Source organism: Lycium barbarum, chromosome 3 (genome assembly GCF_019175385.1).
Source record: "Lycium barbarum isolate Lr01 chromosome 3, ASM1917538v2, whole genome shotgun sequence".
In the NCBI taxonomy this organism is placed as follows: Eukaryota; Viridiplantae; Streptophyta; class Magnoliopsida; order Solanales; family Solanaceae; genus Lycium; species Lycium barbarum.
In genome coordinates, this window is record NC_083339.1 from 70132753 (window position 1) to 70204841 (window position 72089).

Below are 72089 nucleotides of genomic sequence, written 5' to 3' on the forward strand. Positions count from 1 at the left end.
ACTCTAGGGACCCGCGACGCCCATGCACTATAATCGAATCCGGGATAACATCGAAATCAGCCATGCACAACGATGCCCGAATATAACCATCAGACATCGGCCTCTTCACAATCACTGAAAAGAGTTATCAAATATCAGTTTCATAAATCAACGATTCCGGAATTGAACTTTGGATATCGGCCTCCTCACAATCACTCAAGTAAAAGAGTTTAGCAAGTATCAGTTTGATATAAACAACGATTCCGGAATGGATCTTCGCACATCGGCCTTTTTCACAATCACTCAAGTAAAAGAGTTTATCAAATATCAGTTTCGCTCAATCAACGATACCGGATCATTACCGGATACCGGCCATGCATGATAATATGAGAGAATGTGTGAAATGCATATGTCAATCATCAACAAGCAAGCTTAATACCACATGTACCTCAACGGGGTACGCCAACAATGTATAACATCACAATACCAACAGTGGGTATGCCAACATATATCAATAACTCAGTACCAACAACGGGTACGCCAATAATGTATCATAGTACAAATACCAACAACGGGTATGTCAATCCTATCCAAATCAGTACAACAAGTGACATTCACTATCTACTAACTACACATGGCATCAATCCAACACAATTAAACAGCTGAACGCATATAACGTGGTGGCTAGTCCCAACACATATGAAGACCCAACCTAAGGCAATATCCATCCCAACTTCACACCCGAAGGTTCACATGCTGTCTCCGACAACATAATCTAAATATCTGATTCACTATACTAAGTCTCACCAAAGGTAAACCATAACCTACCTGGACTGCCGAACTGTAACACCAACAAGTCACTCTATCGCCTTGCCCTTCCTCTGAAGCTCATAACCAAAGTAGTCTTAGCATAATCGAATTCTAAATAACAAATCATGAATAATGATACTAATATTTCTATGATATCAATTAGGTCCATTTTAACCCTAGAAATTGGGGAAACGGGCCCACAAGGGCAAAATGGGAAATTCACGGGTAAAATACCAAATTGAATCCTAGGTAAACATAACCCCATCATTAATTGTTGATTTAGCTAAAGAATTATCCCCTAATCTGATTTCTAGTAAAAGTCCCCAAATTGGGTATGAACCCTAATTCTCCAAATCCGAAATTGAAAGTTAAAAGTGAAAGATATGTGATTGCTAAGCTTAGGTTCATCAAGTTTTATCATCAACATCATCAATTTATCATATAGGACCCTAAGGGAAAATCTCCCAAAACCCTTCTTCAAATTCCAACTCTAAGGGATTGTAAAAGGGAAGGGGGAATTCTAAGATGATCGTGATTATGGAAGAGTAAATGATTAGGCAAAGTTTACCTCCAAGAGTTTCTTCAAATTAATTTTCTCCAAGAACAGTTTCTCTAGGCCCCAATATCGAGATATGAAATCATGAGGGTCTAAGTCTTATTTAAGACACATTAAATGAAATAACACTGCCCGTGACCGCCACGACGGAAGGAGAGCCGCTACGGCGGCTAGGCTACCGCCGCAGCGGTATGGTCTATATTGCCCATCACCGCCCCAACGGTCATCACACCGTCACAACGGTGCTGCTAGGGCGGAATAGCGACACCAGACACCAGATTTCTCAAATTTCTCTAAGTCTTCAATCTGATTTTCGGGTTATTCCCGAGGCCACGTGCTCAGAATCCGACCACCTAAACCCATACAAAAATACGCTACGAACGCACTCGTGGTCTCAAAATTTCCAACGGAGTTCTCGTTGACTGAGTCAACCACCGGTGCCTACTTCCCATTTCCCATCCAAAGTCTTGAAATGCACCAAAATGCATTGGGAACCGAACCAATCATAAATACAAGTTCGAAAAAATCATCCGGAACTCTCGGAGTTGACGAAACTCCGAAAAAGGTCCTTTTGTCTAAAAGTCAATCTCGGGTCAAAAGTAAGTCAATCAATGCTCGGAAGTGGCGAAAGTGCCAAAAGGTCCATGACGACCAAATGGGTCGTTACATAAAAAAAACAATTAAACCGTTGTTCGTCCTCGAGCAAGTAAAGCAGGAAAGTGGGGAAATACCTGAATCAGTGAACAACTGGGGATATCAGCTACGCATATCAGACTCAGTCTCCCAAGTAGCCTCGTCCACAGGACGGTGCTTCCATTGCACTTTCATAGAAGCAATCTCCTTGGATCTCAACTTTCGAACCTGCCTATCCAAGATCGCGATAGGCTCCTCTTTATAAGTTAAATTATCATCAAGCAATATTGAATCCCAACGGATAATGTATGTACTATCAGCATGGTATCTCTTTAGGGTCGAAACATGGAAAATCGAGTGAACTCCCGCCAAACCTGGTGGCAATGCTAACTTATAAGCTATATCGCCTATACAATCCACGATCTCAAACGGGCCATTGTATCTAGGGCTTAACTTTCCCATCTTACAAAACATCATAACACCCTTCATAAAGGAAACCTTCAACAGAACCGGATCACCAATAGAAAACTTCAAATCCCGAACCTTCCGGTCCGCATACATGATCTGTCAGCTCTGAGCTGCCATGAGTCTTGCCTGAATGACTCTCACCCTATCAAGGGACTCTCTCAATAGATCCATGCTCCCAGGTCGAACCTTAAACCCATTGAACCAACCAATCGGAGATCTACACCTCCTACCATATAAAGGCTCAAAAGGCGCCATACCAATACTTGAATCATAACTGTTGTTGTACGCAAACTCCACCAAGGGAAAGTGTTGATCCCATTGACCACCAAAATCAATAACACATGCTCTCAACATGTCCTCAAGCACCTGAATGGTCCATTCGGACTGGCCATAGGTCTGGGGATGGAAAGTTGTACTAAAGTCCAATCGGGTACCCTACTCATCATGGAACGCTCTCCAGAATCGAGAAGTGAAGATAGTACCCCAATCAGATACAACAAAAATAGGGATCCCATTTAATCTCACAATATCCCGAATATACATCTTGCCTAACTTCTCCACTGTATAAGAAACCTGAACCGGAACAAAGTGAGAGGACTTAGTCAATCGATCTACTATCACCCAAATAGAATCAAACTTGCCAAGGGTCTTCGGAAGACGCGTGACAGAATCTATGGTAATCCTCTCCCATTTCCACTCGGGAATGGGCATCCTCTGAAACACCCCAATGGGTCGCTGGCGCTCATACTTTACCTGTTGACAATTTCCAGACTTAGCCACAAAATCAACTATATCCCTCTTCATACGACACCACCAATAGGGCTATCTCAAGTCACGGTACATCTTAGTCACTCCCGGATGAATGGAATAGCGAGAGCTGTGGGCCTCAGATAAGATCAACTGAATCAGGTCACCAACACGAGAACGCATACGCGTCCTCTAATCCTCAGAATGCCCTCAGAATCAAGCACGGCCTCCTTGGCCTCACCTCTTGACACCTTATCTTGGATCTTGCTCAACTGAGAATCCTCAAATTGATGAGCCTTGATCCAATCCAATAATGATGATCTCGCCTTTATACAAGCCAAAATCTTGCCCGGGGTCGAGATGTCGAGACCGATGAAACTTTTGGCGAAAGTCTGAACCTCCATGGCCAACGGAGGCTCAAAAGCAACCAATCAAGCTAAACTGCGCATACTCACTGCCTTGCCACTCAAGGCATCAGCCACCACATTGGCTTTTCCAAGGTGATACAGAATAGAGATGTCATAATCCTTCAAGGGCTCCATCTATCGACGCTGCCTGGAATTAAGATCCCTCTGAGTAAACACATGTTGAAGGCTATGGTGATCGGTGAAAACCTCACAATGGACACCGTACAAGTAATGCCTCCAAAGCTTCAAAGCGAAGACTACGGCCAACAACTCCAAATCATGGGTAAGGTAATTCTTCTCATGAACTTTCAATTGATGGGAAGTATAAGCTATCACTCTACCCTCCATCAACACTCTACCCAAACCCATACGGGAAGCATCACAATAGACCGCAAAGTCCTTGCCTTCCACAGGTAAGGCTAGGATCGGGGCTGTGGTCAAAAGAAGCTTGAGCTTTTGAAAACTCTCCTCATAATCATCCGTCCACTGGAAGGTAACATCCTTTTAAGTCAATCTGGTCAAGGACGAAGCAATGGCAGCAAAACCCTTCACAAAACGACAGTAATAACTGGCAAAAGCTACAAAACTACTAATCTCGATAACAGTAGTGGGCCTCGCCCAACCCCTCACAGCATCAATCTTCTGTGGATCAACCATAATCCCCTCCTTGGACACTACATGACCTAAGAATGCTACAGACTCTAACTATAACTCACACTTAGAAAATTTAGCAAACAAACTATATTTCTTGAACAACCCAAGGACGGTACGAAGATGGCTCTCATGCTCTACTCTACTCTTGGAATACACTAAGATGTCATTAATAAACACAATCACAAAAGAATTAAGGAACGGCCTGAAGATGCCATTAATCAAAGTCATAAATGCAGCTAGGGCATTGCTAAGCCCGAAAGACATCACTAGAAACTCATAGTAGCCACATCTCGTCTGAAATGCTGTCTTCAGAATATCATCCTCCCTAATCTTCAACTGATGATAGCCGGAACACAAATAAATCTTAGAAAACACCAAAGCACCTTGAAGCTGGTCAAATATATCATCAATATGAGGCATAGGGAAATTGTTCCGGATAGTGACCTTATTCAACTGGCGGTAATCAATGCACATCTCATGGTCCCATATTTCTTCTTCACAAATAACACTGGAGCACCCTAAGAGGAGACGCTCGATCTAATGAACCCCTTGCTCAATAAATCCTTCAATTATTCCTTACGTTCTCTCAACTCGGCTGGTGTCATCCGATATTGTGGGATGGAAATAGGATGATTACCTGAGTCCACGTCGATACAGAAATTAATGTCACGATCGGGTGGCATACCTGGCAAATCTGACGAAAATAGCTTCGCGAACTCGCTCACAATAGGAATAGACTCAAGGGGTGGAGATGTAACAGTCGTATCACGAATATGCACCAAATACGCTAAACACCCCTTACTTACTAGTTTTTTTGCCCGAAAGAAGGATCTAATCTTTTTCAGAGCGGGACTAGGAGTACCTCTCCACTCAAGCCTAGGGATGCCTGGCATGGCTAAAGTGACTATCTTGGCATGACAGTCCAAGATCGCAGGATAAGGAGAAAGCCAGGTCATACCTAATATAATATCAAAGTCCACTATATCCGGAATCATCAAATCTACGTAGGTGTCATAACCCATAAATGTAACTAAACAAGACTGGTAAACTCGATCAACAACTACAGAATCTCCGACTGGAGTAGACACATAAACAGGCATATCTGTGCTATCACAGGGTAAATCCCAACCAACGGCATGAAATGCAGATACATACGAATAAGTGGATCCAGGATGCAATAACACAGATGCTGCTCTATGACGGACAGAAATAGTACCTGAGATCACAGGAGCTCTCTGTCTAGGTGGCTCACTAGAGGAAGCCGGTAATGTTGAATGCACGGGATGACTTGCAACATATAAATCATTTCACGCACAAGTCATCTTATCCGAAATAGCCTATAATTATCCCATAATTCCTTCCCAACAAAATCCGTAACTATGCCGTCTTAGCTTTCATACTCATATTCGGGTTTCTACTAATTTTTTACCCTTTAGTGATCTACTTTGAAGACATCGCAACATTAGGAACAACTTACTTGCGTCCTTAACTGTGATTTCCATTTATAACCGCCTCTACAAATACTTAAAATGGTCAACACTAGAATAATATCTCATTTATTTCCATGTTTTACTCCATCTTCTTTTACTTAAATAACACAATTCGCAGAAAGATAACTTTAGGCACAACCATGAATACCTTAAACTTTCCTTTGGCAACAACTTGTTTTAAAACTCAGGGTTTGGTCATTTTGCAATTTCCCTCAATCAACTCGTAATACTGTAGATGTATACTTCTCTGCTATTCCGGTGTACCATTGATGTGGCGAAGTGTGGTCCTTTTAGGGATCTCTTAGAAGTCCGGCGGAATCGTCGGAGGAACTTAGAATAGGTTTAGAGTTGTCCTTTACTGATATATGGAGAATTGAGGTACTCAATAATTTTATCATCTCGTGTCTCGATTGAAATGATCACTTATCACATATCATTGCACTTCCTTCAAAATCTCAATCGTCTTAAAGTACCCACTAGAATTCATACTTAACACCGAAGTACTTAAAAATTTCAATCGTCTTAAAGTACCCACTAAAATTCTTACTTAACACCGAAGTACTCATAAGGGGTGCATTTCCTTCATACTCTACTTATCGAAGTCGTCATAACGGGTAGATGTTTTGTATTCACCTTTTTCTTCAAATCTCTTTTCTTCTGTTCATAACATGTTTCCTTTCTTTTTGTTACATACATTTCGTATATTCGGTACCCGCTTTTCGTTATCCCTTTTACCTTGTTGTTTCTTCTTATCTTTCTTCTAACTATCATATTATTATGTCTCTTTCTTTCCTTACTTATCCTTCCTTTCGTATCGATAGTAATGACCCCTTGTCATGTAACCATCCTTAATAAATTCTAAATTCCATGATATGTGAGACTGATGGTGAGGAGGATAAGGAGATGGGCAGAAGGAGGCCATGTGCAGATTGGTCAATTCCTCAGGGAAGGCAGTGCACTGGCAGATTATTTAGCTAACATGGTTTTTGATTTTGCAGGTACAATTCAGATAAACAACTATCAAGAACTACCAATTCAGGCAAGGAGGATACTTAATAGTGATAAAAGCAACATGCCACAATTCAGATACTCACCATGTTGACCTAGAGAACCATACTGAACATAAGGTGACCTCGGACACACAAAAGTCACACAACAACAATGGTGTGATGCCAATACTGATATACAGGATGTGTAATTCAGAAATGCTTACTGTAAGTTCTACTACAGCTGTCCTGAGAAGGAAAGTTATAGAATATACACACAGAGGCTTTACATGATCTGCACACAAGGAAAACAAGGCTACATGGTTAATAATAATAGAAGTTACAAAGAATTGCTGAAGCTGCAGTTTGGATGAATGCAACTTGTTTCTGCTTGATTTATCAACTGGTTTTGATGTCATAGCACCTGCTGAGAGCTTGAGGTGTCTGATTATGACAACAAACCAAAGCAGTAGAAGTTCCAGCATTTAGTTCTAGCCTAGCACTCTTTAATTTTGTAACAATACTTATAGTAGACTAGCTTAGGTTTCTGCTTACTTTTCCTTTTTTTCTTCTCTTTCACTTTATTTGTGTAAATACTTTGATTTTGCAATAAAACTACATAGGTCAGATGGCTTATGCTTTGATAAAAAAAAAGTCTATTGCCCTGTGGCGTTGCTAAGGGTCCGTAGGGCTGGTCTGTACAAACAGATATTCTTTTACCCATAATCATGGGCCAAGCTCCGACTTTCCAACCTATGCCCGTACTATATATATATATATATATATATATATCAATGTATCGAGTTCGTCTAATATCTCAGTCTTACAAAAGTACATAAGGATCAGTCAACTTCTTCTTAGTGTATAAACTTCCTTCGGAGCGACTTGTCTCTTTGACTTCCTTATTATATAAGCATTCACCTCTTTCTCTGCTTTCTGGTTAGAAGAAACATATTACTTCCTCTTTGCACCCTTATATCCTATTCTCCTTGTCACGACCCAACTAGAGGGCCATGACGGGTACCCGGAGCTGGCTACCGAGCACCACTCTTCATGCTAGCTATCCTATCCAACCTGAATGAATATAGTTTCTCAAAGTGTTGCTTACTATGAAATGATCACTACATATCTCCCAAAAGCATGCATTTATATACATAGGCCCATAAGGCTAAAAAAATGAGGTACAAATAGGCACTGAAGAGATCACATCACATCTACTACCCACACATAAGTATCTAGAAGCCTCTAACTAGAATACTTAAATTATAAGGACGGGACAGGACCCTGCCATGCTCCAATATGTACGCAAAAGAATATACTAAGAAGTGGCAACTCCGGGGCAGTGGAGTGCTCCTGTACATCTGCTGATAAAGTCTTATGAATCCAGACCGTCTCTCTTCCTACCTGTGGGCATGAACACAGCGTCCATAAAAGAGAAGGACGTCAGTACGAACTATGTACTAAGTATGTAAGGCATGTATATCAAACATAATAAAGAAATGAGAGAACATAAAGTAAAGGGATAACCTGTAACTGATTGCCTCTTAAGGCGGAATCATGCATGCTAGCTTTTATATTAAATAACATCATATCATATATACATATATATAAGCTGCCCGACCATATAGGTATGGTGTGATCATCATTAGCACACGTCCGGGCCTCTCGTGTCTGGGGTAAACATCTCATGCCGCCCACTAGTGGTGTCTGCTCGGCCAACTAGGCATGGTGTAATTATCATTATAGCCGCCCACTTACGCCCAACGCCGTGGTGTCTGCTCGGCCAACTAGGCACAGTTTAAAGTCAGATATACATAACATAAAGCATGCATGAGAGCTCAAGTAAAAGCTATAACTCTATCAGAGTGGCGTAACGTCGGTAACTTCCAATTACATTATGGAATAATCATCATCGCTATGTCTCATCTTGAAGGAACTAATATCATGAGGTGAGGAAACAACATGAAATAACATCAATGAAATCATAAAGATAAGACTATTAAGCTCATAATATCATCGTCTCATAGGCTTTGGAATCTCTAAAATAGCATCATTGTCATCATCATTATCATGGAACATATCTCATTTCTATCTCATGAGAAGCTCTTAAGAATCATCAACTCTCAACTTTTGGGATGTAAGATGATCATGGAATATATGGAAGGTAGTAATATAAGAGTCATGCCTTAACGAAAGAAAAAGACTAGCCTTACATACCTTTACATCTCCTTAACGACTAAGCCTTCTCCTTCCAAGCTCACAACTCTACATTCAAGAGAATTCGTATTACATTAGGTCATTAAAAAACATGCTTAAGGCTAAGCTAAGGCGACTAAGAGCTAACGAAAATTAGGCAGTATTTCCTTTGTTTCAACAACTTCCTCCATATAATAAACAACATCCAAACGTCAATAGCAACACCCATAACATCATAATCAATAAACTTCTTCAAGTTAAACAGTATTCAATCCCACAATTCCCTTTCAAAATCATCCACAACCATAGCTACAACACAACACCGTATCCATTCTCATATAATACTTCCTCAACATTAGTAGTATCATTCACAACGAGATTATACTCGCCTCATACTAAGAATCGTGACTCAAATTAACTTACTACACAAAATACCATTATTTCCATATTTGAGCTCGTATTCTAGTTTCTTCTCTAATCCAAGTCATTCAACAACTCAAATACTAATAATAACATGGAATGGATGTGTAGGAATGAAATTTGGATGAGTATGCTTCACTTGAGAAAAAAACCCCAACTTCAATACCAAAGAAATTCTTGACTTGTACAAACCCTACTGAACCTCCTTGCACTTGATTCTCTTGATTCTTGGTAATTATTCTTTGATTTCCCTTGGATTAGTGTTACTAAGGTGTATAGAATATTCTAGAGCTCTCAAGAAGTGTGGAGAAGTTGGGAAATAAGAAATGAGCACTTGGGTCATCTTTTTATAAAAAAAAAAAAAAAAAACAAAGCTGCCCGATAGGATTTATACGGACATTTATACGGTCCGTATAAGTGACCGTATAATACTTCCAGTGATGATCCTTCACTGTGACTGTTATACGGACCGTATAAATTTATACGGACCACATCAGTGGTCGAATAACTCCATTTTCCCGAGATTGATTTCATCAATTCGTTTGATCTCAAATCCTTATGGAACCTTCTTAACACTTGTTTAACACTTCATTAACCATCTAAGGAGCCCTATAACTCCTTACTAAGACATTACTAAATAATCGCTAACTCGATACTTGCAAAACCCTCTCCAAACACAACTATACTTTACTTCCTTCGACGAACTTGGTTTCACCGATACATATCTTTTAAACTCTTGTCGTATACACTTTAAATATACCAAATACCTTTCTTAAGGTTTTACGAACTTCATGTTCACCTTAGGCTTGCATTAGTCTATTCGCAGCACAACAACTCGAAATGTCCGAGGTGTAACATTCTCCCCCCTTCAGAACATTCGTCCTCGAATGTTAAGTTAGCTGGGATTTTACAAAATTTTGCCAGAGTTTCCTTTGTAACATGGCGCTACGATCCTATCACAGCAACCCAAAATAATATCGCCTCATAGGGCCACAATACAACAGCAAGAAACATGGCCACACACGACCCAAAAGAATTAAAAGAAAGCATTACATACCTGGGGACAATGGCATCTCGTCTTGGACCTCCTTTGGGGAAGGAAATAAATGTGGATATCTAGGCTTCATATCTTCTTCCGCTTCCCAAGTCATTTCTTTTTCTATTGTTATTTCTCCACAAGACCTTAACTGATGCTACGTCTTTAGTTCTGAGCTTTCGCACTTGCCTATCTAATATGGCAATGGGTACTTCTTCATAAGCCAATTTCTCAGTAATTTGAACATCATCTACAGGAATGATTCTGGAAGGATCTCCAACACACTTACTGTTACACCTCGGAAAATTTCCCGTTGGTACGCAAGTAAATGAACTAATGATATGTGCGAGGAGTGCGAGTGTATAATGTTTCATGGGAAATGTATGTAAAGGGGTGTGGATGATTAGAATGAAAAGTCGAGAAATGAGAAAAAAATTTGAAAGTTGGCAAAACTGCCCAGTGGTCGTATATTGCAAAATACGGACCGCAAAGTGCAATACGGTCCGTAAACTGGCAGACGTAAACTGCCATGCAAAGGCTTCAGCTGTCTGCCAGTGGTCGTAAAGTGCAAATACGGACCGTAAACTGGTATACGGTCCGTAAACTGCCAGGTCGTAAACTGGCATGCCAAACTTCAACTTTCTGCCAACTGAGGAAAAGGTATAAAATGACCTGGTGGACGGACCGTAAAGTGATTTACGGCCCGTAAACCATGGTCGTAAATCTCATGCATGCAGGCCAAAGTCTCTGGTCCTGCTTAAGCTTAAAGATGACCACGAAGGACGGTACGTAAAGTGGAATACGGACCGTAAACCTCCATGGACGACCACTGTTCACCCAACACAGATTTTCCAATTCATTAAATATGAGGATCAAGACTTATTTTATTTCATTACAACATTACACCACTTCTCTCTAAAACTTCTCTCTACATTTATTGTATGAGTTTTCAAGGATTATAAGCCATCAATAACATTAAGACAAGTGAATCAAGGATAAGGGAATCATCAAGGATCATCCAAGTCAAGAAATCCAAATGGAGAAAAACTAGGGTTTTGCTCAAAGAAGAGTATTATCAACTAAAGCTTGTTCCTACAACTTCTAAGGTAAGATTCATTATTTTTACAAGATGTTTAAGGTATTGGAGAATTAAAATACATGGATTGTAGAAAATGTGGTCAACTAGGTCATGAATGATGAATAGTGACATTTTGAGAAATAGTTTGAATTGAGTTATGAATGTTGTTGTGTTGTGATATGAATGTGTTATAAATGGCATTAAGATCATGAACTAAACACTTTATACGAATGGACGAAGATGGGTGTTATAATCATGAATGTGGGTGAATTAGAGGCAAATTGAGGAATCTAGATAATGTGGATAATGTGAATGACTAATGGCCATTATTATGATATTAATGAAGGTATAAACGCTAGCATTGGAAGGGAACGTGCAAGTGTAGAATAGTTCGACGGAAAGGTATGTAAGGCTAACCCTTCTTTCATAAGGCATGGTTCTTGGCCAAATTCCTAAATTCCTCTATATGAGTATGTTGTCTTCACATGGTTGACATTCCGAGCTCATAAGCTCACGACCCTTGATATGTACTATGATTATACTACGTTCCTCGTATGGCGATTAAGTCTATACTGTAAATGTAACGATAATGATGAGGATAGTAATGATGATGAGAGTAAAATGAGACTAGAGATGCTTACGAGCTATGATATATGTATATGTGTGCCTATGAAGGGCTATGATAAGACCCCGAGCTTATGATGTCGGGTAAGACTATATGTATATAACTATGTATAAAGTATGTATATGATTACGTAACGCGCGCGCACTTCTGCAGAAGGTACGGATAACCCTGATGCCTTGGTAGGGCCAGGTATGTATGATCTTGAGCCTTGGTTGGCTAAGTATGTATGAAACACCGATCCTATGAGGTCGGGTATGCTATGTAAATGCTATGTATGTATATAAGTGTATGGCTATGTATATAATATGAATATGAATGTGATAAGACTATGTATAAGAATACGAATAAGGACATGTATACGAATATGAGCACAAGTATGGTACGAGTATTATTATGGGATACGAACGACGATGTATGCAAGTAAGCGACATGATGATGATGATATTACTGTCTCCCCTCCTATGCTATCTCCATATGATATCTATTATGCTTCTATATTGATGTTGATCATACTTTACATACTTAGTACATTCTTCGTACTGACGTCCTTTTGTTTGTGGACGCTGCGTCCTGCCCGCAGGTGCACAGGGAGACAGATTTGATCCTTAGCTGCCTATTCAGAGATTACATAGACAGCTCTATTTCCTTCGGAGCCATATCTTTTGGGTACTCATTCTTTTGTGTATATAATTATGGGTATAGCGGGGTCCTGTCCCGCTAATGTGATATGTTATACTCTTAGAGGCTCGTAGACATGTGTGTGTGTGGGTAGATGTGTTTGGCCTTGTCGGCCTATGTTTTGTATATCATTTTGTCGGCCACGTTGACCCATGTATATTGATGTGGCATAAATGCCTATGATGATATAAATGTGCGGTTGTCCATATGGGACTAGTTGACGAATGAATGTAAATGCATGTATAATTATGTGGATCACCTAGATGTAAGTATAAAAGTAAGCTAAGAGGGTGCTCGGGTGGGTTAGCACCGGGTGCTCGTCGCAGGCCCGAGTCGGGTCATGACAAAAGGTGGTATCAGAGCAGTTCAGTCGTAGGATGTGTCTACGAGCCGTGTCTAGTAGATTCTTGGTTATGGGTGTGTTGCGTGCCACACTTATAAAGGAGAAGCTGCAGACATTTTAGGAATATATGACCTTCTTTCTTCATAAGAATCGTGCGATAGAGCTATGACGTAAGAAATTCTTGTTCCTAAATCGTGTGTTGTGTATTTCAGAGATGCCTAAAACGAAAAAGGCTACAGCAGCCCAAAAGGGCAAGACGGTGGCAGAAAAGCGGGCTGAAAGAGCACCACCACCGGTAATAGAGGAAGATGAGTTCTAGAGTGCGGCTCAATCTCAGTCCTCCCAGACAGTGCCTATTACTGAGGAGCACGTGGGAGCCTCAGCCCCAGCTGCAGCTCCTCCACCGAATGCTTCGGGCCAAGACGTGAGAGAGGCCATTAATTTGTTGACTCAGTTGGTTGCGGCCCAGACTCAGAGGCCAAGCACAGGGCAAGGTGACAGAGCTGTTAGTGCAAGGGCCCGTGACTTCATTGCTTTGAAACCCCCGGAATTCATTGGGTCGAAATCGGAGGAGGATCCCTAGGACTTTATTGATGGTATGCTAAGGACGCTCCCGTTGATACATGTTTCAGACACTGAGTCGGTAGAGCTAGCGTCCTATAGATTGAGAGATATCTCGATCCAGTGGTATATAGTATGGATGGCTTCGCGGGGAGCCAATGCACCTCCGCCGGTATGGCAAGAGTTTGTCGATGCTTTTCTCCTTCACTACATGCCTCCAGAAGTTCGGTGAGCTAGGGCCGATAAATTCTTGAATCTGAGGTAAGGTAGCATGAGTGCTACAGAGTATAGTCTCCGCTTCAATTCCTTGGCTAGGTATGCTTCGGCCATGGTAGCGGATATGGGCGATCGGGTGCATCGGTTTATGAAAGGCCTAGGGCCCCACATGATGGATAAATTCTTGACTGCGTCCCTTCAGGATGGCATGGATATTGCACGCATTCAGGCACATGCTCAGGAATTAGAGGAACACCTACAGCAGCGGAGAAATGAACGTGAGCAGGATAGGGGCCATAACAAGAGGGCCAGACCTTCGTGTTCGAGGAGCGAGTCCTGGGGCGGACATAGACAAAAGTTTCCCAGCCATTCTGGCTATTCTATGGCCAGTACACCTCCACAGTTCACGGGGCAGAGGTTTGACAGATCTACTCGTTCCGAGCCGAGTCAGGGTTATTCGGGGTCTTAGTTTAGAGGTGATTCAGGCCAGTCAAGGTCACCCGTACCACGATGTTCTCAGTGTGGAAAGTTGCATTGGGGTCAGTGCCGATCAGGTTCAGACGCTTGTTATTCATGTGGTCGGCCAGGCTATATTATGCGTGGTTGCCCCTCAGTACATGGTAGAGGTAGGACCCAGCCATCAGGGTCGGTAGTCGGATCTTCGGCATCTGTACGCCCTATGGGGCCAGGTTCACATGCGCCAGCTGGCCATGGTAGAGGTAGAGGCAGAGCTCCCAGTACTAGCGGTCCTCAGCACCGTATTTATGCTTTGGTTGGACGCCAAGATCTTGAGTCTTCTCCTGATGTGGTCACATGTATATTATCGGTATTCTCTCATGATGTATATGCTTTGATTGATCCGGGCTCCACATTATCATATGTTACTCCATATATTGCGGGTCGATTTATAATTGAGCCGGAGTCTATCAAACCTTTTGAGGTGTCTACACCCGTGGGTGAATCGGTAATAGCTAGCCGAGTATATAGGAATTGTGTGATTGTGATTTGTGATCGTCGTACCATGATTGATTTGCATAAGCTAGAAATGGTAGATTTTGACGTTATTATGGGCATGGATTGGTTGGCTTCTTGTTATGCCAATGTTGATTTCCGAATGAAGATGGTTCATTTTCAGTTTCCGGGAGAACCAGTCTTAGAATGGAAAGGGAATGCGGCATCACCAAAAGGTAGGTTTATTTCCTATCTAAAGGCAAGGAAAATGATCACGAAAGGGTGCATTTATCACCTAGTATGAGTTAAAGATGTAGAAGATGAGTCGCCGACTCTTCAGTCAGTTCCGGTAGTGAACGAATTTCCGGATGTGTTCCCGGAAGAGCTTCTAGGCCTTCCTCCCGAGCGAGAGATCTATTTTGTGATTGATGTGCTGCCAGACACTAATCCCATATCTATTCCTCCCTATAGGATGGCACCCGCAGAGTTGAAAGAGTTGAAGGAGCAATTAAAAGACTTGCTTGAAAAAGGCTTCATTAGGCCTAGTTCATCCCCGTGGGGAGCACCCGTATTGTTCATCCGGAAGAATGATGGCTCTTTGAGAATGTGCATTGATTATCGACAACTGAATAAAGTGACAATTAAGAACAAGATCCCCTCCCGAGGATTGATGATTTATTTGATCAATTGCAAGGTGCCAAATGGTTTTCAAAGATTGATTTGAGGTCCGGGTATCACCAAGTAAGAGTTAGGGAGAAAGATATCCCTAAGGCAGCTTTCAGAACAAGATATGGCTATTTCGAGTTCCGAGTAATGTCTTTTGTGTTATATCCCGTATTTCGTACGTTCGGATATCCCAAAGTAGTCATGACGAAGTAAAGGGAATGACCATTTTCAAAAATTTATTATAATGTATAAGTTGTTGTGAATATTATTTACGAACATTGGTAGTATGGAAATAGTGAGGAAGACTAAGGGTAAAAAGGAAAATTCGCAAAAAGGGTTCATGGAAAATATTGCGAAGGACTAAGGGCAAAATGGGAATTTCACAAAAAAATATCAAGAATGTTCTTGAAGGGCCCTTGGCCGTGTGGCATGCCCCTATATGTCCACATTTTTATTAATTAATAAGGGATAATGGTAAAATATAACAACATAAGGGGCAAAGCTTGCCAAAGAAGACATTAGTCTTCTTTGTTAAAATTTCAAGAAAACTCTAGAAAAAAAAAAGATGACAAATAAGTCATCTTTGCCACCAAATTAAGAAGAATCTAGAGATGGATAGGTGGCCACATAAGATTGGAGGAGACTATATATATATATATATATATATATATAAAAGGAGAGGACTAATTCATCAATTTGGAGAGTTGAAGAAACAAAGAAAAAAGAAGACACTTTGGAAGAAAAACAAAGGGCCAATTTCGGCCAAGCTTGGAGGAAACAAGAACCTTGGAAAAATTTCTCAAAAATTACTCTCTACTAATTGGAAGGTCCCTAGCAAGGAGAAGAGGTCATTGGAACAAGTAGAACATTTATTGTTGCAAGATCAACATTCTAGCCAAGTGGGAAATTGAAGAAAAAGGGTAAGAATTTAATCTTCTTTTATATGTTATGTATGGTTGTGTATGTTGTGGTGTGTGGGAGTGAATGGAACTCATGAAGATTATGAAAATATGGATGTTGAATAGTTGTCCGTGTATATGTAGTTGTGGCCGTGTGGTCATAGTGTGATTCGGAAGAGAATGGATTAATTCTATGTAGTATGTTAGTTGTTGTTGCAATGTATGGAAAAGGATGGAAATTCATGAAAATAGGGGTGTAGTTGTTGTGGCCGAGAATGTTATTGTGTGGTAAGCTATGATGAATTGATTTCATGTAATATTCTAGTCGATGTCGTTGCGGATTCTATGATATTATATGAAGGTTTAAAGGGTTGGAACGAAATGGAAATTAGTTGTAGATTGGTGGAGAAGTTAATGTAATATTAGTATGCTTCTTTATGTTTGTATGAATATGATGTTAGCAATGCATGGTTTTAATGTGGGTTATGAATCTAGAATAAAAATGTGTGGTTACACTTTTGTTGAAGTTTTCGGGTAGCATTAAATCATTGTGAAGATTGTGAATGTTTTCGGACTATGTAGGAAGAGCGCTTAATGTTAGAATGTATTCTTGAATTGATTATTGACGTTATAGCTTGGTTGTTGGTTGGGTTGCTGTTGAATTGGGCCGAGCCATATTCTCGGGGGTGGCATATTTACAGGGGAAATGCTGCTGAAATTTCGGCAGACAAAGTGTTACTTTAAAGAATCAACTTCTAAAGGCTCTAATCAAGTTTTGGTAAACATGACCAATTTTTAGATTTTGGCGGATTTGGAACGCGAATTTGGAGTCGCATAAGAAGCAGAAAAGGTATGTAAGGCTTCACCCTTCTTTCTATGGCATGTCTTAGACGGAATATGTTGGATATGAGCCTCGGGAATAACTCTACCCTCCGGAATCCGCGCCTAAAGTTTTCTCTTTTTCAATCAGTAGAATTGAACTAAAAAGTGTGCAAAAAGTTGGAAGAATTTCCTAAACCTCTAGAACTCGCATAAATAGGACCCGACTACCCTAAAACCCTCACAAGTAACGCCATGACATGTAACTTACGTAAATTTGGTACGCCGCCTCATTTGACCCGAGGTGGGCCCATGGTCCCCGGATTTTCCTTATTGTTCCGTTTGATTTATTTTGAAGCAGAATCCAAAGAAACCCTTGATCCGTATTCCGTTCACCGAACGACAAGTACTATAACTATGCTAACGAAGATACTCCTCTGATGACAATGATAATGATGATGTTGAGAAAGAGAATATGTCTACGATAAGTACGACAAGAATGATTCCATGACTAAGAGTCTTGAGCTAAGAATCCTATGTGAATATGAAAGTGTTATACTAGTTCTTGAACCTCAATTCTATTCCTTAGCTATGACACTAGTTTCTAAAAGACTTCAAAGCATATTAGTTGGCGGTTATAATGCCCATGATTTTATTCTATGCTCTCTCTTAAGGCTATTTTCCGTTGGTGGTCTCACCTTAAAATACTCGTCCCTTCAAGGTGAGACAAAGTGACCATGATTATTCCATAATGTAATCGGAGGTCACCGACCTTATGCCACTCCGATGGACACATGACTTTCTTTGAGCTCTCATGCATGCCAATTGTATGACACGTGTATATGAATGTGAATTTGTATATGTATATGGGGAAAGGGGAAGGGCAACTGTTGTATCACCACCTGATTCAGCTGGATTTCATCCCGGACGCGGGATATGGGAGAGCCGGATACGGCGTCTGTATATGTGATATATATATATATATATAATATGTTGGGACACTGTTGGGGAGGGGGGTGGGAGAGCCGATGTACTCGACGTCTGTGAATGTAAATAAAGAACACCGTTTTCTGAAATGTTCTGTTTTCCGTATATATAAAGAAGAAGCACTGTTTTTCTGAATAAGAAACTAAGCATGCATGGCATCCGCAGAAGGGCATTCATATGAACAGGTTACATCTGTCCCAGGATAATCTCCATATGTCTATTACGTTATTATTCATACTGTATATTCCTTTATTATGTTACTATTCATGCCTTACATACTCAGTACATTACTCGTACTGACCCCTCTTCTTCGGCGGCTGCGTTCATGCCGCGCAGGTACACCAGATGAGCCACAGCTATCATAAAAGATGTTCCAGCGGAGTTGGCAGGCTCCACTTGTTCTGGAGTGCTGCCGAGTCAGAGTATCTGATCTATGATGTTTGTTTGATGTTAGAGACTTTGCAGACAGAGTCGTATGTATTGGGTTGTCAGTCTGTAAGCGGATCCAGCAGCCGATATATTATTATGTTCATGTCACGAGCCTTATATGATGTCAGATTTTACTTATGAAAAAAAAAACAAAAAAAAAATAATATGTGGGAGAGCTTACTATGTATTTCTTTCTTAATTGATTCAAGAGTTTCTATATGTACCAAGAGTCAGCGGGTTCGCTCGGCTCCAGATATGGGGTCGGGTGCCCATCACACCCTAGTAAAGTCGGGGTGTGACAAAGTGGTATCAGAGCAGGTCGGTCTAAAGGGCTGTCTGCAAAGTCGTGTCCGGTAGAGTCCTGTTTATGAGTGCGAAGCCGGCCACATTTATAAACAGGAGGCTGCGGGGCATCTAGGAAATATTGACCTTCTTTCTGTCTTAGATCGTGCGATAGAGCCAAGTCATAAGGAATAATATTTCCCTATATGAGCTATATGTATGACGAAAGATAACGAGCAAGGCTGCGGAAGCTTATAAAGGTAAGTCCCGACGTAATTGTTCTGTTACCTGAACTGGAAGTATTGGATGGCGGGGATGTGCCATATAGTCGTACGTTCTGTGAGACCTTGATAACATTGGCCGCATACAGGTTTTGAATAATAGGAACAGTAAAGAAGGTTCTGCCAGAACGGGTACGCCCTACAGGAAGAAGTATGGGAAAGCAATACTGTGAATGGGTAATAAGTGAAATGTGGTGGTTCAGAAGGGTTATGGATTTGGGTGTGACAACAAAGGTAAGGTCGCTACCATCGGGAATCTGGAAGCCCAAGACGGGAGGTAGTCATACACACAGGCGGAAGGTGAACATCGGGAACCAAAAGGGTAAAACGGTAATTACAGGAGAAGGGACGTGTTACGAAAATGTTTTGGGAACTGTAAGACTTTGACTTGCTCCAGAGCATGCAATTAAGGTCATGTGAGGAAGCTAACGCGAAAATATCGGCATTAAGGCACCGAATTTCAGTGAAGCTTTTGGGTTAAGCGTGCTCAGGTGGGAGCAATTCCATGATGGGTGACCCCCTGGGAAGTTTATAAGGAATTTTACATATTCTAACATAAAAGACAAATGGAAAACTAGAATATCCTAAGTGAAACTACGGTATATGAGCTGACGGGAGACCATAAGAAGACGCGTGAAACAAGGCAGACTAGCTCGGTAAAGAGACAGAAAATGCATCATGGCCCTGGAATTAGGATAGGCTTGAACAGCGCTTGGATGTATTTTGTGAACCAGTTGATAGTGAATATGTATGTATATACGAATGTGTAGGATATCCCGCATATGATTGTATCGGCGGCGTGCGAGCCCCAGCAACCGAAACTACGGGGAGAAAGGTATTGATCACGCAAAGGTGCCGAAGTACGAGTGACAACAAGAATAAATGGTACAAGTGCGGCGAGTGAACTGTTATTATTTTACTATAGGTTGAGGTCAGAAATTCCAGTATAACGATACTCGGAAAGGAAAGAGAGTGTGAGTAAATGGAAGATAGGAAGCTTAAATGTCGGAAAAGGGGAAAGTTAAGAGAACCTTAGTAAGTGAAATCCCCGCGAGAAATTAATGGTAAAAGTACGAGACCACTGGGATGAAAATTCAAGTAGGCATGTGAGACGAGATAGAGTGAGGTAAAAGGAAACAAGGAGAAATGTGGAGAGGTTGAGAGTTGATTTCAACAAGTAGGTCTAAGAGAATGGTGACCAGGGTAGAGGAATGTGAAGTAAGAGAAGGAATGCTCAGTATGGTGATGGTGTTCAGGTGAAAGATCTGTAAAAGTACAAGTATGTAGCTATAGTAATATGCTTAGAGGTTTAAGAAAGTAACGGGACGCTTAAGAAATACGGTCGCACAACTACAACACGAACACGTAGTTAAGAAAGAATTACGAGCAAGAGAGCTAAGCAAGTGAATGGACGAATAAAGGATAGAAAGGTATGGAAATGTGGACAAATGAAGACCTAGACAGGAAGTAAAAGAAAAGCTTAAGATAAGAAGTTTTCGATATGTTAGGCACAAAGCTGAAAAAGAAGGTGAGGGATAAAGGTAGAAGCGAAGACTTCATCAAGGACTATGAGCATATAAGGAACCCCTTAAAGGGGGGGGGGAGGCCATATTAGGCTTACAAGGAATGAGGATAAATGAAACGAGCACCAACACATGAAGTCAAAGACAAGTATACCTGTATTGAGAGATACAAAAAGAGACTAAAGAATAGTTGTAGTAAGAATCTGAAGGTGTGGCTTTTGTTAAGATATGGTCACGAAATAGTAACAGAAAAGAGATGATTTGAGAAAGACAAGGATAATACGTTGGCCCAACAAAGTAGAAAACCCACGACACGGGAAGAAGATTCATGTAAAAACCGAGAAGTTCGATTATAAAAGAAATGAGGTAAAGGATAAGGAGTGAGCATGAAGGAAAGGACGACTACAAAGGGATCCTCCCGAAATATTATGACACCCCATAAGACCAGTTGAACATTCGAGGACGAATGTTCTAAAGGGGGGGAGGATGTTATATCCCGTATTTCGTACGTTCGGATATCCCAAAGTAGTCGTGACGAAGTAAAGGGAATGACCATTTTCAAAAATTTATTATAATGTATAAGTTGTTGTGAATATTATTTACGAACATTGGTAGTATGGAAATAGTGAGAAGACTAAGGGTAAAAAGGAAAATTCACAAAAAGGGTTCATGGAAAATATTGCGAAGGACTAAGGGCAAAATGGGAATTTCACAAAAAAATATCCGTGTGGCATGCCCCTATATGTCCACATTTTTATTAATTAATAAGGGCTAATGGTAAATTATAACAACATAAGGGGCAAAGCTTGCCAAAGAAGACATTAGTCTTCTTTGTTAAAATTTCAAGAAAACTCTAGAAAAAAAAAAAGAGAAAAGAAAAAAAAAAGATGACAAATAAGTCATCTTTGCCACCAAATTAAGAAGAATCTAGAGATGGATAGGTGGCCACATAAGATTGGAGGAGACTATATATATATATATAAAAGGAGAGGACTAATTCATCAATTTGGAGAGTTGAAGAAATAAAGAAAAAAGAAGACACTTTGGAAGAAAAACAAAGGGCCAATTTCGGCCAAGCTTGGAGGAAACAAGAACCTTCGAATAATTTCTCAAAAATTACTCTCTACTAATTGGAAGGTCCCTAGCAAGGAGAAGAGGTCATTGGAACAAGTAGAACATTTATTGTTGCAAGATCAACATTCTAGCCAAGTGGGAAATTGAAGAAAAAGGGTAAGAACTTAATCTTCTTTTATATGTTATGTATGGTTGTGTATGTTGTGGTGTGTGGGAGTGAATGGAACTCATGAAGATTATGAAAATATGGATGTTGAATAGTTATCCGTGTATATGTAGTTGTGGCCGTGTGGTCATAGTGTGATTCGGAAGAGAATGGATTAATTCTATGTAGTATGTTAGTTGTTGTTGCAATGTATGGAAAAGGATGGAAATTCATGAAAATAGGGGTGTAGTTGTTGTGGCCGAGAATGTTATTGTGTGATAAGCTATGATGAATTGATTTCATGTAATATTCTAGTCGATGTCGTTGCGGATTCTATGATATTATATGAAGGTTTAAAGGGTTGGAACGAAGTGGAAATTGGTTGTAGATTGGTGGAGAAGTTAATGTAATATTAGTATGCTTCTTTATGTTTGTATGAATATGATGTTAGCAATGCATGGTTTTAATGTGGGTTATGAATCTAGAATAAAAATGTGTGGTTACACTTTTGTTGAAGTTTTCGGGTAGCATTAAATCATTGTGAAGATTGTGAATGTTGTCGGACTATGTAGGAAGAGCTTAATGTTAGAATGTATTCTTGAATTGATTATTGACGTTATAGCTTGGTTGTTGGTTGGGTTGCTGTTGAATTGGGCCGAGCCATATTCTCGGGGGTGGCATATTTACAGGGGAAATGCTGCTGAAATTTCGGCAGACAAAGTGTTACTTTAAAGAATCAACTTCTAAAGGCTCTAATCAAGTTTTGGTAAACATGACCAATTTGTAGATTTTGGCGGATTTGGAATGTGAATTTGGAGTCGCATAAGAAGCAGAAAAGGTATGTAAGGCTTCACCCTTCTTTCTATGGCATGTCTTAGACGAAATATGTTGGATATGAGCCTCGGGAATAACTCTACCCTCCGGAATCCGCGCCTAAAGTTTTCTCTTTTTCAATCAGTAGAATTGAACTAAAAAGTGTGCAAAATGTTGGAAGAATTTCCTCAACCTCTAGAACTCGCATAAATAGGACCCGACTACCCTAAAACCCTCACAAGTAACGCCATGACATGTAACATATGTAAATTTGGTACGCCGCCTCAGTTGAACCGAGGTGGGCCCATGGTCCCCGGATTTTCCTCATTGTTCCGTTTGATTTATTTTGAAGCAGAATCCAAAGAAACCCTTGATCCGTATTCCGTTCACCGAATGACAAGTACTGTAACTATGCTAACGAAGATACTCCTATGATGACAATGATAATGATGATGTTGAGAAAGAGAATATGCCTACGATAAGTACGACAAGAATGATTCCATGACTAAGAGTCTTGAGCTAAGAATCCTATGTGAATATGAAAGTGTTATACTAGTTCTTGAACCTCAATTCTATTCCTTAGCTATGACACTAGCTTCTAAAAGACTTCAAAGCATATTAGTTGGCGGTTATACTTCCCATGATTTCATTCTATGCTCTCTCTTAAGGCTATTTTCCGTTGGTGGTCTCACCTTAAAATACTCGTCCCTTCAAGGTGAGACAAAGTGACCATGATTATTCCATAATGTAATCGGAGGTCACCGACCTTATGTCACTCCGATGGACACATGACTTTCTTTGAGCTCTCATGCATGCCAATTGTATGACACGTGTATATGAATGTGAATTTGTATATGTATATGGGGAAAGGGGAAGGGCAACTGTTGTATCACCACCTGATTCAGCTGGATTTCATCCCGGACGCGGGATATGGGAGAGCCGGATACGGCGTCTGTATATGTGATATATATATTTATAATATGTTGGGACACTGTTGGGGAGGGGGGTGGGAGAGCCGATGTACTCGACGTCTGTGAATGTAAATAAAGAACACCGTTTTCTGAAATGTTCTGTTTTCCGTGTATACAAAGAAGAAGCACTGTTTTTCTGAATAAGAAACTAAGCATGCATGGCATCCGCAGAAGGGCATTCATATGAACAGGTTACATCTGTCCCAGGATAATCTCCATATGTCTATTACGTTATTATTCATACTGTATATTCCTTTATTATGTTACTATTCATGCCTTACATACTCAGTACATTACTCGTACTGACCCCTCTTCTGCGGGGGCTGCGTTCATGTCGCGCAGGTACACCAGATGAGCCACAGCTATCATAAAAGATGTTCCAGCGGAGTTGGCAGGCTCCACTTGTTCTGGAGTGCTGCCGAGTCAGAGTATCTGAGCGATGATGTTTGTTTGATATTAGAGACTTTGCAGACAGAGTCGTATGTATTGGGTTGTCAGTCTGTAAGCGGATCCAGCAGCCGATATGTTATTATGTTCATGTCACGAGTCTTATATAATGTCAGATTTTACTTATGAAAAAAAAACAAAAAAAAAATAATATGTGGGAGAGCTTACTATGTATTTCTTTCTTAATTGATTCAAGAGTTTCTATATGTAACAAGAGTCAGCGGGTTCGCTCGGCTCCAGATATGGGGTCGGGTGCCTATCACACCCTAGTAAAGTCGGGGTGTGACAGTTTGGGCTAACTAATGCACCGGCAGTGTTTATGGACTTAATGAACAATGTATTCAGGCCTTTTCTGGATCGATTCGTGATTGTATTCATCGATGATATCCTGGTGTATTCTAGATCAAAGGCAGAACATGTGGATCATTTGCGAATTGTCCTTGGAGTTCTTCGAGCTCGAGAGTTATTCGCGAAGTTTTCCAAATGCGAGTTTTGGTTGAACTCAGTGGCATTTCTGGGACACATTGTTGCAGCTGACGGTATTCGAGTGGATAGCCAAAAGATTGAGGCAGTGAAGACTTGGCCAAGACCCACGACCCCTACGGAGGTTCGTAGCTTTTTGGGCTTAGCCGGTTATTATAGAAGATTTGTTGAGGGTTTCTCTTCTATTTCTGCACCGCTCACCAAGTTGACTCAGAAGTCAGCTAAGTTACAATGGACAGATGCTTACGAGTGTAGTTTCCAAGAGTTGAAGAACCGACTGACTTCAGCCCCAGTCTTGACACTTCCAGAGGGATTGGAAGGATATGTTATTTATTGTGATGCTTCAGGCGTCGGGCTAGGCTGTGTATTGATGCAAAATGGTAAGGTGATAGCGTATGCTTCTAGACAATTACGGAAACATGAGCAGAATTATCCTACCCATGACTTAGAATTGGCCGCTGTGGTCCATGCTTTAAAGATATGGAGACATTACTTATATGGTGTCCACGTGGATAATTATACAGATCATAAGAGTCTCCAGTACATCTTCAAGCAGAAAGAGTTGAATTTGCGGCAACGACGATCGCTAGAGTTGCTAAAAGACTATGATGTGGAAATCCTGTACCACCCCGGAAAGGCAAATGTTGTGGCTGATGCTCTTAACCGTAGGTCGATGGGAATTCTAAGTGATGTACGACCAGGAAAGAAAGAGATGGCCCGTGATCTTCAGCATCTAGCTAGCCTAGGAGTCCGAGTGGTGGACTCAGGTAGCAGCGGAGCTACTATTCAGAATTCAGCAGTTTCATCGTTAGTAGAGGAAGTAGAAGAGCGACAATATGAGGATCCCATGCTAATGCAGTACAGAGATACACTCCCTCAGAAGGAGGGGTCATCATTTGACATTTCGGAAGACGGAGTTCTCCGATGTCGAGGCAGGTTATGTGTTCCCGATGTAGCAGGTCTACGCCATCAGATTTTGAGAGAAGCTCATTGTTCCCGTTACTCCGTTCACCCCGGAGCGACGAAAATGTATCATGATCTTAAGACTATATATTGGTGGAATGGGATGAAGAAATACGTAGCGGAATTCGTCGCTCAGTGTCCTTATTGCCAACAAGTGAAGATAGAACACCAAAAGTCGGGTGGCTTATTGCAAGCTATAGAAATCCCGACTTGGAAGTGGGAAGTGATTAATATGGATTTCATTACAGGGTTACCCCGTTCTCGACGTAAATATGATTCTATATGGGTGATCGTGGATAGACTCACAATGTCAGCGCATTTCTTACCGGTCAGAATGACCTATATGGCAGAAGATTATGCCAAGCTTTATCTTAAAGAGATAGTGAGACTCCATGGCGTTCCGGTATCTATTATCTCCGATAGAGGGACTCAGTTTACAGCCATGTTTTGGGGGTCTTTCCAAGAAGGTTTAGGGACCCAAGTGCGCCTAAGCACGGCGTTTCACCCACAGACCGATGGGCAAGCTGAACGTACTATTCAGACTCTTGAAGATATGTTACGGGCATGTATGATAGATTTTGGAGGAAATTGGAATGACCATTTGCCACTCATTGAGTTTGCTTACAATAACAGTTACCATTCTAGCATTCAAATGGCACTGTATGAAGCTCTATATGGGCGAAAGTGTAGATCCCCAATTGGGTGGTTTGAAACCGGAGAAGCTAAGTTGATAGTGCCAGACTTGGTCCCGCAAGCAATAGAGAAAGTTAAGCTCATACAAGATCGGTTGCTAGCGGCTCAAAGTCGTCAGAAGTCCTATGCGGATAATCGTCGACGAGACTTAGAGTTCGAAGTGAAAGATTGGGTATTCTTGAAAGTGTCGCCGATGAAGGGCGTGATGAGATTTGGCAAAAAGGGGAAGCTCAGTCCCCGGTATATTGGGCCATACGAAATTGTGCGCAAAATAGGCAAAGTGGCATATGAGCTAGATCTACCTCCAGATTTGGAGTCAGTCCATCCAGTATTTCATGTCTCGATGCTTCGGAAGTGTGTTGGAGATCCTACGAGGATCGTCCCAGTGAATGATATTTAAGTGACAACAAAGTTAACTTATGATGAAATACCCATTGCCATATTAGATAGGCAAGTACGGAGGCTTAGAAACAAAGAAGTGGCCTCAATTAAAGTTCTGTGGAGAAATAACAATCGAGAGGAAATGACATGGGAAGCAGAAGAGAATAGGCGATCCAAATACCCACATTTATTTCAGCCCTTGGAAGAAGTCCAAGATGAGACGTCAAAATTATAAGGTATGCATGTTTTCCTCTTATACATTCAGGTCGTGTGTGGCCAAATTGCTAGTGCTGTTGTATTATTGACCTTTGAGGCATTGTTATTGTGGGTTGTTGCGACAGGGTGGTAGTGTCACATTACAGAGGAAACTCTGGCGAAAGTTTTATAGAATTCCCCAAGCCTTTAACATTCGAGGACGAATGTTCCTAAGGGGGGTAGAATGTTACACCTCGGAAAATTTCCCGTTGGTACGTAAGTAAATGAACTAATGATGTGTGCGAGGAGTGCGAGTGTATAATGTTTCATGGGAAATGTATGTAAAGGGGTGTGGATGATTAGAATGAAAAGTCGAGAAATGAGAAAAAAAATTGAAAGTTGGCAAAACTGCCCAGTGGTCGTATATTGCAAAATACGGACCGTAAAGTGCTATACGGTCCGTAAACTGGCAGACGTAAACTGCCATGCAAAGGCTTCAGCTGTCTGCCAGTGGTCGTAAAGTGTAAATACGGACTGTAAACTGGTATACGGTCCATAAACTGCCAGGTCGTAAACTGGCATGCCAAACTTCAACTTTCTGCCAGCTGAGGAAAAGGTATAAAACGACCTGGTGGATGGACCTTAAAGTGATTTAGGACCCGTAAACCATGGTCGTAAATCTCATGCATGCAGGCCAAAGTCTCTGGTCCTGCTTAAGCTAAAAGACGACCACGAAGGACGGTACGTAAAGTGGAATACAGACCGTAAACCTCCATGGACGACCACTGTTCACCCAGCACAGATTTTCCAATTCATTAAATATGAGGATCAAGACTTATTTTATTTCATTACAACATTACACCACTTCTCTCTAAAACTTCTCTCTACATTTATTATATGAGTTTTCAAGTTTTATAAGCCATCAATAACATTAAGACAACTGAATCAACCATAAGGGAATCATCAAGGATCATCCAAGTCAAGAAATCCAAATAGAGAAAAACTAGGGTTTTGCAAAAAGAAGAGTATTATCAACCAAAGCTTGTTCCTGCAACTTCTAAGGTAAGATTCATGATTTTCACAAGATGTTTAAGGTATTGGAGAATTAAAATACATGGATTGTAGAAAATGTGATCAACTATGTCATGAATGATGAATAGTGACATTTTGAGAAATAGTTTGAATTGAGTTATGAATGTTATTGTGTTGTGATATGAATGTGTTATAAATGGTATTAAGATCATGAACTAAACACTTTAGATGAATGGACGAAGATGGGTGTTATAATCATGAATGTGGGTGAATTAGAGGCAAATTGAGGAATCTAGATAATGTGGATAATGTGAATGACTAATGGCCATTATTATGATATTAATGAAGGTATAAACGCTAGCATTGGAAGGGAACGTGCAAGTGTAGAATAGTTCGATGGAAAGGTATGTAAGGCTAACCCTTATTTCATAAGGCATGGTTCTTGGCCAAATTCCTAAATTCCTCTATATGAGTATGTTGTCTTCACATGGTTGACATTCCGAGCTCATAAGCTCACGACCCTTGATATGTACTATGATTATACTACGTTCCTCGTATGACGAGTAAGTCTATAAAGTAAATGTAACGATAATGATGAGGATATTAATGATGATGAGAGTAAAATGAGACTAGAGATGCTTACGAGCTATGATATATGTATATGTGTGCCTATGAAGGGCTATGATAAGACCCCGAGCTTATGATGTCGGGTAAGACTATATGTATATAACTATGTATAAAGTATGTATATGATTACGTAACGCGCGCGCACTTCTGCAGAAGGTACGGATAACCCTGATGCCTTGGTAGGGCCAGGTATGTATGATCTTGAGCCTTGGTTGGATAAGTATGTATGAAACACCGATCCTATGAGGTCGGGTATGCTATGTAAATGCTATGTATGTATATAAGTGTATGGATATGTATATAATATGAATATGAATGTGATAAGACTATGTATAAGAATACGAATAAGGACATGTATACGAATATGAGCACAAGTATGGTACGAGTATTATTATGGGATACGAACGACGATGTATGCAAGTAAGCGACATGATGATGATGATATTACTGTCTCCCCTCCTATGCTATCTCCATATGATATCTATTATGCTTCTATATTGATGTTGATCATGCTTTACATACTCAGTACATTCTTCGTACTGACGTCCTTTTGTTTGTGGACGCTGCGTCATGCCCGCAGGTGCACAGGGAGACAGATTTGATCCTTAGCTGCCTATTCGGAGATTACATAGAGAGATCCATTTCCTTCGGAGCCATATCTTTTGGGTACTCATTCTTTTGTGTATATAATTATGGGTATAGCGGGGTCCTGTCCCGCTAATGTGATATGTTATACTCTTAGAGGCTCGTAGACATGTGTATGTGTGGGTAGATGTGTTTGGCCTTGTCGACCTATGTTTTGTATATCATTTTGTCGGCCACGTTGGCCCATGTATATTGATGTGGCATAAATGCCTATGATGATATAAATGTGCGGTTGTCCATATGGGACTAGTTGACGAATGAATGGAAATGCATGTATAATTATGTGGATCACCTAGATGTAAATATAAGAGTAAGCTAAGAGGGTGCTCGGGTGGGTTAGCACCGGGTGCTCGTCGCGGGCCCGAGTCGGGTCGTGACAAAAAGTGGTATCAGAGCAGTTCAGTCCTAGGATGTGTCTACTAGCCGTGTCTAGTAGATTCTTGGTTATGGGTGTGTTGCGTGCCACACTTATAAATGATAAGCTGCAGACATTTTAGGAATATATGACCTTCTTTCTTCATAAGAATCGTGCGATAGAGCTATGACGTAAGAAATTCTTGTTCCTAAATCGTGTGTTGTGTATTTCAGAGATGCCTAAAAAGAAAAAGGCTACAGTAGCCCAAAAGGGCAAGACGGTGGCAGAAAAGTGGGCTGAAAAAGCACCGCCACCGGTAATAGAGGAAGATGAGTCCCAGAGTGCGTCTCAATCTCAGTCCTCCCAGACAGTGTCTATTACTGAGGAGCACGTGGGAGCCTCATCCCCAGCTCCAGCTCCTCCACCGAATGCTTCGGGCCAAGACGTGTGAGAGGCCATTAATTTGTTGACTCTGTTGGTTGCGGCCCAGACTCAGAGGCCAAGCACAGGGCAAGGTGACAGGGCTGTTAGTGCAAGGGCCCGTTACTTCATTGCTTTGAAACCCCCGGAATTCTTTGGGTTGAAACCGGAGGAGGATCCCCAGGACTTTATTGATGGTATGCTAAGGACGCTCCGGTTGATACATGCTTCAGACACTGAGTCGGTAGAGCTAGCGTCCTATAGATTGAGAGATATCTCGATCCAGTGGTATACAGTATGGATGGCTTCGCGAGGAGCCAATGCTCCTCCGCCGGTATGGCAAGAGTTTGTCGATGCTTTTATCCTTCACTACATGCCTCCAGAAGTTCGGCGAGCTAGGGCCGATAAATTCTTGAATCTGAGGCAAGGTAGCATGAGTGCTACAGAGTATAGTCTCCGCTTCAATTCCTTGGCTAGGTATGCTTCGGCCATGGTAGCGGATATGGGCGATCAGGTGCATCGGTTTATGAAAGGCCTAGTTCCCCACTTGATGGATAAATGCTTGACTGCGTCCCTTCAGGATGGCATGGATATTGCACGCATTCAGGCACATGCTCAGGAATTAGAGGAACACCTACAGCAGCGGAGAAATGAACGTGAGCAGGATAGGGGCCATAACAAGAGGGCCAGACCTTCGGGTTCGAGGAGCGAGTCCAGGGGCGGACACAAATAACAGTTTCCCAGCCATTCTGGCTATTCTATGACCAGTACACCTCCACAGTTCACGTGGCAGAGTTTTGACAGATCTACTCGTTCCGAGCCGAGTCAGGGTTATTCGGGGTCTTAGTTTAGAGGTGATTCAGGCCAGTCAAGGCCACCCGTACCACGATGTTCTCAGTGTGGAAAGTTGCATTGGGGTCAGTTTCGATCAGGTTCAGACGCTTGCTATTCATGTGGTCTGCCAGGCTATATTATGCGTGATTGCCCCTCAGTACATGGTATAGGTAGGACCCAGCCATCAGGGTCGGTAGTCGGATCTTCGGCATCTGTACGCCCTACGGGGACAGGTTCACATGCGCCAGCCAGCCATGGTAGAGGTAGAGGCAGAGTTCCCAGTACTAGCGGTCCTCAGCACCGTATTTATGCTTTGGTTGGACGCCAAGATCTTGACTCTTCTCCTGATGTGGTCACAGGTATATTATCGGTATTCTCTCATGGTGCATATGCTTTGATTGATCCGGGCTCCACATTATCATATGTTACTGTTATGTCCCGTGTTTTCGCATAATTGGAAATCGAGAAAAATAATTAGGACTTGTATGTTATAAGGAAATATTTTGATTCTAGTAAATATGACTATGTGGTTATGAAACCATTGGTGCTAAGACGTCGGGGAAGGCCGAGGGAAAATTTGGAATTTTGAAAATTAGTTTCGGGAATTTGCAAAATGAGATTCCAATGAATTGGGCCAAGAAAAATGTAACAAAAATTGAGGCCCAAGGTTAAGGGGTGGCCGGCTAAAGGCCTTGGCCCATGCCCCACTTAAATGGTCATGTGAAATACATGTGACCATATTAGTCAAGCTTGTATATATTTAAGTATATCCATAGAAAACTCTAGAGAAAAATCAAAACACTCAACTTTGAGCTAATAGCCCCTCTCGGCCGAACCCATTTGGAAAGAAAGAAAAAAAAATTCTAGCTTTTGTTTGTGGCTCAAAAATCTTGTTCTTCCCATATTTGTAGTGTACTCAAGACGCTCTTCAACGGGATACAATTAGTTTGGCGAAAGGAGCACGTTTGCGACAAGTCGGATTTTCAAGAAAAGGTAAGAATTTTGCCCCTTAAAGGTTATGGAATTTGTGTGAACATGATAAGGATTGAGAATAGACGAGAACTTCGTAGTTTTGGATGTGTATGAAACCGTGGGTGTGTGTGAATATGGTGTTGTGGCCGTGAGTATGTGGTTTGGAAGGGAAGACGAATTGAATTCTATTTAGTTGGTTAGTTGTGTCGTTGTGACATTTATAACGTAAATGAATGTTTACCGAATCGAATTGGCATTGGAAAATGGTTGCGGATTATTATGGGAAAGTGTATGATTTTTGTATATTCGTGTATATCCTTGTGTAATTATGGTGTTAAGACTTTAAATGTGACTTATGGTTGTTGTTAATGAATTTGGAATGAAACAATGCGAGTTAGTATGTTCGTCGTAGTTGTTGACATTTCGGATGAAATATGGAAAGTGACGAACTCCTACAACTTATGTATATTGTTTGGAACATAATTGGGATGTGTTTGAATAACCTTGAATGAGTGAATGAATACAATAATGTGGACATTAGTTGGTATTGTAATGTTTGAATGAAAGTTGTCAACTTATAGAAAAAGGAAGAATATTGAAGTTAGAATGATTTAGTGATGGTTTATGTTGTTTGTGATGATTGGGTTGTTGTGTTGATGTATATTGAGCCGAGCTAAGTCTCGGGGGTGTTACATATATAGGGGAAGTGCTGCCGAAATTTCGGTAGACAAAATTGAAGTTAAGAAATTCTTAAGCCTTGAAATCTCTAATTGGTAACCTTGACCATTTGCAGATTCCGGACGAAACAGGACTTAAGTTTTGGACGAGCGTAAATCGTATATAAGGTATGTAAAGCTCCCCACTTCTTCTTTTGGCATGTCTTAGTATGTTAGGTTGATATCGGAACCCCGGGAGCAATTCTGCTCCTCAAAATCCAATCTATAAAATGGCTACTATTCACTCAATTCAACTGAAGCCTAATGACCCTATTTTGGCTAGAAAGCAAGTAAGCGTCCGAAACTTATGTAAATGCAATCGGATTACTTCGAAACCTTTATGTATGATCCCATAGACCCCAAATGTCCGTAAATCATGTTCGCCACCTCGACTTGACCCGAGGTGGGCCCGCTAACCCGAGATGCCTTATTCGTTCTATTAGGCTCTCTTTTTGGATAAGTTTCGATAAAGAATCTTCGATTTTGAAATTGCCCTCTATGAAATAATGTTTTGATTATTATGATATACTAAGCTATGTTGTGAGCCATACGTACCACTTTGGAAACATTTTTGTGAAATAAACTTTCGTACTAACTAATTATCCGACTACTTTGGTTAATGAAATGACTTATGAAGTACTCAAGTTTTGAAAGGCTATTTTGATATACAAATTGCATTGTTTGCTCACGAATCCGCTCGTGCCTTACTATGACTTCGTTCACCGGTTCCCGGGCCGGTTATGATTCGTGCGCACTATGATAAATTCGGCCGTATGCTGTGTTACGGTTCCCGAGACCTCGCCATAGGGCCGGGTTCCGTTAGGAGTTATGCTGTGATATTGCTGGTGATATGTATGATGATATGTGTGTTCGGGGATGTACGGGGATTTGAACCTTCTGGTGTTATGCTGTGTGTGGCACCAGCGTCGGAGTGGTGACCACGTTCCTGAGCTTTGCTTGATTTCATTTGCATTATGTATATATGATTTTGATACATATTTTGATATACCGTTCGACATTTCTCTCTTTTGTATCCTGTTCGCTTTCAGTTTTGGCCTATATTTCTGTACTCCATGCTTTACATACTCAGTACATCTTTCGTACTGACCCCCTTTCCTCGGGGGCTGCGTTTCATGCCCGCAGGTACAGACGTCGGTGATCCACCACTGTAGGCTCCACTTCTGCTATTTTGGAGTACTCCCTTGATTCGGAGTCCACTTTCGGTATATATATCTTTTGCCATGTATATATTTTTTGTATATCTGACTATTTGGGTACGGCGGGGCCCTGTCCCGTCATATGATTCTGTCGGTCTGTTTATAGGTCTGTGGACATGTCTGTGGGTTATGGTCTTTCTGTATGGTTATGTGTATATGTTGTTTGGACGATCCCATACGCCGAGGCGGCCGGTCCGCATATGTTTGTACATTGCTTTGTTAGCCCTGTGTGGCCTTTGTTGGTGTTTGCTGTGTACAGGGTTATTTTGGATAGTCCGAAAAACAAAGGAAACTCTGCCGAAATATTTCTACAAATTATCTGAATTTGGAATATAGCCTTGTCGGCTTCTGCTATATATTTGAATGCATTCGATAGATGGGTCCGGGTGCCCAAGTAGGGTGCCAGTCGCGGCCCACGGGGCTGGGTCGTGACAGTTACTCCATATATTGCGGGTCGATTTATAATTGAGCCGGAGTCTATAAAACCTTTTGAGGTGTCTACACCCGTGGGTGAATCGGTAATAGCTAGCCGAGTATATAGGAATTGTGTGATTGTGATTTGTGATCGTCGTACCATGATTGATTTGCATGAGCTAGAAATGGTAGATTTTGACGTTATTATGGGCATGGATTGGTTGGCTTCTTGTTATGCCAATGTTGATGTCACGACCCACCCCCGTGGGCCGCAACTGGCACCCTACCTGGGTACCCAGACCAAACCACATATTCATTTACCAAATCCGAACTTATTTTAGAATTTCATAAAAGTCATATCAAACATAATTTATATCAAAATATGTCTTAAGCGGTCGCTCAAATCAAAATGTCATATCAAATCCAAACGGAGTGGCGGAATAGACATCGCCGGCCCTAAGTGCAAATATAAGCATAAGGGCCATTTAGGGCCATCATAACAAACTGACCGCTGTAAAACCAGAAAACAAAATCAAACAAACATACATAGGACCCTCGCCCCACATATATGACTACAGGCCTCTACGAACTCGAAACAAAGACATATGGCGAGACAGGGCCCCGCCGTACCCAAATAGTCAAATGTACAAATACATATACATAGCAAAGATGTCTGTACCAAAAGTGGCCTCCGGATCAGAGGGAGTACTCCAAGATAGCAGAAAGTGAAGCCTACCGTGGAGGATCACCAATATTTGTACCTGCGGGCATGAAACGCAGCCCTCGAAGAAAGGGGGTCAGTACGAAATATGTACTGAGTATGTAAAGCACGGAGTACAGAAATATGAGCCAAAACTGAAAGCGAACCGGATATCAAAGGGAAGTACCAATCAGTATGTCAAAATCCGTATCAAATCATATACATATACATAATGCAAAATAAATCATGCAAACGCTCAAGAACGTGGTCGCCACTCCGACGCTGGCGCCACACACAGCATAACACCAGAAGGTTTTGAATCTCCGTACATCCCCGAACATAAACATAAGTGAGCGTATCGCATCACTAGCCATATCACAGCATAACTCCAAACGGAACCCGGCCCTATGGCGAGGCCTCGGGAACCGTAACACAGCATACGGCTGAATTATCATAGGGCGCACGAATCATAACCGGCCCGGGAACCGGCGAACGAAGTCATAGTAAGGCACGAGCGGAGTCGTGAGAAAACAAATGCAAATCATATTTCAAAATAGCCCCTTCAAAACATAATGATTTCCTAAGTCATTTCATAAACCAAAATAGTCGAATCATTAGTTGATACGAAAGTTTGTTTCACAAAATGTTTCCAAAGTGGTACGTATGGCTCAAAATGTGGCTTAACATATCATAATAATCCAAACATATCTCATAGGGGGAAGTTTCAAAGTCGAAGATCTCATATCGAAGTTCATCCAAAAAGAGAGCCCGATAGGACAAATAGGGCGTCTCGGGGTTAGCGGGCCCACCTCGAGTCAAGTTGAGGTGGCGAACATAATTTACGAACATTTAGAGGCTAAAGATCATACATAATGATTTCAAAGTGACCCGATCACATTTCGATAGGTTTCGGACATTTGAGTGCATTCTAGCCAAAATAGAGCTTTTAGGCTTCAATTGAATTGAATGAATAGTAGCCGTTTTGTAGATCGGGTTTCGAGGAGCAGAAATGCTCCGGAGGTTCCAATATTCACCTAACATACTAAGACATGCCAAACGAAGAAATGGGAAGCTTTACATACCTTATAGACGTCTTATGCTCCCCTTAAAATCAAATCCCGTTTCGTCCAGAATTTGCAAATGGTCAAAGTTACCAATTAGAGATTCTTAGGCTTAAAATTTCCATTAACTTGATTTTTGTCTACCGAAATTTCGGCAGCATTTCCCCTATATATCTAACACCCCCGAGACTTAGCTCGGCTCAAAATACACCAACAACAACAACCCAAACATCATCAAACAACATAAACCACAATCAAATCATTCTAGCTTCATAGTTCTACCTTACTACACAAGTTGGCAACTTTCATTCAAACTTCACAATTCCAAACTTATGTCCACATTATTATATTCATTCACCCATTCAAGGCTATTCAAACACGTCCCAATTATACTCCAAACAATATACAAAATTTCCCGAAGTTCATTACTTTCCATATTTCATCCAAAGCATCAAAATTACGACAAACGTTCTAACTTTTATCGTTTCATTCCGAATTCGTTAACATCAATCATAAGTCACATTTAAAGTCTTTAGTATCATAGATATACACAAATATACCAAAGGTATATACTTTCCCGTCATGTTCCGAAATCCTTTTTTCCAACGCAATTCAATTCATTAAACATTCATTTACGTTATAAAGGTCACAACGACGCATTGAACAAACTAAACAAGATGAAATTCACACTTCTTTCTCCTTCTTAGGGCTCACGGCCACTATGTAAAACACACACACACACACGGCTTCATTCACACATCAAAGTTACGGGATTCTCGTCTATTATTAATCCTTAACATATTCATACCAATTCCATAACATTAAAGTAACAAAATTCTTACCTTTTCTTAAAAATCCGACTTGTCGCAAACGTGATTCTTCCTCCAAATAAATTGTATCACGTTGAAGAGCGTCTTGCGCTTGCTATAACTACAACAAGGACACAATTTTTAGGATTTAAACAAGGCTAGAATTTGTTTTCTTTCTCCCCCTTAAAGGGTTCGGCCGAGAGCTTCAAATGGGTGTTCTTCAAATTTTTTTTTGTGTTTTGTTTGGTTTCTTGATAATTCCAAAGAGAATGTGGATATATATTGATTAAGGGTCATGTGATAATCACATGACCACTTAAAATGGTTCTTGGGCCATGCCATGGCCGGCTACCCTATTGGACTTGGGCCTCAATTTTGTGTTCTAATTTCTTGGCCCAATTCATTAAAAGTCCCGTTTTGCAATTTCCGAAACTAATTTCCGAAATTCCAAATTTACCCTCGGCCTTCCCCGATGTCTTAACATTAATGATTTCATAACCAACATAGTCATGTCAACTAGAATCAAAATATTTCCTTATAACATACAAGTCTTACTTATTTCTCGATTTCCCATTATACGAAAACACGGGACATAACAGTTGATTTCCGAATGAAGATGGTTCATTTCCAGTTTTCGGGAGAACCAGTCTTAGAATGGAAAGGGAATGCGGCATCACCAAAAGGTAGGTTTATTTCCTATCTAAAGGCAAGGAAAATGATCACGAAAGGGTGCATTTATCACCTAGTACGAGTTCAAGATGTAGAAGTTGAGTTGCCGACTCTTCAGTCAGTTCCGGTAGTGAACGAATTTCCGGATGTGTTCCCGGAAGAGCTTCCAGGCCTTCCTCCCGAGCGAGAGATCGATTTTGCGATTGATGTGCTGCCAGACACTAATCCCATATCTATTCCTCCCTATAGGATGGCACCCGCAGAGTTGAAAGAGTTGAAGGAGCAATTAAAAGACTTGCTTGAAAAAGGCTTCATTAGGCCTAGTTCGTCCCCGTGGGGAGCACCCTTATTGTTCGTCCGGAAGAAGGATGGCTCTTTGAGAATGTGCATTGATTATCGACAATTGAATAAAGTGATAATTAAGAACAAGTATCCCCTCCCGAGGATTGATGATTAATTTGATCAATTGCAAGTTGCCAAATGGTTTTCAAAGATTGATTTGAGGTCCGGGTATCACCAAGTAAGAGTTAGGGAGAAAGATATCCCAAAGACAGCTTTCAGAACAAGATATGGCCATTTCGAGTTCCGAGTAATGTCGTTTGGGCTAACTAATGCACCGGCAGTGTTTGTGGACTTAATGAACAATGTATTCAGGCCTTTTCTGGATCGATTCGTGATTGTATTCATCGATGATATCCTGGTGTATTCTAGATCCAAGGCAGAACATGTGGATCATTTGCGAATTGTCCTTGGAGTTCTTCGAGCTCGAGAGTTATTCGCGAAGTTTTCCAAATGCGAGTTTTGGTTGAACTCAGTGGCATTTCTGGGCCACATTGTTGCAGCTGACGGTATTCGAGTGGATAGCCAAAAGATTGAGGCAGTGAAGACTTGGCCAAGGCCCACGACCCCTACGGAGGTTCGTAGCTTTTTGGGCTTAGCCGGTTATTACAGAAGATTTGTTGAGGGTTTCTCTTCTATTTCTGCACTGCTCACCAAGTTGACTCAGAAGTTAGCTAAGTTTCAATGGACAGATGCTTATGAGCATAGTTTCCAAGAGTTGAAGGACCGACTGACTTCAGCCCCAATCTTGACACTTCCAGAGGGATTGGAAGGATATGTTATTTATTGTGATGCTTCAGGCGTCGGGCTAGGCTGTGTATTGATGCAAAATGGTAAGGTGATTGCGTATGCTTCTAGACAATTACGGAAACATGAGCAGAATTATCCTACCCATGACTTAGAATTGGTAGCTGTGGTCCATGCTTTAAAGATATGGAGACAATACTTATATGGTGTCCACGTGGATAATTATACAGATCATAAGAGTCTCCAGTACATCTTCAAGCAGAAAGAGTTGAATTTGCGGCAACGACGATGGCTAGAGTTGCTAAAAGACTATGATGTCGAAATCCTGTACCACCCCGGAAAGGCAAATGTTGTGGCTGATGCTCTTAGCCGTAGGTCGATGGGAAGTCTAAGTGATGTACGACCAGGAAAGAAAGAGATGGCCCGTGATCTTCAGCAGCTAGCTAGCCTAGGAGTCCGAGTGGTGGACTCAGGTAGCAGCGGAGCTACTATTCAGAATTCAGCAGTTTCATCGTTAGTAGCGGAAGTAGAAGAGCGACAATATGAGGATCCCATGCTAATGCAGTACAGAGATACACTCCCTCAGAAGGAGGGGTCATCATTTGACATTTCGGAAGACGGAGTTCTCCGATGTCGAGGCAGGTTATGTGTTCCCGATGTGGCAAGTCTACGCCATCAGATTTTGAGAGAAGCTCATTGTTCCCGTTACTCCGTTCACCCCGGAGCGACGAAAATGTATCATGATCTTAAGACTATATATTGGTGGAATGGGATGAAGAAAGACGTAGCGGAATTCGTAGCTCAGTGTCCTAATTGCCAACAAGTGAAGATAGAACACCAAAAGCCGGGTGGCTTATTGCAAGCTATAGAAATCCCGACATGGAAGTGGGAAGTGATTAATATGGATTTCATTACAGGGTTACCCCGTTCTCGACGTAAATATGATTCTATATGGGTGATCGTGGATAGACTCACAAAGTCAGCGCATTTCTTACCGGTCAGAACGACCTATATGGCAGAAGATTATTCCAAGCTTTATCTTAAAGAGATAGTGAGACTCCATGGCGTTCCGGTATCTATTATCTCCGATAGAGGGACTCAGTTTACAGCTAACTTTTGGGGGTCTTTTGTTATGTCCCGTATTTTCATACGTCGGGACGTTTTAAAATAAGCGCGACAAGTTAAAGGCAAGACTATCTTAAGATATGAAGTAGAGATTTTAACTTCCGGTTTCGTGTCGAGTCACAATTTATTCACAATTCACGTGTGGCATTAAACTAGTAATGGAAAATTGGGATTAAACTAACCATAATTGGATTAATAAATGGGATTGGAAAGACCAAAAATCAGTCCATTTAAATGGACATAGCTAGCCGTGCACTATAGTGCCTTGGTCAAAGAATATTGACCCAAGTTAGTGTGATACACATGTCCAAAGCATTGAGGGAGTGTATATACAAAATAATCTGATTCATATCTCACTACATTACACCATTTCAACACTACAAAGTGAGAGAACACTTAGAGAGAGAGAGGGAAACTCTCGGCCAAGAGCTAGCCGAGAGTGAGGTCCAAAAATCTGCCCAGAAATTCCAGTTTTTCTCCATCAAAACTATCCCTCATCTAGTGTGTAAGAAAGTGTATTAGTTGTTGAAGAGAAACAAGAACGTGAAGCACTCAATAGAGTTGGAAATTCGGCCAAGTGAAGCACAAGATTGAAAGGTAAGAATGTTTGTTGTTTCTTGTGTTGCATGATGATTTGAATGTATAGTTCATGCATGTTGTTGTTGGATTGTGGTTGTGGTTGAAGTAGAGAGTGAGCCGTGTGTGAGGTGAGTTTATGACTGATTTCATTGTGCATGTATTGTTAGTGAATTGAATATGTATCAACATATGTAAATGAACAAAGATTGTGGGAGTTTGGTTGTGATGTTGCATGTTGGCTATTGGACTGTTTTTGCTCGAATTTAAAATGAATCATGTGTTGAAGATTCTGATGAAGTCATGCTTAATCTTGTTGAACATGTATTGGAAATGAATTGAATGCATTGTAGTTGGATAAACGAATGAAAATCATGAAGTTGGAGTAGTTGTGATGAAACCGGGTAGGGGGCTGTTTTGGACGAATTCATGGACTGTTTTGGGCTATAATTTGATTGTTGTTGTTGTGGACATTGTAGTGTATTGTATGCATGTTGAATATGTAAATTAAGGTGTTCAAGAAACGAATTATGTTGAGGGGTAGGGGCAGTCCAAAAACCGTGGACAGTTTTAGGGATTAGAAGTGAAATTGTGTGTGTTGAATGTTGGTTTTTGTTGCAAACGTGTAGTGAATGTAAAATGCCATGATTCAAGTTAAAACTGAACTGATTGTGGGCTGTTGTAAGAGTGAAGATGATGCTAAAACAGTTCCAAGATTTCATGAAAGTAAAGTCATGAAAAGTGTTGTGTTGTTGCAAGTTAAAACTGGAAAATTGCTAAGTAAGAATGGAAATGATGTGTGTGTTGGGTTGCCGTGTGTATGAGACTATTTTGGGTGGTGTAGGGACTGTCCAAGTTCCCTAAGTCATGCTTAAACAAGTTTTGATCAATATATGAAAGAACGACTAGCCATGTTAGCTTGTAACGCTAGTTGGGTTAAATGCGAACGAAACGTCGTTTAATTGTTAGAAAGGAGTTGTGAATGTCACAATACGTGTTGAATGCCCTTGTAGACTAATTGTAGTTCTTCACATCTTGATATAGGATAAGTATTGTTGGGCAGCAAGTACAAGTTAGAATACAACTAAACGCAAAAGGTATGTAAAGCCTATTCCTTCTTTCTTTTGGTATGTCCTAGACGTAAGAATGAAACGATATGAATTTTGGGGTAAATTCTATTCTCTAGTTCATGTATGGCTTATGAATCTATATTTCACTAATGTTATTGTCATGTACCTACAGTATGAGTGACTAATGAACGATGCATGAAAGTTCCTATACTTAAAGAATTGCACAACTAAAGACATACTTGACTTCCAAAAGCTATACCATATTAAAGTGACATATGTACATGAAGTCTAAAACGTTTCTTGTAATAGTTTGTTATGAGACTTGAAATGAACTGAAGGTGAACATTATTTTGACACTTAGAGCGGGTTAGTTGCTTATCCCTTGAGTCTAAAAAGATGATTTGCATATATATGGTTGCTTATTATTCTGCTCGTGCTTACCGCTATATCCTTCACTGAGTCCCGTGCCAGGGTACGTTTTCGTGCGCACATTTATTATATTAATCACCGAGCCCCTCACTAGAGGGCCGGGACACGTTATGTATATATATATGATGATGATATGATGATGTGATGATGTGATGATATGATGATATGATGATATGGAGATGATGGTGGCCAGGAGGGCATATTCCTTATTACCGAGTCCCTCAGGAAAGGGCCGGGACACGTCTATGTTTATGTTATGATGCTATGATTTTAAATTACCGAGTCCCTCATAAAAAGGGCCGGGACACGTCATGTATGTTTTATACAGAATGATTATGTAGCTTTGACTACAAAACTCTATAATAGCAATGATATGAGAATGATACACATGAAATATGTTCAAAGGCAAGTTTTATGAAATTATGTTGTTGCAATGCATCCTATGTACCGTGTCTCAATATAAGTCTATACTATGTTTCAAGCTTTACATATTCAGTACATATTCCGTACTGACCCCCTTCCTTCGGGGGGCTGCGTTCATGCCCGCAGGTACAGACGCTCGCTTTGGAGATCCGCCAGCTTAGATCATCCTTCAGCTATTTTGGGCTGCTCCTTTGTTCCGGAGCTAGCTTGTGGTATAACCTCCCTATGTTGTGTCCGTATGTGTTTATATGGGTACGGCGGGGCCCTGTCCCGCCACATAATACGGTCGTTACTCTTAGAAGTCTGTGGACATCGGTGTGGGTCTGTTTACAGTTGTTGATGCATTTTATGTTTTGACTTAAGTTTGGGGCGTACCCAGTCGTAATGGCAGCCTTGTCGGCTTGCATATGTGTGTATGTTTGGTATTTTGTATATCGTGGCAGCCTTGTCGGCTTGCTTAGGAATATATATAAATGTGGTTGTTTGATAAGTGCAACTCCTCGGGAGATGGATGACTAAGGCATACAGAACTTGACAAATCTAAATAACTCACTATCTTCTTACATACAAATGAGATCATGACATGCTAATTATAAATTATTAGAGTTAACAGATAAATATGAGTGTCCAATTCGGGCACAAGTCACGGCCTACGGGGTTGGGTCGTGACATCTTTCCAAGAAGGTTTAGCGACCCAAGTGCGCCTAAGCACGGCGTTTCACCCACAGACCGATGGGCAAGCTGAACGTACTATTCAGACTCTTGAAGATATGTTACGGGCATGTATGATAGATTTTGGAGGAAATTGGGATGACCATTTGCCACTCATTGAGTTTGCTTACAATAACAGTTACCATTATAGCATTCAAATGGCACCGTATGAAGCTCTATATGGGCGAAGGTGTAGATCCCAATTGGGTGGTTTGAAACCAGAGAAGCTAAGTTGATAGGGCCAGACTTGGTCCAGCAAGAAATAGAAAAAGTTAAGCTCATACAAGATCGGTTGCTAGCGGCTCAAAGTCGGCAGAAGTCCTATGCGGATAATGGTCGACGAGACTTAGAGTTCGAAGTGAAAGATTGGGTATTCTTGAAAGTGTCGCCGATGAAAGGCATGATGAGATTTGGCAAAAAGGGGAAGCTCAGTCCCCGGTATATTGGGCCATACGAAATTGTGCTCAAAATAGGCAAAGTGGCCTATGAGCTAGATCTACCTCCATATTTGGAGTCAGTCCATCCAGTATTTCATGTCTCGATGCTTCGGAAGTGTGTTGGAGATCCTACGAGGATCGTCCCAGTGAATGATATTCAAGTGACAGCAAAGTTAACTTATGATGAAATGCCCATTGCCATATTAGATAGGCAAGTACGGAGGCTTAGAAACAAAGAAGTGGCCTCAATTAAAGTTCTGTGGAGAAATAACAATCGAGAGGAAATGACATGGGAAGCAGAAGAGAATATGCGCTCCAAATACCCACATTTATTTCAGCCCTTGGAAGAAGTCCAAGATGAGTCGTCAAAATCATAAGGTATGCATGTTTTCCTTTTATACATTCAGGTCGTGTGTGGCCAAATTTCTAGTGTTGTTGTATTATTGCCCTGTGAGGCATTGTTATTGTGGGTTGTTGCGACAGGGTGGTAGTGCCACATTACAGAGGAAACTCTGGCGAAATTTTTATAGAATTCCCCAAGCCTTTAACATTCGAGGACGAATGTTCCTAAGGGGGGTAGAATGTTACACCTCGGAAAATTTCCCGTTGGTACGCAAGTAAATGAACTAATGATGTGTGCGAGGAGTGCGAGTGTATAATGTTTCATGGGAAATGTATGTAAAAGGGTGTGGATGATTAGAATGAAAAGTCGAGAAATGAGAAAAAAAATTGAAAGTTGGCAAAACTGCCCAGTGGTCGTATAATGCAAAATACGGATCGTAAAGTGCAATACGATCCGTAAACTGGCAGACGTAAACTGCCATGCAAAGGCTTCAGCTGTCTGCCAGTGGTCGTAAAGTGCAAATACGGACCGTAAACTGGTATACGGTCCGTAAACTTCCAGGTCGTAAACTGGCATGCCAAACTTCAACTTTCTGCCAGCTGAGGAAAAGGTATAAAACGACCTGGTGGACGGACCGTAAAGTGATTTACGACCCGTAAACCATGGTCGTAAATCTCATGCATGCAGGCCAAAGTCTCTGGTCCTGCTTAAGCTAAAAGACGACCACGAAGGACGGTACGTAAAGTGGAATACAGACCGTAAACCTCCATGGACGACCACTGTTCACCCAGCACAAATTTTCCAATTCATTAAATATGAGGATCAAGACTTATTTTATTTCATTACAACATTACACCACTTCTCTCTAAAACTTCTCTCTACATTTATTATATGAGTTTTCAAGGATTATAAGCCATCAGTAACATTAAGACAAAGACAAGTGAATCAAGGATAAGGGAATCATCAAGGATCATCCAAGTCAAGAAATCCAAATGGAGAAAAACTAGGGTTTTGCTCAAAGAAGAGTATTATCAACCAAAGCTTGTTCCTACAACTTCTAAGGTAAGATTCATGATTTTTACAAGATGTTTAAGGTATTGGAGAATTAAAATACATGGATTGTAGAAAATGTGGACAACTAGGTTATGAATGATGAATAGTGACATTTTGAGAAATAGTTTGAATTGAGTTATGAATGTTGTTGTGTTGTGATATGAATGTGTTATAAATGGTATTAAGATCATTACTAAACACTTTAGACGAATGGACGAAGATGGGTGTTATAATCATGAATGTGGGTGAATTAGAGGCAAATTGAGGAATCTAGATAATGTGGATAATGTGAATGACTAATGGCCATTATTATGATATTAATGAAGGTATAAACGCTAGCATTGGAAGGGAACGTGCAAGTGTAGAATAGTTCGACAGAAAGGTATGTAAGGCTAACCCTTCTTTCATAAGGCATGGTTCTTGGCCAAATTCCTAAATTCCTCTATATGAGTATGTTGTCTTCACATGGTTGACATTCCGAGCTCATAAGCTCACGACCCTTGATATGTACTATGATTATACTATGTTCCTCGTATGACGAGTAAGTCTATAATGTAAATGTAACGATAATGATGAGGATAGTAATGATGATGAGAGTAAAATGAGACTAGAGATGCTTACGAGCTATGATATATGTATATGTGTGCCTATGAAGGGCTATGATAAGACCCCGAGCTTATGATGCCGGGTAAGACTATATGTATATAACTATGTATAAAGTATGTATATGATTACGTAACGCGCGCGCACTTCTGCAGAAGGTACGGATAACCCTGATGCCTTGGTAGGGCCAGGTATGTATGATCTTGAGCCTTGGTTGGCTAAGTATGTATGAAACACCGATCCTATGAGGTCGGGTATGCTATGTAAATGCTATGTATGTATATAAGTGTATGGATATGTATATAATATGAATATGAATGTGATAAGACTATGTATAAGAATACGAATAAGGACATGTATACGAATATTAGCACAAGTATGGTACGAGTATTATTATGGGATACGAACGATGATGTATGCAAGTAAGCGACATGATGATGATGATGATATTACTGTCTCCCCTCCTATGCTATCTCCATATGATATCTATTATGCTTCTATATTGATGTTGATCATGCTTTACATACTCAGTACATTCTTCGTACTGACGTCCTTTTGTTTGTGGACGCTGCGTCAAGCTCGCAGGTGCACAGGGAGACAGTTTTGATCCTTAGCTGCCTATTCGGAGATTACATAGAGAGCTCCATTTCCTTCGGAGCCATATCTTTTGGGTACTCATTCTTTTGTGTATATAATTATGGGTATAGCGGGGTCCTGTCTCGCTAATGTGATATGTTATACTCTTAGAGGCTCGTAGACATGTGTGTGTGTGGGTAGATGTGTTTGGCCTTGTCGGCCTATGTTTTGTATATCATTTTGTCGGCCACGTTGGCCCATGTATATTGATGTGGCATAAATGCCTATGATGATATAAATGTGCGGTTGTCCATATGGGACTAGTTGACGAATGAATGGAAATGCATGTATAATTATGTGGATCACCTAGATGTAAGTATAAGAGTAAGCTAAGAGGGTGCTCGGGTGGGTTAGCACCGGGTGCTCGTCGCGGGCCCGAGTCGGGTCGTGACACTTACGAAGCATCGACACATGAAAAACTGGATGAACTGATTCAAGCTCTGGAGGTAGATCTAGTTCATAAGCCACTTGGCCTACCTTGCGTACAATCTTCTAAGGTCCAATATACCGGGAATAAGCTTCCCCTTTTTGCCAAATCTCATTACACCTTTCATCGGTGACACTTTCAGGAATACCCAATCACTAACTTGGAATTCCAAGTTCCATTGATGATTATCTGCATAAGATCTTTAGCGACTCTAGGCTGTCAACAATCGGTCTCTGATAAGCTTGATCTTTTCCACCACTTGCTGAATCAATTATGGACCTATTAATTGTGTCTCTCCTACTTCAAACTATCCAATCGACGATCTACACTTCCTTCCGTATAGAGCTTCATACGGGGCTATTTGGATACTGAAGTGGTAATTGGTGTTATATGCAAATTCAGTAAGTGGCAAATGATCATCCCAATTACCTCCGAAGTTTAATACACATGCCCACAACATATCTTCCAAAGTCTGAATAGTGCGTTTAGCTTATGCATCGATTTGTGGATGAAATGCCGTGCCGAGTCTCACTTGAGTTCCCAAACCTTCTTGAAAGGACTTCAAGAATTTAGCTGTAAATTGTGCCCCTCTATCTGTGATAATAGATACTAGAATACCATGAAGTCACACTATCTCCTTAAGGTACAGCTTTGCATAATCTTCTGCTGAGTATGTGGTTCTTGTCACGACCCAGCCCCGTGGGCCATGACTGGCACCCTACTTGGGCACCCAGACAGACTTACATATCCAATTATCATATCCAAACTTAGCTCAGAGTTCACAATAGTTATTTTAAACATAATTTAAAACAAAACTTGTCTTAAGCGGTCGCATACCAAAATATCATATCGGAACAAATAGAAGCGGCGGAATGCACATCGCCGATCATATGTACAAGAATAAACATAAGGGCCATTTTGGCCACCATAACAGACGGACCGCATTAAGACACAGATCGTAATCGATCAGACACATATAGGACCCTCGACCCACAAACATAACTACAGGCCTCTACAAATACAAAACGAAAACATATGACGGGACAGGGCCCCGCCGTACCCCAAATAGTCAAATATACAGATACATATACATCACAAATGATTTATACCGACATATGGGCTCCGAATCAAAAGGAGCACTCTGTAATAGCAGGACGGGGAGCCTACAGTGGTGGATCACCGGCGTCTGTACCTACGGGCATGAAACGCAGCCCCCGAAGAAAGGGGGTCAGTACGAAAGATGTACTGAGTATGTAAAGCATAGAGTGCAGAAGTGTAAACCACAACTGAAACCAAACAGGATACAAAAAAGGGAATACTGACCAGTATATCAAAATCTGTACCAAAACGTATGTACATAATGCAGATAAAAATCATGCAAAGCTCAGGAACGTGGTCACCCTTCCGACATAGGTGCCACACACAGCATAACACCAGAAGGTTCAAATCTCCATACATCCCCGAACACACAAATATCATCATAACATATCACCAGCCATATCACAGCATAACTCCAAACGGAACCCGGCCCTATGGCGAGGTCTCAGGAACCGTAACACAGCATACGGCCGAATTAATCATAGGGCGCACGAATCATAACCGGCCCGGGAACTGGTGAACGAAATCATAATAAGGGCACGAGCGGAGTCGTGAGCAAACAATGCAATTTACATATCAAAATACTTTTGCAAACTTGACAAAATCATATGTTGACTCATTAGTCAAAAATAGTTCGAACAATTAATCAAAATGAGGTTCATTTCACAAAAGTATTTCCAAAACGGAAATTCTGGTTCAAAATATAATTTAGGACATCGTGGCAATCAAAACATTATTTTACAATAGCCAAGTTCATAAACAAAAGTCTTTTGCCGACGTTATACAAAAATGAGCCTTATAGGGCAAACAAAAGAGTTTCGGAGTTAGAGGGCCCACCTCGGGTCGAGTCGAGGTGGCGGACATGAGTTACAGACATTTGGGGTCTATGGGATCATACGTGGAAGTTTCGAAGCGATTCTAATACATTTACAAACTTTTCGGACATTAGATCACTTTTTAACACAAATGAGAGTTTTATGCTTCAATTGAATTGAATGAATAGTACCCAATTTCTAGTTCGGATTTCCAAGAACAGAATGGCCTCCAAGGCTCCGATATCCACCTAGTATACCTAGGACATGCTAAGAGAAGGAATGGGGTAGCCTTACATACCTTTCTCACTTCTTATGCTCGTTCAAACTCGATTCCCGTTCCGTCCAAAATCTGCAATTGGTCATAGTTACCAATTAGGAATTGTAAACCTTAAGAATTCATTTAACTTCATATTTGTCTACCGAAATTTCGGCAGCACTTCCCCTATACATATAGCACCCCCGAGAATTCAACTCGGCCAAAATATTCACAACAACCCAACAACAACACTAACAACAATAACCATAGCTACAAAACACACAATATGGCACAACTAACCTTCTTCCCGACATAATGTCACAACCTTCATTCCAACTTCATATTTTCAAATCAATATCAACATCCTCACATTCATTACTAATTAAGACCATGACAATATAATTCGAGAGCATTTCACAACATTTCTACAAAATGTTCATACGATATACAAAGTATACAACTTCCCACCAAAGTCATAATTCATTCAAAACTTCTAACCTTTGGCATACATATTCATAACATGATTCCATCTTCCAAGTTCATCAATGATCATCCTAATTTGCACCCTAACAACTTCATTTTCATAATGTCGTAAGATCATACCTAAACGACAGAAGTTCCTACATTCCATCCCAAGGCAAACTTATATCATTTTACTTTCATTTACATTGCAAGAATCACAATAACACAACTAACATGTTAAATCAAAATTTAATTCATTCCCATTCCATTCCCTATATCACACGGCCAACCTATACATTTCCAACTTCAACCAAATTCTTTCCACTTTCATTCTCAATATGAATTCCATCCTACACACAACTAGAATACAACATAAATTCAATCCACCATAAGCATACAATGTATATATATACACGGCTATGCACCATATTCCATACCCACTTTGCAAACTTCCATGTTTTCATGAATTCTACTCATTTCCATACACTACAACACAAGCAAACCTTCATAACATAATAATATGGAATGAATTCTTACCTTTTCTCTTCAACTTCTTCAAACTTCCACTTGCCAACACAAGTGCTTTCTTGCCTTAAAAATTATACCATCTTGAAGAGCATCCATAAGTTAGTAATATTGCTAGAAAATTATGATTTTTTGGATCAAGAATAGACTGGGATTTTTTTTCTTTCTTTCTTTGGAGGGGGCCGAACCCCTCTCCTCTAGTTCTTGCTCCCTTGTTTTTCTTATGTTTCATGAATCTTCTAATGGATAGAGCTCACTTATATAAATTATAACACATGGGAAATTAATTAAAATGAGGGGTTGGGCCAAGGCCATGTTGGCCGGCCACCCTTCTCATTTTGGGCCAAAATTCTCCTTTTTTTTTTTTTTTTGAGCCCAATGACTTAAAATTCTCGTTTTGTAATTCCCGAAACTAATTTCCAAAATTCCAATTTGGCCCTTGGCCTCCCTCCGTGTTTCCACATCAATACTTTTCATGAACAACCCACATATATACTAATTCAAATCAACAAATAACCTTATTCCTTACAAATCAAAAATTATTTCAAATTTTTCCGAATACGCGAGAATACGGGATATAACATTCTCCCCCCCTTTAGAACATTCGTCCTTGAATGTTAGATTAGTCTTATAGGGTCTGTAAGTACTTCGGGGGAGCTTTATTTTATGGTCAGCACAATTATTACACATTCGCTATTGAATATAGCCAAGTAAGAAATTTAGGTTACCGGTGGGCATAAGAAATAAGTGAGGACATTTCTTTTCCATTCCGTCCCTTACTTCCAAAGTCATTGCTTCTCCATTATTGTTTTTCCATAAGACCTTAATAGGGGTATATCTTTAGTGCGCACTCTCTGCACCTGGCGATACAGAATAATTACAGATTGTTCTTCGTCAGACAATTCTTCCATCACTTGAATCTCTTCTACTGGAAATATTTTGGGAGGGCCACCAATGCATTCGCGAAGCATAGGTACATAAAATGTCGGATGTATCGCTTCCAGATCAAATGGTAAATCTAACTCGTAGGCGACATTCCCAATCCTTTAAATAATCTGGTAAAGTCTGATATATTGCGGACTGAGCTTACCCCTTTTTGCTGAATCACGTTACGCCTTTCATAGTCGATACTTTCAAAATACCCTATCGCCGACCTGGAATTCCCAGGGTCGACGCCGTTTACCTGCGTATGACTTCTGACGACTCTAAGTTGCTAATTGTCTTCGTCGGATAAGTTTCACTTTATCGACGGCTTGCTGGATCATATCCGGACCGACTAAATTCTATTTCACCAGTATTGAACTAGCTGATCAGTGACCTGATTTTTTTTTTCCGCCATACAAAGCCTCATAGGGCCATCTGGATGTTAGAATAGTAGTTGTTATTATAAGCAAACTCGATCAACGGCAGGTGATCATTCCGGCTGCCTCTGAAATCAATAAACGGGCCCGCAACATATCTTCTAACGTTTGTATAGTGTGCTCAGGCTTATCTGAGCCCCTAATTCTTCCTGAAAACAAAACTCCATAAATTAGTCATAACTAAGTACCTCTGCCAGTGACAATAGATATAAGGACTCCGTGGAGTTCCACTATTCCTTTAATACAATAGTCTGGCATAATCCTCAGCTGGATCAGTGATTCCAACGAGAAGAAAATGGACTGATCTTTGTCAGTCTATTAACCATACCCCATATGGAAATCATACTTCTGCGGAGCGCGAGGCAAACCCGTAATGAGATCCATATTAATTATTTCGCACTTCCAAATCAGAAATTCCATTTCCTGAAACAGTCCACCCGGTTTCTGATGCTCAATTTTTGCCTTGCGGACAATTCGGGCCACGGGCCTTGCGGTGTCCCATTTCATGCCATTCCATCAGCATAGACATCCAAGGTCATAGTTCCCTTGAGTGGATTGGGGGTAAATAGAATACTGAACGTTATGCGCTCCGCTCATAATTGGCCATTGCCGTCCTACGATGTCGGGCACACATGATCTGCCTCGGTATAACAATACTCATCCGGTAAAACCTCGAGCTAAATCTTTTCCTTATCAAAGGTCGTCTCTCTACCATACCAGGACAGACTCCTCAAACTGACGTTGTTTTACCTCTTCCATAATTGATGATTCTGCAATTTCTCAGACGAAAATTTAAATATCTTCAGAACCGACCAGACGGACTCCAAGGCTAGCCGACTGCTGAGTCCCACAGACCAATTCTTTATTTCTGAACGTACGCCGGTCAATGCCGTCTATAGGTTCACGACTAAGTGCGTCTTTCACAACGTTAGCCCTTATAGGGTGGCACAAAATATTAACATCATAATTTTTCAATAATTCGAACCGTCTTTTCTGCCACGAATTCGACTCTTCTTGGCTTAAAATATACTGGAGGCTCTTAGGGCCCGTACAAAAGTCAACGCGGACCCCATATAAGTAATGCCGCCATATCTTTAAAGCATGAATCGCCGTAGCTAATTCCAGATCATGAGCGAAATAATTTCTTCTCGTGCGGTCTGAGCTGCCGGGGAACATAGGCTATAATCCGACCGCTTCCAAACAACTACATATTTCAGTCGATGTCGAAGGCCTAGGCTAGTCCTTTATCAGTTCAGTCTTCTGTATGTCTGTTGTTTCTATGTATACTTACTTTACTTACCCTCCTTCGTTCCCCCTCTTTGGGGTTATACTTACACCATATTCGTACCCTTTCTTTCTAACCTACAACTTGGTTATTTTCGTACGAAACCTTAACAGAATCATAATTACGTAATACACAATCTTATCCAATAGCTGACACTCAGATATCGCAATTAATATAACAATTTATGTTTTAATAATTACATCCTTCCTCATGGGATGATTTGGCCAAGTTATTCCTTCTTTCACACACGTTCCTTATCCGTCGTGCTGTTTTTCTCGATATTCAAATTAACTGATATGCACATGATTCATCATTCCATGCCCTAGGTTTCCTTTGTCCTGCACTACTACATTTTAGTTCGTCCTCGCAAATAATTCTCGTGCTCTACCGGTTGACTCTTTTAGAGGCTCTGTTTAATTACGTTTCCTACGGCTCACTTTTTCTGACATTTTGATTACCTTCCACTCAATCATTCTCTTTTCTTCCCAAACATCATCGTATTAGAATCTTCCAATCTCAACCGGTAGCGAAATGAATATCTGTTTATTTCGTAACATCTGTGCCATACCTTTCGCTTTGCCTCATAAATTATGTCCGGTTAACGTTTTCCATATATTACAACAATGGCTATCAGGGTTCGCCAATAAATCGACGCAGTCATAAATGGGGGCCCTACACATACATATATATATCACTACTATTTCTTTTACAGTACATCTTCAATCACTCGCTCATACTTACTGTAGCTTCGGAGCTGCGCTACTTTTTCTTCCCTTTTTAGCAATCTAATCCGTCTCAGCTCGTGTGGCCCCTATAAAGTTTCTAGCCATATCACACATCCTAATTCCCTTTTGGTTACCCAGAATTTCCTATTCGTCTCTCATATCTAAGTTCGCGAACATTTTTGTACATTTCCCAAGGGGTCACCCATCCCAGAATTGCTCTGGCCCTGGCACGCTTAACCTTACAACTTTAATGAATTTAGGCACGTTAAGACCGTGTAATCACACCGATTTCCCCCCATAGCCTTTGTCACGTAATTTGAGACAAGTCGGGGCCTTAACAACTTTTCAAAACGTTCTCGTAGCGGGTCCCACCCCGGCCTAACGAGGATTCTTTTACTTTTCTGACTATATGGTTACCGTGTCGCCCCTTTTGTAAACCCTCAATATTTACCTTCATGTATATATATGATTCTAGACCGCCCACAAGTTTAAGGTTTATTCCACAAATTCCACCTCCACCCGGTCGAGGAAAACTGATAAAACGTTATCGTAGGGTATCTTCCGACCACCAGCAAAATAAAGCTAGAGCCCGACGAACTTCGCGGAATCTTCTAATGCCTAATTCACATAATTACCTCCACGGTTATATATATCTATATACTTAAGCCGAGAGCGAACCGCTCAATTCTCAACTGCTTGTCATACGTCTTGTATTCTTTCAATTAGAGGAAACTTGATCGTCGGACATTTTTGCCCTTCACATGGGCTGTGCTAAAACAAAATGGGTTGGAACATATTTCGGGTCCCTCCAAATAAATTGCGAATTTGCTACTCGTATATGCTTTCTCGAAATAAAATTTTTCCGATAAGGGTAATGCTTCTTACAAATGACATGGAGGGTACCTCTTAAACTTTTAATCCACCATAATAGATTTATCCTATCGGTATCGACCTTTAAGATATGTTGGGAATTTATATCTCATTTTCCCTTTCGTATTTCTAGAAAAAAAAAATTGGGCAGAGGTTCCTCTGTATTTCTTACTATCCCAAAACCTGTACACAGGAAATACCAACCATGCCTCACAGGGCCAACACATATACATATATACATATCACATCAGGTCGCATCATAGCCACACGGGGTTAACAATTTCAGATAGAAGTATACAGATGTCGAGGCTTACCTCACATGCCCAACTCAACTGCACCTGCTACACTTTTCATGTTTTATTTCTCCTTTCAATGTTCGACTTTATGTTCCAATCGTATTTCAAACACCTTACCCAACATACATCTTTCATATCATTGCTTACCTGAGTACTGTGTAGCTTCCAATATTAGCAGTTGCTGTCTTATGTCGATACCGTTCTCCAGCTGCAATCAAAGGTTAGAAAAAGAAATTCATTTCCTACAGCTGGCTCTATCGCACGATCTAAGATCCAAAGAAAAGTAACACCCTAAATGCCCTGTAGCCTCCTGTTTATAGATGTGGTGCACAACACACCGATAAACAAGACTCTACGAGACACGGCCTGTAGACATTCCGAGGACAAACCGCTCTGATACCACTTTTGTCACGACCCAGCCCGTGGGCCATGACTGGCACCCTACTTGGGCACCCAGACAAACTTACATATCCAATTATCATATCCAAACTTAGCTCAGAGTTCACAATAGTTATTTTAAACATAATTTAAAACAAAACTTGTCTTAAGCGGTCGCATACCAAAATATCATATCGGAACAAATAGAAGCGGCGGAATGCACATCGCCGATCATATGTACAAGTATAAACATAAGGGCCATTTTGGCCACCATAACAGACGGACCGCATTAAGACACAGATCGTAATCGATCAGACACATATAGGACCCTCGACCCACAAACATGACTACAGGCCTCTACAAATACAAAACGAAAACATATGACGGGACAGGGCCCCGCCGTACCCCAAATAGTCAAATATACAGATACATATTCATCACAAATGATTTATACCGACATATGGGCTCCGAATCAAAAGGAGCACTCTGTAATAGCAGGACGGGGAGCCTACAGTGGTGGATCACCGGCGTCTGTACCTACGGGCATGAAACGCAGCCCCCGAAGAAAGGGGGTCAGTACGAAAGATGTACTGAGTATGTAAAGCATAGAGTGCAGAAGTGTAAACCATAACTGAAACCAAACAGGATACAAAAAAAGGAATACTGACCAGTATATCAAAATCTGTACCAAAACGTATGTACATAATGCAGATAAAAATCATGCAAAGCTCAGGAACGTGGTCACCCCTCCGACATAGGTGCCACACACAGCATAACACCAAAAGGTTCAAATCTCCGTACATCCCCGAACACACACATATCATCATAACATATCACCAGCCGTATCACAGCATAACTCCAAACGGAACCCGGCCCTATGGCGAGGTCTCAGGAACCGTAACACAGCATACGACCGAATTAATCATAGGGCACACGAATCATAACCGGCCCGGGAACCGGTGAACGAAATCATAATAAGGGCACGAGCGGAGTCGTGAGCAAACAATGCAATTTACATATCAAAATACTTTTGCAAACTTGACAAAATCATATGTTGACTCATTAGTCAAAAATAGTTCGAACAATTAATCAAAATGAGGTTCATTTCACAAAAGTATTTCCAAAACGGAAATTCTGGTTCAAAATATAATTTAGGACATCGTGGCAATCAAAACATTATTTTACAATAGCCAAGTTCATAAACAAAAGTCTTTTGCTGACGTTATACAAAAATGAGCCTTATAGGGCAAACAAAAGAGTTTCGGAGTTAGCGGGCCCACCTCGGGTCGAGTCGAGGTGGCGGACATGAGTTACGAACATTTGGGGTCTATGGGATCATACGTGGAAGTTTCGAAGCGATTCTAATACATTTACAAACGTTTCGGACATTAGATCACTTTTTAACACAAATGAGAGTTTTATGCTTCAATTGAATTGAATGAATAGTACCCAATTTCTAGTTCGGATTTCCAAGAACAGAATGGCCTCCAAGGCTCCGATATCGATCTAGTATACCTAGGACATGCTAAAAGAAGGAATGGGGTAGCCTTACATACCTTTCTCACTTCTTACGCTCGTTCAAACTCGATTCCCGTTCCGTCCAAAATCTGCAATTGGTCATAGTTACCAATTAGGAATTGTAAACCTTAAGAATTCATTTAACTTCATATTTGTCTACCGAAATTTCGGCAGCACTTCCCCTATACATATAGCACCCCCGAGAATTCAACTCGGCCAAAATATTCACAACAACCCAACAACAACACTAACAACAATAACCATAGCTACAAAACACACAATATGGCACAACTAACCTTCTTCCCGACATAATGTCACAACCTTCATTCCAACTTCATATTTTCAAATCAATATCAACATCCTCACATTCATTACTAATTAAGACCATGACAATATAATTCGAGAGCATTTCACAACATTTCTACAAAATGTTCATACGATATACAAAGTATACAACTTCCCACCAAAGTCATAATTCATTCAAAACATCTAACCTTTGGCATACATATTCATAACATGATTCCATCTTCCAAGTTCATCAATGATCATCCTAATTTGCACCCTAACAACTTCATTTTCATAATGTCGTAAGATCTTACCTAAACGACAGAAGTTCCTACATTCCATCCCAAGGCAAACTTATATCATTTTACTTTCATTTACATTGCAAGAATCACAATAACACAACTAACATGTTAAATCAAAATTTAATTCATTCGCATTCCATTCCCTATATCACACGGCCAACCTATACATTTCCAACTTCAACCAAATTCTTTCCACTTTCATTCTCAATATGAATTCCATCCTACACACAACTAGAATACAACATAAATTCAATCCACCATAAGCATACAATGTATATATATACACGGCCATGCACCATATTCCATACCCACTTTGCAAACTTCCATGTTTTCATGAATTCTAGTCATTTCCATACACTACAACACAAGCAAACCTTCATAACATAATAATATGGAATGAATTCTTACCTTTTCTCTTCAACTTCTTCAAACTTCCACTTGCCAACACAAGTGCTTTCTTGCCTTAAAAATTATACCATCTTGAAGAGCATCCATGAGTTAGTAATATTGCTAGAAAATTATGATTTTTTGGATCAAGAATAGACTTGGATTTTTTTCTTTCTTTCTTTGGAGGGGGTCGAACCCCTCTCCTCTTGTTCTTGCTCCCTTGTTTTTCTTATGTTTCATGAATCTTCTAATGGATAGAGCTCACTTATATAAATTATAACACATGGGAAATTAATTAAAATGAGGGGTTGGGCCAAGGCCATGTTGGCCGGCCACCCTTCTCATTTTGGGCCAAAATTCTCCTTTTATTTTTTTTTGAGCCCAATGACTTAAAATTCTCGTTTTGTAATTCCCGAAACTAATTTCCAAAATTCCAATTTGGCCCTTGGCCTCCCTCCGTGTTTCCACATCAATACTTTTCATGAACAACCAACATATATACTAATTCAAATCAACAAATAACCTTATTCCTTACAAATCAAAAATTATTTCAAATTTTTTCGAATACGCGAGAATACGGGATATAACAGTTCTAACTGGAAGAAAATGAGCTGACTTCGTGAGTCTGTCAACAATTACCCATATGGAGTCATACTTATGCCGAGAACAGGGAAAACCTACAATAAAATCCATGTTGATTACTTCCCATTTCTAGGTTGGAATTTCCATAGCTTGCAACAATCCTCCTAGCTTTTGATGCTCAATTTTCACTTGTTGACAATTTGGGCAATGAGCTAGAAATTCTGCTATATCCTTCTTCATTCCATCCCACTAATACATCAACTTAAGATCATGATACATCTTTGTCTATCCTGGATGAACGGAATAGCGGGAGTAATGGGCCTCTTCAAGAATCTGTCGACGTAATCCTATAACATACGGGACACATAACCTGCTTCGATACCTGAGAACCCCTTCTGCAGAAACCTCAAATGGTGACTTCTCCTTCTGGAGGAGTACATCCCTATAGTAACTCAACTTGGGATCTTCATATTGGCACCTTTTCACTTCCATGTCTAAGGATGAAATAGCTGGGTTTTGAACAGCAACTCCTACATTACCCGAGTACATTAAGCTAACCCCTAGGTTAGCTAACTGATGGAGCTTACAGACTAATTCTTTCTTCTCTGACTGAACATCACATAGACTTCCCATAGATTTACGGCTAAGAGCATTGGCTACAACATTTGCCTTTCTGGGATGATATAAGATAGACACATCATATTCTTTCAATAGCTCTAACCACGCCTCTGCCGTAGATTTAACTCTCTTTGCTTGAATATGTACTGGAGACTCTTGTGATCGGTATAGATATCAACATGTACACCATATAAATAATGTCTCTACATCTTTAGTGCATGAATAACCGTAGCTAATTCCAGATCATGGGTTGGATAGTTCTTTTCATGTTTCCGTAACTGCCTGGAAGCATAGGCGATAACCCTACTATGCTGCATCAAGACATAGTCCAACCCAACACCAGAGGTGTCACAATAAACAACACAACCTTCTGACCCCTCTAGAAGTGTCAGGACTAGGGCTGAAGTCAATCTATCTTTCAATTCCTAAGCTACGCTCACAAGCATCGGTCCATTGAAACTTTGCTGATTTCTAAGTTAGCTTCGTCAATGGTGCCGAAATAGAAGAAAATCCTTCCACAAATCCTCTATAATATCCTGCTAATCCCAGAAAGCTATGGACTTCTATAGGCGTTGTAGTCCTTGGCCAAGTCTTCACAACATTAATTTTCTGAGTATCAACCCGAATGCCGTCAACTAAGATAATATGGCCCAGAGAGGTCACAGAATTTAACCAGAACTCACATTTTGAAAAAAATTCACATAATTATTGAGTCCGAAGAATTCCAAAAATAATACGTAAATGATCTGCATGTTCTTCTTCTGATCGAGAGTACACCAGGATGTCATCGATGAACACAATTACGAATAAGTCTAAGAAAGGCCTGAATACATTATTCATCAAATTCATAAATACTGTCGGGGTGTGAGTCAAACTAAATGACATGACCCGAAATTCATAATGGGCATATCTAGTTCTGAAAGCCATTTTCGGAATATCTTCTTCTCTAACTCTCACCTAGTGATATCCTGACCTCAGGTCTATCTTAGAAAACTGCTTAGCACTTTGTAGTTGATCAAACAAATCATCGATTCTCATAAGCGGATACTTGTTCTTTATCGTCACCTTGTTCAACTGCCTATAGTCAATGTACATTCGTAGGGAACCATCTTTATTTTTTACAAACAAGACAGGTGCTCCCCATGGCGATGTACTGGGCCTAATAAATCCCTTCTCGAGCAGATCCTTCAGTTGTGCCTTTAGTTCTTTCAATTCTGCAGGAGCAATTTTGTAAGGGGGAATAGATATATTTTCGGTGTCCGGTAGTACATAAATAGTAAAATCAATCTCCCCTTCTAGTGGAAGACCTGGAAGCTCATTCGGAAACACATCTGAAAACTCATTTACTACTGGGACGGATTGAAAAGTCAGTGGTTCTGCTTCAGTGTCATGAACTCAGACTAAATGATAAATATAGCCTTTAGTAATCATCTTCCTAGATTTGAGATAGGAAATAAACCTACCTCTTGGAGATGTTGTGTTACCCTTCCACTCAAGCACTGGTTCTCCCGGAAATAGGAATCGAACCATTTTTGTCCTACAATTCACATTAGCATAACAAGAAGCCAACCAATCCATGCCTACAATGACATCAAAATCTACCATTTCCAGCTCAATCAAATCAGCTATAGTCTGACTGTCACATACCACAATCGCACAATTTCTATATACTTGTCCAGCTATTATCGGGTCACCAACAAGAGTAGATACCTCAAAAGGTTTGATTGGTTCGAGTTTCACCCTAATACGACCAACAATATAAGGAGTGATATATGACAAGGTAGAGCCCAGATTAATCAAGGCATAAACATCATAAGAGGATACAAATAATATACATGTGACAACGTTCGGGGAGGACTCAAGATCCTGTCGTCCGGCTAAAGCGTAAATACGAGGCTGAGGGCCACCTGAACTGGATGCTACCCCTCTGCCCCTACCATGGCCTGCTGAAGTTTGAGGAGCCTGCCCTACAGGGCGCATGGATGAAGAAGAACCTGCTGCTGATTCTGTAGGCTGAGCCCTATCTCTGCCGCTCATCGAGGGACAATCATGCATCATGTGCCCAATCTGACCACAGGCGTAACAAGCATCTGAGCCTCAGCGACACGGACCCGAATGTAATCTACCACACTGGTTGCATCGTGGTAACGACGGTCTCCTCTGACTGATGTCACCTCCAAACTGGGAACCCGCAACTCTCGAACTCTGACCCGGTCCAGAATAAATAGGCGCTCGAATCTCTTGCCAACGAATCGAGGAGATGCCCTAGCGGCATACTGGCCTGAATATCTGGAGTACTATTGCCGCTGACCCCCTCTATACTCACTACTAGCACCGGGAGATCTGGTCCTCTTACTATGCCCTCTATCCATATCACGCTCATCCCTTTGCGGTTGTTGTTGCTCTTCCAAATTCTGGGCATGGGCCGTAATACGGGAAATGTCCATCCCCTTTTGGAGTGAAGCTGTCAAACAATATTTAATCAAATGCGGCCCTAAGCCACTCATAAATCTATTCACCTGGTCTCCCATATCGGCAACTATGGTTGGAGCATACTGTCACACCATAACAGTGGTAGGGCATGACGGGCACCAGACTCTAATCATAGTCGAGCGAACCCTTGACATTCGCTCTATCAAAACCTATCATTTCAAAAACTTTTAAAAACATAAAACTTTTCCAAATAGGAATCATTATCTTTATAACGATTATGAAAACCTTCAATCAAATAAGTACTTTAAACCAATTGAAATCATATAAAATACATACTCTTTTAAAATCAACAAATGACTCAACTAACATCACTTTGTCGACATCTCGACAAACATACCACAAGACACTGTCTGCAGAAGTCGCTAAGAAGTAAACTGAACATTATGAGTCAGGACAGAGCCCTGACATACCCATAATCATACATATCGATACATGATTCAGCCCAGCTCCAGAATGAGGTGGAACTTACCAATACCAGCTGACGTCCAAGCATCCTAGCTATACACTTAACCTGCCAAACAATCTGGGGCTGCGGGCATGAACGCAGCGTCCCTAAGCAAAAGAATGTCAGAACGGATAATGTACTGAGTATGTGAGTTGGTAACAAATCATAATCATAATTTGATTTAGGAGAGAAGAAACCACAATCTAACTCAATACTTGCAGCCTTCGCTGGAAGAAACATAAATGTGCACACAAAGTCCCAAAACAATCTTTAAGTAAATAATGCAATCCAACACACATGCCGCTTCGGACATGTCAATAGAATGGTCTCTTCGGACAGCCTCTTCCGGCTAGTATCACAATACTCCCTTCGGACGGACGCTTCCAGCATATTAATGATGCCCCTTCGGGCAGCCGCTTCCTGTTTAGCTAGGGTGGCCCCTTCGGGCAGCCACTTCCAACTTAAGAATATCATAATCCAGCTGATCAGGTGGAACAATAAGAATACATATGATATACAGTATAAATATGTAATGATGTTCCAAAACGTTGCACCCCTTTTAGAGTGGTTTCTATTACAACTCCCTTTGGAGAGATTTTGAGAACAAGTTTTAGAGTTTCCTTCATTTACCATTTGCTTTGTAGTGGACATGTAAGTATAATGTATCGCAGAAGCTTCCTTCGAATTATCAACAAGAGTATAGCATGAACGAAACAAGATATTGGATATCGACTCCAAATCCAACTAAGAATAGAGTACTTATGTTTTACGTTCTTTAGGAGTCATATAAAAGGGATCATGCCAAAATATGAAAGAAGAGTTAGCCTTACATACCTCGTCGCTTACGTGATTATCTTAACTAATGCTTCCAAACACTAGCCCATCCAAAATCAAGGTAAAGGAAACCGTGGAAAACTTGTAAAAGGTTCATATACTTCCCTAAGCTCGTAATTAACTTCCGTAAATTCGGGCAGCATTTTCTCTGTAATCTTCGCTTCCCTCTAATTCCAATTCAATTTAACAACAGAATCAGCAATCAATAACAACAACAACCATCTCATATAAGCCTCTTCAAATTCGAAGCATCAACTCCCAAAGATATACACCAAAACAGCCCAGTACACGCTTTGTATACGATATCTTCATACACTTTATTCTCCCAAATTCAAGAACAACAACTTATCAACAACATCAACAACAATATAAACAATTATTTTATATCAATATCCAACTAATCCTATCCATTTAATCATACCAAAACAGCCCCCAAGTCATTTGATATCCAAAAATTATAATCGAACTTTCAATGTCATTTTCTCTATTCTAACCCTTCAAATCTATCAATGATCAGGGTAAGAAAATCATTAAAATCTTAAACATACCTTATATGAGCAGCCACCACGAAAACAACATCCCCCATGTTCAATTTTTAGCTTAAAACGACGGCAACAACTTGTACTACACTTTACTCTTCACGAACCTCGGGATTCGGGGCCTCGAACTTGATCGATTCTCCACTTTCTCTCTATAACTCTCCTCTCTCTCTATCTAAAATATTCTGGACCTTTGGTATGAAAATGTGGCAGATAAGGCTGAAAATTTCCCTTAAATAGCAAGGGAAGTGGGCCTGACCCGACTTGGAATCGGGTTGGGCCGAGCCCACTGCCCAGCTTGACCTTTCTGCCTTAAAACGTTCATAATTTTTTATCCCTATGTCACATGCAGGCCCACGACCTATGGTTGGAAAGGTATTTAAATTATCTACAACTTTAATTTTAGGAGTGTTCCCAAATTCCAAAATAATGATGGGGTTATGGCCTCCCGAAGTCAGATCACCCGAAAACATAACTTAAAAACATCTTTTTGGAAGGCTTTCACATTGATTTGGCTCAAGGGTCCTTCTTGAGTTGTTTTTAACTTCACATATATTATCCATATAACGTTTCATATGTCCTTTGTAAAATCTCGACATGTGGACCCCACCTCAGCTTACGATTACGAGGGCTATATATCTTTTAACGTATCATTCCAATCATATTGTACGAATTCCAAATATCATACTCATGCTACCCTCATGCTAATACAGTAGAATTTCATCCTTTATACTTGTAATATTTACTCCTCCTTGAGCTCACATTAAGCCGTCTGCAGCCTTAGTAACATGAAATTTTCTGGGGCGTAACATCCTTCCCCTCTTAGAAACATTCGTCCTCGAATGTTAAATAAAGACTAATACTCGTATCCAATTCCTATGCTTATTAATATCACTCAACCCTTCACAATTCCTAAAGTCCTTTCCAATAATTAACTTTCCTCTATAAGCTTCAACTTCCCTTAACCTCATTAATGCTTTCAGTTATATTAATTTTTATAAGGGACACATTACTCCCTTTCCTCAATCACATGTAATCATGTTTCATTCTCTTCCTTGTTTCATTCTTTACTCGTTTAAGCTTACTCTTTTTTATACTAACTCCCCTCTCGAATGACTCCTTGCTTATCATTGCTTCCCCTCTTAAGTCTCTTCTCATAATCTTATCACATTATTCGAATCACATTAATCTTAGTTCATCAACCTTACTTCTAATCCCCGAGAGAACTTAACTTAACCCTCGACTCACTTCTATATCCACGAGTAATTTAAACCTAACTCTCAAACACATTCTGAACCCATCTCATAACCCTCCTTTCAGCTGATTTACAACTATTATTAATCTTTCATTCTTCAGTTTACACTTGTGTATCTTACCGATCATAGCACATATATATATACTGATCACAATCAATTTTAACAAAATTTTGGTTGAACCTCCTCTGTAATTTGTACTACCCACCTGTATACAGCTAACCAACAAGCCTCAAAGGGAATCAATCAAAATATATCAACTTGCCTCACAGGGCCACAATCAAAATATATCAACTTGCCTCACAGGGCCACAATCATATTACAACACCCTATACCTACCTGTACAAATGCTCTTCACAATGACATTCTCAATTAGCTAAGAAGCATACCTTTCTTACTACAATCCTTAACCTGCAACACTTACCTCAAATAGAAATCATTAATCATCAGAGAACTTATCTTTCTTACGAAAAATTCTGATTTCGCAATCATGGCTGCACTTTACAATCTCTTAATCAAAATTCAAATCTTAAAATTAGCAGCAAGGATTCAAGGCCTATAACACAGCTCTATAGCACAATTTATGGTCTGAATGAAGGGAAACCATCCTAGATGTCCAGTAGCCTCCTGTTCATAAGTATGGTCGACAACACACCCATGAACAAGACTCTACCTGGTACGACTTTATAGACAACCCCTAGAAGGAACTGCTCTGATACCACTTTGTCACACCCTAACAGTGGTAGGGCATGACGCGCACCCGACTCTCATCAGAGTCGAGCGAACCCTTGACTTTCGCTCTATCAAAACCTGCCATTTCAACAACTTTTAAAAACATAAAACTTTTCCAGATAGAAATCATTATCTTTATAACGATTATGAAAACCTTCAATCAAGTAAGTACTTTAAACCAATTGAAATCATCTAAAATACATATTCTTTTAAAATCCGCAAATGACTCAACTGACATCACTTTGTCGACATCTCGACAAACATACCACAAGACACTGTCTTCAGAAGTCTCTAAGAAGTAAATTGAACATTATGAGTCAGGACAGGGCCCTGACATACCCATAATCATACATATCGATACATGACTCAGCCCAGCTCTAGAATGAGGTTGAACTTGCCAATCCTAGCTGACGTCCAAGCATCCTAGCTATACACTTAACCTGCCAAACAATCTGGGGCTGCGGGCATGAACGCAGCGTCCCTTGGCAAAAGGACGTCAGTACGGACAATGTACTGAGTATGCAAGGTGGTAACAAATCATAATCATAATTTGATTTAGGAGAGAAGAAATCACAATCCAACTCAGTACTTGCAGCCTTCGCTGGAAGAAACATATATGTGCACACAAAGTCTCAAAACAATCTTTAAGTAAATAATACAATCCAACACACATGTCGCTTCCGACATGTCAACAAAATGGTCCCTTCGGACAGCCACTTCCGGCTAGTATCACAATAGTCCCTTCGGATGGCCGCTTCCGGCATAATAATGATGGCCCCTTCGGGCAGCCGTGTCATGACCCGTCTAGAGGGCCGCGACGAGCACCTGGTGCTAGCCCACCCGGGCACCCCTTAACTCACTTTTATGCTTACATCTAGGTGAGCCATACAATTAAACATATAAATCTATTCGTTCATCATACTAGTCTCATTGGACGACAATGCCTTTATATAATGATTGGCATCTATGCCACATCAACGCACATGAGCCGACAAGGCTATCAAAATGATATACAAAATATGGGCCGACAAGGCCAGACATATGTAACCATATATAAGTGGAACGCCTAAGAAGATTAAAACATATCACATGAGCGGGACAGGACCCCGCTATGCCCATAATTATATTCACAAAATAATAAGTACCCAAAAGCTATGGCTCCGAATGAAATGGAGCTATGCTATGTAATCTCTGAGTAAGAAGCTATGGATTGAGCCTGTCTCCCTGTGCACCTGAGGGCATGACGCAGCGTCTACAAACAAAAGGACGTCAGTACGAAGAATGTACTGAGTATGTAAAGCATGATCAATATCGACATCGAAGCATAAATAGCAACACAAGAAATAGCATAAGATGGGAGATGGCAATATCATCGTCATATGCGCTTACTTGCCTTTCATAGGAACTTTCCATTTCTAATATGTATTTGTATACGTACATCATTTTCCGTATTCCACAATAGTACTCGTACCATATTAGTGCTCGTATTCGTAAACATGCCCTTATTCACATTCACACACATAGGTATATCATATCATATACATAGCATACCCGACCAGGTAGGATCAGTGTTTCATACATATCCTTATATAACATACCCGACCATGTAGGTTTGGTGTTTCACGTACCCGACCATATATATAGGCTCGGTGATCATACAGACCTGGCCAACCAAGGCTCAGTGTTACACGTACCTGGCCCTACCAAGGCTTAGTGTTGTCCATACCCAACTGCAGTGGTGTGCGCGTGTTACGTAAACATACATACATATACTACCCGGCCATATAAGCTCGGTGTTTCATAGTAGCCATACAAAGGCATCCATACATCTAGCTCATAATCATCTTTACTATTATCATTACTATCCTAATCGTCATCGTTATCATTATCGCTATTACCATTATAGTCGTCATCAATATCATTATCACTATTATCGTCATTCCTCACAGTTATCCTTATAGGCTTACTCGTCATACGAGGAACTTGGTACAATCGTAGCATATCCAAAATTGTGAGCTTAACAGCTCCGAAGATCGAATCATTTATGAGACATCATAGACTTATGGAATATTTAGATGTTTGGCCCAAGAACCATGCCTTATGAAAGAATGGTTAGCCTTACATACCTTTCCGTTCAACTATTTTACACTTGCGCGTTCTCCTCCAATGCTAGCGTTTCTACCTTCATTAAAGTCATACTACCATTAGAATCGATAGCTAGCATATATGACTAAAGCTAGAGAAAATCGGACAGCATCTCCTCTATTTATACGACATTTCCTCCATAACATATATCAACTCCCAAACGTCAATAACACATTCACAATACCATAACAATAGTCATTACTCATTCACATTATCCATATTTCTAGACTTACATTCAAATCATCCAAATCCATGGCCATAACACACAACGATGTCCATTCATATACATTGCTCATCTCATGTTCTCAACATCATTTATAACGCATTTACATCACAATACATCAAGAACCATAACTCAATTCAAACCATCTCTCGTAATGACACTATTCCATATTCATGACCCCTTTTACCATACCTTCTACAATCCAAGTATTTCAACTCTTAAATACCTTAAACAACATAGAAATATCATGAATCTTACTTTAGATGTTGTAGGAACAAGCTTTAGTTGATAATACTCCACTTGAGCAAAAACCCTAGTTTATCTCCATGAGATTTCTTGACTTGAATGACCTTTAATGGGTTTGCTTGCACTTGATTCACTCGTTTAATGTTGTTGATCACCAAATACCCTTGAATTCTTGTGGAATATATGTGGAGAGATGTTTTAGAGAGAAGGGGTGGCAAGGGAAATGAAATGAAATATAACTTGGCCTTTTCATTTATTGAGCCAAAATCTGCCCCGACCAAATATACGGACCAACATACAATCCGTATTTATTGTACGAGCCGTATGTTTGGTCGTACATTTGGTCCAGGGACTTGAGCCATTCTGGGCTGATTATACGGTCCCAAACATACTGACCGTATAATTTATACGGCCAGTATGTTTGGCCGTATAATCCCCAGTGATCCCGAAATTCGTTTCGTCGATTCGTTTGATCTCCAATCCTTGTGGAACCTTCTTAACACTTGTTCAACACTTCAATACCAATCTAAGGGACGTTATCACACTTCTCCAAGACATCATTAAGTTCTCGTTAACTCATTACTCGCATTTCCTTTCCAATACTCATCAAATACTTGCCTTATCTTAGCCAACTTTCTCGTCTTACATCGGATGCCTTTGAAATCTCACATAGGGTCATCAAATGCCATTTCTTACTCATGGAAATATCATATACTTGCACTCCTAACTAGTTCATTCACTTGCGTACCAACGGAGGATTTTTCCGAGGTGTAACATTCTTTCCCCTTAAGAACATTTGTCCTCGAATGTTAAAGTGTTCGGAAATTCTATAAAAATTTCGCCAGAGTTTCCCCTATAATATGTGTTATATCCCGCACTTTGTGCCTTCGGATAATTCAAGATAATCGCGGGAAGATGACAAGCAAGGCCATATTTTTATTTTGTTTGGCATACAAGTTGCTTATGAAAATCTTAAAGTGGAAATATTAAGAAAGGCTAGGGGTAAAAAGGGAAATTCGCAAGATGACTCATAAAAATACGGAGGAAGGCTAAGGGCAACTTCGGAATTTGGAAAATAAAATTTTCATGAAGTGCAAAACAAAAAAAAAAGAGTGGGCTTGACCACTTGGGCCAAGGTGGCCGTCCATAGTGATGGGCTAAAGCCCATATGAGACCAAGAATAAATAAGTCTTAAAAAGATGACATATTAGTCATCTTCTCATTTTATCTCTAGAAATTTCAAGAAACAAAAAAAAAAAAGAGGAGAAGGAGAAAAACCTCCAAGGCCATTCAGCCAAAGCAACACCAACAAGAACCTTGGAACTTTTTCATCAAAAAATTTATCTTTTCTAGCTAAACAACAAATTGAAGGGTCCTTAGCAAGTTGGAGTGTTCATTAGAGCAAGAACAACACATATTCTTGCAAGTTGAATGTTCTAGCCAAGTGAAGAACCAAGGAAAGAGGTAAGGTTTAATCTTTTTTTATGTTATGGATGTTTGTGCATGTTGTAGTGTATAAAACAAATGAGTGAAAATCATGAAAATATGGAAGCTTGCATGGTGGTTGTGTGTAAGCATATGGGTCGTGTGTGTGTGTTATGTATAGGGAGGATGGAACAATTTCTATGTAGTAATTTGATTGTTGTAGATATGTATTCTATGATGGAAATGAGAATTTGATGATTTAAATTGATGTTGGAAATGTTATGGGTTGATTTGGAAGCCAATATGATGTTAGTGTCGTTTCTTTAATTATGAGAATAATGTTGTTAGAATGTGTGTTGTTGGGATAGTTCATGAATTTGGAAGCAAGAAATGCATTAAAATTGTTTCTAGGGAAGTTGGGGAGTTTTCGGGTGAATTATGATTTTGGTGGAATTTTTATATATTTTGTAGAATGATATGAAATGTTTTCGAATTGTATTTGAATGATCTTGAATTAGTAAATGAATATGAAAACGTTGATATTGGTTTGAAAGTGTGAAGTTGGAGTAGAAGTTGTTGCATTATGTAGAAAGGGAGACTATTTGTCACGACCCAGCTAGGGGCCGCGACGGGTACCCGGAGCAATTACCGAGCACCGCTTACTCTACTGCTAGTCTCGCTCATTTAATACTCTTTTATCAATTTTACATACCAATTGTAGGAAAATCATATTTAATCAAAATATAAATACTTTATATACATTTGCCCCTTGGCCATCAAAATAATACACATCCATATGAAAACATTTTGTGAGACCATCTGACCCACACTGCTTATCTACGAGCCTCTACTAACATAATGAATACATGGACGGAACAAGACTCCGTCATGCCCAAAATATGCATATATGAATGTACATCAAAAGAATAGTCATAAGCACTTCCGAACAATGGAGTGCTATCTATCAGCTGACAGCTACTGAGGACCTGGGCCAAGCTCTCCTCCCTGTCTACCTGTGGGCATGAACACAGCGTCCGAAGAAAGGACGTCAGTACGAATATTGTACCGAGTATGAGAGGCATACATAATGAAAGGAAACATCAGTAATATGGGAATAACATCAAAATGAGACATATGGATCTGACTGATAATCATAAATGAAGTAATGCATGCTATCTTACTCATACTCATCATTATAACATGTATGCATCATATGCAAGCTGCCCGTCCATGTCGGAACGGTGTGACAATCAATAATATTAGCCCGCGTCCAGGCCTCCCGCGTCCGGGACATGCCGCCCACTAGTGGTGTCTGCCCACGCCCGTAGGTCGTGGTGTATCGATATCGCCGCCCGCCGATGCAGTGTCTGCCCGGCCAACTAGGCCCGGTGTGAAATGCTCATGACATGCTCAATATAAATGCTCATAGTAATATGCTTATCATAAAATACTTATCTTATCATAATACATATATAAGACTCATGATCAACTTTACTCTATCGGGGTGACGTAAGGTCGTGATCCCCCGATTACATTATGAAACCATCATGGACATTCCGCCCCACCTTGAAAGGACTAGTACATAAGGTGAGTGTAGGCAAGGAATAACATCATCATCATTCTAGTGTCATCATATCGTATAACTCATCTCATATAGACATTCATAAGTATAAGCTTTTAACTTCTTAGAATGCAAGAACTTATGAAAGGAATAGGGATTCAAGTTAAAGGATTCATGCCATTAGAAAGAAGGGCTAGCCTCACATACCTTGGTCGTTTAGCTAAGATATCACTCACTTGTTCTCGGTCGATATCACGTCGTTACCTTCATAAGAGAATTCGTATCAACATTAGTGAGCTAACTATAAGAACGCGTCGCTAATTCTAGGAGAAGTCGGACAACGCTTCCTTCGCTCATACTACTTTTCTCGCATTCTATATCAACTCCCAATATTCATAATATTATTCGCAATATCATGATCGACAATCGTCATTTACGTACATTTGGCAAAATCCACCATTTTCCTCCAATTTTCCTTTATTTCTACTTCTAGCTCATCCTTGCGTTTTCATGAATTTAATGCTTGTTTCATGATAAGAACATCATTTATAACGTATTTGTATTCAAAACACTTCAATATTCATAGTTCAATTCCACTATCATTCATTCATGCCACTATTCACTCAATAATGACCCATTTCTATGTTCTTTTACATTTCAAGTGTCTAAGCTTTCCAATACTTCAAACTACATGGAATAATCATAAAACTTACCTTGGATGATGGTTGAACAATCCTTAAGTTGAAATACTTCAATTAGCCAAAACCCTAGTTCCACCTTCTTGGGAATTTCTTGACTTAGAAGATCCTTTGATGTGTTCTTACACTTGATTCCATGAAATTAGTGTTGTTGGTCTTGCTATTCCCTTTAATTCTCTTGAATTCATGTGGAGGAATTATTTGGAGAGTTCTAGAATGTCTCTTGAGCTGTTGGATGAATAATGAAGTAATGTGAAGCCTTAGTCCCTTTTTAAAATCACAAAATCTGATCTTTAATGAATTCTTGTCGGGGTGAACAGTAGTCGTAAACCACCATATACGGACCGTATTTTGATTTACGGTTCGTCCACTGTGGTCGTTTTTAAGCATTCCAAAAACAGAAAGTTTTGCTGATGGACATGGCAGTTTACGACCTGGTTTATGGTCCGTAAACCAGTTTACGGGCCGTAAACTGGGTCGTATTTAACCATATCCAACATTTACAGAAAGTTGATATTTTTGACAAGCTGGAGGACGACTGCACTATCACTTTACGGGCCGTATAGTGCCATATACAACCACTATGCTGAAAAGCTTCCCGTGACTTTCTTATTTCCAAAAATTCTTAATTAGCCATTCCCGACTTAATAAAACATCATTCACTCAAACTCTTCATCATTCCACTCATCATACAAGTACGGAGAAATTTCCGAGGTGTAACACTATTTATGTTAGAATGTGTTTTGTATTGATTGGTTGTGTTGTTAGTATTGCTGTGGGTGTTGTTGTTGACATTTTGGCCGAGTTAAATTCTCGGGGATGGCGCATTTACAGGGGAAATGCTGCCGAAATTTCTGTAGGCAAACGTGAACTCAAGATTGAACTTCTAAGGGCTCTAATCAATGTTTGGTAAATGTGACCAATTGTAGATTTTGGAGAGTTTGGAACTTGAGGTTGGAGTAGCGTAAAAAAGCAGAACAGGTATGTAAAGCTCTACTTATTCTTTCTTTGGCATGTCCTAGTTATGATAGGCTATGATACGAACCTCGGGGATAACTCTACTCCTTAGAAATCCGAGCCAAATTTGACCTTTATTCATTCAATACAATTGAATTAAGTACTTTATGTTTTGTTGGAAAAGCAGCTTGAACCTTTGTTATTCTTCCAAACGGAATCAAATTGTCCCAAAACTTCCATAGATGACTCTATAAAGTCTAATGTTCGTAATTTTGGAACGCCACCTCGACTTGACCCGAGGTGGGCCCACAATTTCCGAGATCTTTTTGCATTATTCTATTTGACTTATTTCCGTACGGTAATTAAAGGAAACTTTTGGCTAATGTTTCGATTACTGAACGATAGCTGTTTTAACTACTCCACTGAGTTCTATGATATATTTTGATATGTACAAACGATCTCAGAAGTTTTGCTTGACATAATCTGTCGTAACATCCGAA